Consider the following 72,089-nt stretch of genomic DNA (forward strand, 5'->3'; position numbering starts at 1 on the left):
GGTGATCTAAACCATTGTTCACTTGACAAAACACTTAAAGGGTTTGAACAGTATGTTGACTGTACCACACGATTTGGCAACCCTGGTGAAAAATTAATGTACTAAGTGTACTAAAATTTAGCATACTTTTGTGTACTTCAAGCCGCACTAATCATCATTATATTTCAAGTGTGTTTAAGATTAGTTAACTTGAAGAGTGCTAAATTGGAACAACTAATTTTGTGTTAAGTATATTTAAATTGTAATTAAGTTGTAGAAAAGCTCAACTTAAAGTGTATTTAGTGTACTTTTGTGTACTAAAGTGGAACAACTTAAAGTATATTTAGTGCACTTTAAGTACATGACATTTCATGTACTAATACATGCCTAATTAGTTAAATTAAAGTGTACTTTGTTTGTATTATAAGTACATTAAAAATTAGATGTTAGTGTATTAAAAATATACTTAATTATACTTTTGGTATACTACTTTCTACCTTCATGCAAATGTGTTACAAGTATACTAAAGGCTGAAAGACTTGTGGGACTACTTCCAGGTAAAAAAACATACTTTAATGTATTTAAACCACATCCAAATTATAATAATACATTGCAAATAATACAGAAACTTGTACTATCTCTAAATGTATAAACATTTACATATGGCTTTTAAACATTTTCAAAGGAAAACTTTAATAACACATTTTCAAATATTGCTTCTTTCGTACATAGGAAATAGAAAATAGAAATAGGTTTATTTCAGGCAGCAGACCTAAACATTACAAATAAACCTTTAAGGACAATTCCAGGTGAATTCAACTTGGGGGTGTATGTTCCTATCATTTTGGGTCTAAAAGAAGGAATGTGAAGATTTTCAGTTTAATCGCTCCTGTTTTGCGGTAGCTTGGTCTGTCCCCGCATCGCTACGGCAGCAATGAATGGGAGTGGATGCAAGTTCCGCTGGTTAGCCTGTTTACATCCCTCAAAGCCGCATTTTTTTCAGATTTTTTTCCACAGACAGCGTCAGATGGCGACTCAAACATGTACCGAGAAGTTTATTTACTTCAAGCAAGCCGACATGCTTGTAAAACTAGATCTAATTCAAAGTCTTGTGCGAGACCCTGCTGCCGTGCTCGGTGCATTCAGGTGCAGTAGGAGCTACCTTTTGTGTCATAAACACAGGAATATCAACTCTTTACTTGCTTCAAGTGTACATTTTTTTCAACAGACAGCGTCAGGTGGCGACTCAAACATGCGCCGATACGTTTTTTTTTACTTGAAGCAAGTCAAGAGTCGATATTCCTGTGTTTATGACACAAACGGTAGCTTTCTGACTACCCCTGAATGCACCGAGCACGGCAACAGGGTCTCGCGTGAGACTTTGAATTTAGATCTAGTTTTACAAGCATGTCGGCTTGCTTGAAGTAAAGAAACTTCTCAGTGCATGTTTGAGTAACCATCTGACGCTGTCTGTGGAAAAAAATTGCGGCTTTGAGGGATGTAAACAGCCTAACCAGCGGAACTTGCATCCACTCCCATTCATTGCTGCCGTAGCGATGCGGGGACAGACGCAGCTACCGCAAAACAGGAGACGTTAAACTGAAAATCTTCACATTCCTTCTTTTAGACTTAAAATGATAAGAACATACACCCTCAAGTTGAATTTGCCTGGAATTGTCCTTTAAAGAAGGATAAGCAAAACACATGTACATACACAGTGTAACACAATTCTTACCCAGGTAAGTAGGAACATAAAAAAAAAAAAAAATTGCAGCTATGTTTGAAAGTTCAAGTCACCTCTTTTTTCAGTCACTCCCAGTATGAAATGTTCAGTCCACTGAGGAAGTGAAGAGGATCTATCCTACCGCATGGTTGAATGTGTTGGATATGTGTATGTGTGTGTGTGTGTAATGAAGTGATGAAAGGATCCAGGTTCTTGATTCTTTGCGGGCACCATATCTCTAGTTGTCCTCCAGGCTGTGGTTCGCCATCAAACGTCTCGATCCAGGCTCCAACATCCGGGTAGGTCCAAGGTTCAAAGGATCCAACAGGAAAACCTGACCTATGATGAGTAATGTCAGAACATTCTCTTAATTCTCTCAACTCTCAATCATGAAATACAATATATAAATCATGTTAAATCCACTCAATTCACAGAGAATATTTCTAACTGAATAAACATTGTAATATGACACCACACCCAATAATATCATAGCAACATTCTCAAAATATCAGAGATTAAGTTATTAAAATAACTTCTCCACATCAATAATATAAAAATAACGTCTTCACATAGTAATAAGCATGCAAATATAATATTAATACCAGTAAGAAGACGTACAGTGTGCACCTTCTGCCATGTCTTAGCATAAAATAGTGACTCGGCGTGCTAAAAACGCAGATACTGTGCTAAATCATTAGATTTTACAGTTCAGTGTGCAACAAATTCTCAAAACGTCTCATATTGCACCTTCAAAATGAAGCTAGTGCTAGCTTTAACGCTAGTGATTCACACGAGTGGGTAAGGTCTCTGGTATTAGCACTGATTAGCACTGGCGGTTAGCATTTAGCATGGAAAAAACGATTTCTCACCGATGCGTTTTCTTCTTGTTGGAGATGTCGGGTCCCTCTAGCTTCACTCTCACAGGTCCAGGGCGTCACCGGAGTTATCCCGTAGTTTTTAATCACTTTTATCAACTTTTACTAGTGTCTCCTCTTCACAAGCTAAGTGTCGTGCTCGATGCGGGGCTGCTCGCTCTCCTGACAACGGCTCCGGAGGAAGTGAACCTTGTTCTGAGCAGGTCAAGGGGCGGGAGCTTCTTCCCGATTGGCTGACAGCTCATCTCTTTAATCTCCAGCCAATCTCTTTCAAAATAAACGTATAAAAAAATATTTTATCACTGTTCAATTTCTTTTTATAGGTAAGTATCTGTTTTTAATTATTAACATAACTTAGTATTTATTAATTAACTTTTTAAATATGAATTCAGCTGTTTTAATATGCAATCAACTAATTTTTAATACAGACTTTTAACCTTGGTTACAACAGACATTATAACATTAAAACAATGTGCTTAAAGGGATATTTCAACATTTTGGCAGATTTGCCCGTTAATCCCTAGTCTTAGGGATAGGGTTTGTTACTTTTACTGTAATTGACGGTAACCTAAAGCTGTTTTTAGATCGGCGGGGCAGAGACATGAGCTGCTCAGAGACTATCAAACACACAATCCAACAACTCTACAACGCTCTTGTGGATGATTGTTAAGTGTTAATTAAGTGTATTGTTTCATGTGATTTCATGCGTGTAAGGTTGTAGCCTATCTTTTTTTTTTTTTGCCAAACACACAGCACAAAATTTAATAAACGGGTTTAGGTGCATAGGCTAATACCACTTTCCAAAATGTCCTGAAGTAGGCTACAAGCATAAATAACTTCACTTTATAATTAAACTCAAATGTAACTTAAAATACACTCAAACTTAATATTACAGTGTTGATATTAAAATGTATACTTTCAAAATATGTTATCATTGTATTTTACAATGACAATTTTAGCATACATTTTAAAATATATCAAAAGTATGTGTGAAAACAAATTTCAAATAAGTACACTTTAGAAATTACACATAAATTTCACTTTAAGTATATTTTATTTTAATATATTTCTATAAAGTGTAATATAGTATAATTATTTTCAAGTGTGTTAAAAGTGTTAGCGTGAAAGTGTGATGTTAGTGTAATTTTTATATATTTATATAAAGTACAATTTGTATAATTACATTTTCAATATACTATTCAAAATACAAATATACTTGAAATACAATAAAGTACACTTTTTTTTCACCAGGGAAGACTTTAGACAAATGCTATGGTTCTATTCCAGATGCATACAGAGCTGCCCCCCCCCCCCCCCCCCCCCCAGGCTCTGCCGACCATAACAGCATTTTGCTTGCTCCTGCTTACCTACCTGTAGTGAAGAGGTCAGACAAAATAACTAAGAACAGCAAGCAATGGACCCCAGACAGTATTGACAGACTACAAGGCTGTTTTGAAACAACTGACTGGAATTGTTTACTGTCCTAGTAAACATCGATGAGCAGGTAGACACAGTGACTGCATACATCTCCTTTTGTGCGGACAGTATAATTCCTACCAGAACTGTTACAATATTCCCCAACAATAAACCCTGGGTCACAAAAGAATTAAAACAAGTACTCAACAAGAAAAAGGATTTTCTTCACTGGCTCGGAGGAGGAAAAGAAGGAGGTCAGTCGAGAGGTCAAGCGTGCCATTAAAAAGGCCAAGCTGGATTACAAAAACAAAGTGGAGGTCTCCTTTACCCAGGGTAATCTTCGCTCCGCCTGGCAGGGTCTGAAGAACATGGCAGCGGTGAACTGCATTGCATCCAGTCACAAACCCATCCAGGTTGATGGCTGCAATACAACATCTTTACCCAACGACCTCAACTCATTCTTCTCAAGATTCGAAATGGACAACAGCACAGAGCTTAAGACCATCATCTCCTCACTCCATCCTGGTGACACCACCATCACCTTCAGCAGGGAAGAGGTGGTGAGAGCCCTCAAGGGACAAAACTCAACACTGCCACCGGACCTGACAACATCTGTGGGCGGACCCTGAAGCACTGTGCTGAGCAGCTGGGGGAGGTATTCCAGCAGCTGTTCCAGACCTCCATGAACTGCAGCACAGTGCCCCGGAAGTGGAAACATTCCACAGTTATCCCCATCCCCAAGAAGGGCCCCACTAAGGTATTAAAGCAGATATCAGTGGCACGGCCGTTTCGGCTAATGCTGTGTTCAAGGCAGGCTTTTGAAACCGTAAGTTACAGCTTCAAGTCACAACTACGACTTGGTAGTGTTCCAGGTAACCCGTAGCTCGTGTTTTTACCGTCCTGTTGTCTGTGAAAGTTCCCTATAACGGCCACTCGTAACTTCCGACCCGTGAACTCGTACCAGATCGAACTGGTATGACTTCACAGGAAGGAAAAACACAAAGTACGAGTTTCCTTGAACGCACCATGAGTTAGCAGCCCCCGCCCTTGTCAGGCATCAATTGGTCCTCGTGCTACGTCACCACATTCACGCGCATCCCTTGGCTGCACACACAGCCCTTCATGCTGTTCTCTCCCCTCATTGGATAACACTTGTATCCCACAAGGAAAATTTTCTCCTCGGGTTACAGCAGAGCAGAGTGACGGAGAGACTCGTGTTTAGGCTGAAATACTTCATGTAAGTGATTGCTGACGGAAAATAGGACTATTTAGGACTTATATTAACAAAAACATTCCACTGATATCTGCTTTAAATGACCTGAGGCCGGTGGCCCTTACCTCCCTGGTGATGAAGGCGATGGAGAGGATAATTAAAAACTCTATCACCAAGTCTGTTGAGCCTATGATGGATCCATTGCAGTTCGCGTACAGGGCCGGCAGGGGAGTGGATGATGCCAAGATATTTATCCTGGAGACCACCCAGCTAGAAATTTTTTGTTCTAAAAACATTCTGACAATGTTACCTATAATGTTGTTAGAATGTTTTTAGCGGGAAGTTTTCTTTAAGTTCCCAGAACATTCTGGAGAAACATTCTCTGAAAACATCTTAAAAATGTTTTATGATAACCTTCTTAAAATGTTGAAAGGAAACATTGCTATAACATTATACCCTAATGTTTTAATGATGTTTTTAGCGGGAAGTTTTCTTTAAGTTCCCAGAACATCCTGGAGGAACGTTCTCTAAAAACATCCTAAGAATATTTTGTGATAACCATCTTAAAATATTGAAAGAAAACAATGCTATAACATTATACCCTAATGTTTTAATGATGTTTTTAGCGGGAAGTTTTCTTTAAGTTCCCAGAACATCCTGGAAGAACGTTCTCTAAAAACAACCTAAGAATATTTTGTGATAACCATCTTAAAATGCTGAAAGAAAACAATGCTATAACATTATACCCTAATGTTTTAATTATGTTTTTAGCGGGAGGTTTTCTTTAAGTTCCCAGAATGTTCTGGAGGAACGTTCTCTAAAAACATCCTAAGAATGATTTGTGATAACCTTCTTAAAATGTTGAAAGAAAATATTGCTATAACATTATACCCTAATGTTTAAATGATGTTTTTAGCGGGAAGTTTTCTTTAAATTCTCAGAACGTTCTAGAGGAACGTTCTCTAAAAACATCCTTAAAAATGTTTTGTGATAACCTTCTTAAAATGTTGAATGAAAAATATTGCTATAACATTATACCCTAATGTTTTAATGATGTTCTTAGTGGGAAGTTTTTTCTAAGTTCCCAGAATGTTCTGGAGGAATGTTCTCTAAAAACATCCTAAAAATATTTTGTGATAACCTTCTTAAAATGTTGAATGAAAACATTGCTATAACATTATACGCTACTGTTTTAATGATGTTCTTAGTGGGAAGTTTTCTTTAAGTTCACAGAACGTTCTGGAGGAACATTCTCTAAAAACATCCCAAGAATGATATGTGATAACCTTCTTACAATGTTACAAATGAAAACATTGCTACAACATTATGCCCAAATATTCTTGCAAATGGTTACAGCTGACAGTTTTTAATGTTTCCAGAATGACAATACTTAGGGACTCAATAACATGCTTTGAAAAAAAAAGAAATCCACAAAGGTAATGTTGTAACATTTCATTAAAATATTTAAACATTGAAATATGACATCATCATTCAATTTCAAGATTACACTTTCCTAACAGACCACTAGGATCACTGAGAATTTACCTAATAATGGAACTGGACTACAAGCCCATGTTAATGTTTGACAACATTAATTTATTTAAAACATTTTTTGATCTACTTCAATAAGCAATACCAAAGTACAAGGTCATCTACTGTATGATTTGAACCATTTTAAATATCAATCACAAGCAAAAAAACCCTAACCCAAAAATACAAAGAAAAGGTGTGTGTTCACTGTTCATGTGTCAGAATCCTCTGACAGCAGTGTGGGGCTCACACACTGCAGGACAGGAGTCTTCCTCTGTGACAGATGGTCCAGTTGCCTTAAATCACCACCTGCATTATGACAAAAAAAAATCATAAAATCATGATTGTTTCGGCTTCATTAGATGTCTTTTGGTTATCCTGTAAATTACAGACCATTAATAATGAAGTTAAAGCAGAAGTAAGTGGTCCGGTCGTTTTCGCTAATGCTGCGTTCGAGGCAGGCTTTTGAAATCGTAAATTACAGCTTCAAGTCACAACTTACAACTTTGTAGCGTTTCAGGCAACCCACTCGTGTTTTTCCGACCTGTTTTACCGGTGAAAGTCACTATAACGGCCACTTGTAACTTCTGACCCGTGAACTCGTACCAGATCGAACTGGTACCACTTCACGGTCGGAAAAATACGAGTTTCCTTGAACGCACCATAACAGTCCTCGTCCCTACGTCGCCACATTCACGGCGTTCCTTGGCTGCACACACAGCCCTGCATGCCGTTCTCTCTCCTCATTGGATAAAAACTGTAGGATACGATAAATGTTTTCTCTTCGGCTCAGAGCAGAGCAGAGTGACTGACAGACCCGTGTTTCAGACCAAACACTCTATGTAAGTGATTGCTGTCGGAAGATATAACTATTTAAGACTTATATTAACACAAATATATCACTTACTTCTGCTTTAATACCAGAAATAACCAGTTATATCAGCAATATAAGTAAAGTAGATAAAAAAGTGAGGTATGGTAATAGTGGTAGTGACACAATGTCTAGTAATTACTATACTATTTACTACTATATACAGGATTCCAAAAAACTTGTTAAAGGGATAGTTCGACATTTTGGCAAATTGGCCCATTGCCATAATCCCTATAGTTTTAGCAGTAGGCTTGTTACCTTTAATTGTGGGTGTAAGCTATTTTTAGAACGGCGGAGCAGAGCCGCGAGCTGCTACGGAGAATCATGGGATTTCTTGGTTTCCCTCATCAAATACACAATCCAACAACTCCACAACGCTCTGGTGGACAAGTTGTGACCTGCACATTCACCACGCTATGAGATAATAACAGAACGTTATGAGACAGAGTTGTTTTAGAGGTAAATTCATGCAAAACCGCTGATGCGCATTGGCTTCCGGGACAGTTTTTCATCAAGCAGTCTCTGTATTTCCCTCTAAAACAACTCTGTCTGGTAACGTTGTGTTATTATCTCATAGCGTGGTGAATGTGCACCAGCTTGTCCACCAGAGCGTTTTGGAGTTGTTGGATTGCGTATTTGATGAGTTTGATGAGGGAAACCAAGAAATCCCATGAGCCTCCGTAGCGTAGCTCTGAGCAGCTCACGGCTCTGCTCCGCCGTTCTAAAAATAGCTTGCACCGACAATTAAAGGTAACGAACCTACTGCTATGACTATAGGGATTATGGCAATGGGCCAGTTTGCCAAAATGTTGAACTATCCCTTTAACCCATTTAGACCGGGACAGCATTACCGCATTTCTACCATTAAAACCGGGGGCGCTGTTGCGTCATTCTACCTTTCAAACCGGGAAAGCGGATACGTCATTTTGTAGTCTTTGTAGTTTTTTCCGCCTATTTCCGGTCTCTTGGCCAATGAAATGCATCAGAATACACGTAGGAGCGTCGCAATGCCACATGGGACTTAAAAAAAAACAAAACAACAACTTCGAAATCATGGCGGAAGACGGAGGGAGCTCCGAAGTGAGTGAAAAAAGCGATCTTGATGAAAACTATTCACTCAGTTTTATTGCTGATCCGGACTTTGAACCCTTGGAACCAATTGACCGGTATTTATGGACGAAGAATATGTTTTTAGACGACGAAGATGAGGACGATGATTTTGTAGGTTTTGAAACCGAGTAGGACGAATAATTACCACCCTAACGTAATCCTCGAAGGCGATTCAACCGCACCCCAGGGGCGAAAGTCACCTGCAGATGCAACACCGATCACCGATGGAGGTATTTATTATTGTTTATTATTATTACAGTAGGCTAATGAGAGCTACCGTATGTCTTTCTTCCTATGTTGTATCATGTTTACATCTTGCTAATGGGCATGTATTCGTATTATGCATAGGATTTTTATTCAGTCATCATCACATACAGTACTAGTATAAACAGTAACGTTATCTTACAGTCCAATGTAATTTCAATATAGATGGTAGGCCTATTATGCATAGGATTTTTATTCAACTGTAAACAGTAGCTTACAGTCCAATGTAATTTACAATATAGACAGTAGCCTACATGTCACATAGTCACAACACATGAGAATTATGAATATTATGTTTTATATGAATATATAAATATTATGTTTTATATGAATATTATGTTTTATATTATGCTTTCATCCAAGGTAGCTTACCTGTGTCTATATTTTTTCAGGTATCTACACCTCCAGAACAACCAGGCAGCAGATGTGAACAGAGATGACAAGCTCTGGAAAATGTGCTGGTTCCTGAACTACCTCACTGCCCAATCCCAGGCACTTATTCTTGTACTGACACTTTATTTTTTTACATTTTTGATTGAAAATAGTGCTGCTTGGGTTTAGCCCCATGTGTTGAGGCTATGGTTCTCACTGCCATTTCCTGTCAACTCTCCTGTTCAATAAAGGCGAAAAAGCCTTTTTTTCTCAATTTGCTGAGTTTGTTGATTTTTTAAAAAACTTTATTGAAGGTTTGGACAAATAAACTCAACTTCTCATGAAAGCCACAGGTATAAGCTCTCAAATACTTTTTGAATTTCATTTCTATCTGCTACAGAGCCTGAGAAATCAATTATTTAGTAGGCGTGGACACTTATGTTGAATTTCCAGAAAAACTTCAGGTTTTAGGGGGTTATTTTAAAATCGTCCATAGGTTTTACAGGCATTTTTTCCAGGCGTTTTAGGCCTAAATGGGTTAAGCCCGGTGGTAGGGTGGCACCAGCAGCCCACCGGCGCCCAAGCATGTTTTTTTGTGACAGGGGCCTGACCCTGACCATTGACTGATGGCAGGACCCTATAGGTAACAGATTCATTAATGGAGTAATAGAATTTAGAAGGCCTGATTTCATAAGGGCTTAAGATCAATATTAAAAGTTGAATGGAAATGTGAAAATATTACCATTATCATGTCTTATTATAAGACATTTATGTAACATATTTAAACACCAGCTATAGCAAGTCTCACAGATTGCACTCTTGAAATGCTGTTCAATCAACCACAAAAATAAATAAATAATAAAAATACTATTTAAATAAATCAACTGTCTGCACTAAAAACTAAAGAACAACTGCCTGGTGTCTCTATTGTTAAAGTCTAGTGTTATTTCTCAGAGATTTTTTTTTTTTCCTCAGAGGTTTTTGCAATCTGAAGTCACATACAAGTAACGTAACACACGGCCAGTCCCCATGGAAACGAGACAGTCACAGATCTACTAAAGATACTCTATCTACTGTTTGGACCAGAGTGAAAACAAACATGTGTAAACGCGAACCTTACGAGCTGCAAAATGAAACAATGGAATGGATCATTTTCACATCTGGTGAAAGCGTCTCGGCTCACAGAAGTCCGGAGCTCTGACGTTGTAACTTCACATCACAACTTTGTTGGGCATAACGGGACATGTCACGAAGGAGAGGCCGTTACGTATTAAGTATTGTTTGTTTGTTACCTCAATAAAGTCATTTCTATTTAATTTGTGTATATATCTTAGTCATTAACATTGAAAACACTCTCTTTTTTGTAGTAAAAATAAGATAGTCTAGATGGAAACAGGGGTCTACGAGCACGTCTTGATTTTTTTTCCCCACCTGTTTTTTATTAATCTTTAAAGTGTCTATTTTAAGATTCTGACAGGTACCAGGATGAAAAAATGTCCCATGGTGTTTATTTTTAACCCTTTACTGCCCCTATCCCAAATTCGAGGCTGAAAAAACTGAAAATTAAATTGGCATAGCTCTTTCAGTAAACAACTCACAGGGACAAATTAACACGTTTTTCTACACAATTTGGGGCCAAGGAATTCAATAGAATAGTTATTTTTAAGTTTTGAACACATCCTGACTTGATTTTGGGGCAAAAATATCAAAAATTAGCTGAAAATTTTAAAATCGTATGTATATTTTCCCCTATACCAAAATCCTTTGCACTGAATGAAAACATTTAGAGATTTTTCTTAATCTTTAAAGTGTCTACTTTAAGACTCTGACAGGTACCAGGGTGAAAAAATGCCCCATGGTGTTTATTTTTAACCCTTTACTACACCTATCCCAAATTCGAGGCTGAAAAAACTGAAAATGAAATTGGCATAGCTCTTTCAGTAAACAACTCACAGGGACAAATTAACACGTTTTTCTACACAATTTGGGGCCAAGGAATTCAATAGAATAGTTATTTTTAAGTTTTGAACACATCCTGACTTGATTTTGGGGCAAAAATATCAAAAATTAGCTGAAAATTCTAAAATCGTATGTATATTTTCCCCTATACCAAAATCCTTTGCACTGAATGAAAACATTTAGAGATTTTTCTTAATCTTTAAAGTGTCTACTTTAAGACTCTGACAGGTACCAGGGTGAAAAAATGCCCCATGGTGTTTATTTTTAACCCTTTACTACACCTATCCCAAATTCGAGGCTGAAAAAACTGAAAATGAAATTGGCATAGCTCTTTCAGTAAACAACTCACAGGGACAAATTAACACGTTTTTCTACACAATTTGGGGCCAAGGAATTCAATAGAATAGTTATTTTTAAGTTTTGAACACATCCTGACTTGATTTTGGGGCAAAAATATCAAAAATTAGCTGAAAATTCTAAAATCGTATGTATATTTTCCCCTATACCAAAATCCTTTGCACTGAATGAAAACATTTAGAGATTTTTCTTAATCTTTAAAGTGTCTACTTTAAGACTCTGACAGGTACCAGGGTGAAAAAATGCCCCATGGTGTTTATTTTTAACCCTTTACTACACCTATCCCAAATTCGAGGCTGAAAAAACTGAAAATGAAATTGGCATAGCTCTTTCAGTAAACAACTCACAGGGACAAATTAACAAATTTTCTACACAATTTGGGGGCAGGGAATTCAATAGAATCGTTATTTTTACGTTTTTAACACATCCTGACTTGATTTTGGGACAAAAATATCAAAAATTAGCTGAAAATTCTAAAATCGTATGTATATTTTCCCCTATACCAAAATCCTGTGCACTGAATGAAAACATTTTGAGATCTTTCATAATCTTTAAAGTGTCTACTTTAAGACTCTGACAGGTACCAGGATGAAAATATGTCTCATGGTGTTTATTTTTAACACTTTACTGCACCTATTTCAAATCAAACCTGAAAACACTGAAAAATAAATCAGCATATCTCTTGAAGTAAACAACAGAGAGAGACAAATTAACACATTTTTCTACACAATTTTGAAACAGAGAATTCAACTAAATAGTTATTTTTAAGTTTTTAAACACATCTTGATTTGATTTTGGGACAAAAAAAATGAATAATTAGCTGTAAATTCTAAAATCGCATGTATATTTTCCACAATACCAAAATCCTTTACACTGGATGAAAACATTGAGATTTTTCTCAATCTTTAAAGTGTCTACTTTAAGATTTTGGTACAAGGATGAAAAAACGTCCTTAGGAAACACTTTCCAAAGATGGCGGCAGCGGCAGCGGTAGCGTAAGTCGCGTGTCTCCTTAACCCTCTAAGAATTGAAAATGGTGCTGTGATTTAGCTTCACTTGCGCCCATGTCTGACTCGATAGTGGAAGACGAATCCAAGTTGATTTTACGCTCGGGCGCAGTGGTAAATAAAATCATTGCAACAAAGAAATCTGAAAACAAAAGCTCCACCAAACAATTTGCAGCGGTCACTTCCCACATGGCGGACCAGAAGGACTTAAAAGATCTGCTGCTTGATATGAAACTTTCACTCTCAAAAGAAATTAATGACTTCAGAATGGACTTCAAGGTCTTTCGGGATGAAACGGTGAAAGATATAAAGATAATGATGGCGCAAATGACGGAATTACGTGTCGATCAAGAAAAAACAAGCGGCAGATTGGAGCAGGTGGAGCACCGGGTCGGTGAGCTACATGACACAGAAATATTGCACCATGAATCAATCAAATACTTGGTGGATAAAGTTTCGGCGCTGGAAGAGCGCACAGATTACCTGGAAAATAAATCCAGGCAAAATAGTGTGCGTATCTTCAATATAGAGGAGAAAAGTGAAGGGGATAATATGACTGCCTTTCTCAAAAAACTGTTCAATGAGGTGCTTAATATACCTGGCGATTTTAATATTGTCAGGGCGCATCGTGTGTACAGAGAAGGCAGTGATCATGCCAGACCAATAATTGCCACCTTCTTGGACTTTGAAACAAAAAAAAATATATTACATGTGGCATGGAGGAAGAAGGAATTAATCTATAAAGGGAAGCGCATTTTCATTGATCACGACTTCTCCCCACGGGTGAAACAGCAGAGAGCCCAGTACAGACCTATCAGGGATCAACTTAAAGCCAGGAATATAAAATCGCATATCCTGGCCCCGGCTAAACTGAAGGTGTTTAATGAAGATGGAAGCTCGCAGATCTACGGAAACGCACAGTCGGCAGCTAAGGAACTCTTGGAGCGAGGACTTCTCTCCACGGCCCCAGAACTCCAGGAACCTGCACACCCAGGGGCGCACAGCGGGCGGCAGCAACGGTGGGAGAGGAGCAAAAGACAAGGAGCTAATCGGAGTGTGCATGATCTGGTACAAGAGGCAGAGAAGAACCTTGTGCAACGTGAGTGATGAACAATCTAACAAAGACTTGAGTGACTTGAATTGGATGTGAACTTTCCGACGTGCAGAGTTGAGACTCTCTCTCTCTCTCTCTCTCTCTCTCTCTCTCTCTCTCTCTCTCTCTTCCCCCCCCCCTTTCCTCTGTCCTTATTAGATTTGATTTATTAGGTTATTGTTTGTTCTATTTTTTTCTATTGCTGTTTTTTTTTCTCTCTCTCTCTCCTTTTTTATTTTATTTTATTATTTTTTCATTTTTAAAAATTTTTTTTTCAGTATTTAGTTAATTTTGAAGTGTGTGTGGATGATTTGTGATAGTGTGGGTGAGAGAATGGGGTGCTACAGGTGTGAGTATGTGTGTGTGGAGGTATGATGTGGGTTTTGTTTACATATGCTGGCAGCACAGCACAGCCTTGTCTGTTGGACTGCTGGCTTTGATAGTTGTTGTTTGTTTGTTTTTTTTGTTTTGTTTTGTTTGTTTGTTTTGTTATTAAATCCAGCCCTGCCCCTCTCAGCAGGAATGGTTTTTTGGTCATATTTGGATATATATTTTTTGTATTTTTTTATTTTATTTGAGGATGATGATGATGATTATTATTACTGTTGTTGTTATTATTATTATTATTATTATGTTCGGATGGGTTTAGTTAATGAGGACTGGGGGGTGGGGTGGATCCGGCGGGACATGAGTCAGTGTGTGTGGGATTGGGGGTGGGGGACTGGGAGGGTTGGGGTTGGGAGAGGTGGGGGGGGGGGGGGGCTGCTTATGTAGCTGGGTTTTTGATTGTTTTTTTTGTTTTTGTTTTTCCGGCTGGATTGACATTATTAACCCTTGGGGGGCATTCATTTTTAGCCCCAACTCAGTGCCAATAGTGTACTTGTAATTTTTTTTTTGTTTTTCCACCATTAGACATTGATCTAGTAGGAGGGTTATAGGATGGCGCTTATGCTACCTGTGGAGGAATGATTAGGGAATACAGGCTGGTGTTTTTGTTTTTGTCTATGTATGTTATATGTATGTTAGTTAATGTCTTTTATGTTGGATGTATGAATTCAGGCTCCACTTTGGCTTACAATGGGTCCTTTTTGTTTTTGTTTGTCTCTGTTCTTTTCCCAAATTAAAGTATGACAAGTTGTAGTATCGGAATTGCCACCTACAACTGTAATGGTTTAGCGAATTTCTCCAAAAGAAATGAAATTTTTACTTGGCTGCAAGATAAAGAAAATGTTAAAATTTTCTGTTTGCAAGAGACGCACTCTCAGCCAGAAAATGAATCTCAGTGGAGATCAGAATGGAATGGGCCTATACATTTTTGTCATGGCCTTAGTAATAGAAGAGGTGTTATGATTTTAATTAAAAAGGAAGTACAGCACACAGTTCATTCAGTTTTAACTGATAAAGTGGGAAGATGGATTATGTTAGATTTAACGGTAGACAGTCTACGTATAAACATTATGAATATATATGCTCCTAATGAGGATAATCCATGTTTTTTTGAAGAAATACATAATGTTCTATCCGCTCAAGAAAATAATCAAAATATCATAGTTGGTGACTATAACACAGTGTTAGATGTAAGTAAAGATCGTACAGGTATGCATACATTTAATTACCATCCTCAAGCACTGATAGAAATTAAAGAACTTATAGCATCTTTAGATTTGGTGGATATCTGGAGGTTTCAGAATCCAGATTCTATTAGATATTCTTGGCGGAGAGGACAACAAGCTAGTCGCATTGATTATTTCCTCATCTCCTTTTCCCTACTACCCATGGTCTCTAAATGTAACATTGGTGACCGCTTTAGATCTGATCATGTAATTATCACACTCCAGGTCACCACAGCAAAGTATCCATGCGGGCGTGGCTACTGGAAATTTAACCAGTCTTGTTTAAAGGACCCAATCTTTGTTGAAAAAACTAAAGAATTTATTGAGTATTTTTTTGAAGTTAATGAAAATTCCTCTAATCCGCATAATGTTTGGGAAGCATTTAAGTGTGCTTTTAGAGGTCACGCTATTAAGATAGGTTCTTGGAAACAAAAAATGTACTTGATGAGGGAGAAGACCTTAATTGGTGAAATAAATGAGCTGAATAGTAAATTGGATGAAATACAACAACCTTCATCTGAAATGATTTGTTTAGTTAAGGAAAAACAATTGGAACTGGAAAACCTATATTCTGAGCGTGTCAATGGTATCATTAATAGAGCAAGGGCCAACTGGATGGAAAAAGGTGAGAAATGTACTGCCCATTTTCTGAGGTTAAATCGAAGCAATGCAGTTAAGAAAAATATAATGAAGTTATATACGACGGAAGGGGTTTCACTTATGGCGCCACAGGACATATTGCGTGAAGAGGTAGATTACTTCAGAACAATATTTTCTTTGGAAAAGGAGCCAGAGCCACTCGGTGGCCAGAATGTTAATATATTTTTTCCACATGCTTGTGATTATGCACTTTCGGTACATCAACAACAAAGTTGTGAAGGTGCAATTTCAGAAGAAGAACTGTTAGACGCTATTAATTCCTTTTCCTCTGGTAAATCACCAGGGATTGATGGAATTCCTATTGAGTTTTATAAAGTATTTTTTGAAGAAATTAAAAAACCTCTGTTAGAATCTTTTAATTTTTCCTATAATCTAGGGTTTTTGTCTGAGACACAAAAAGAGGGCATCATTACGTTATTATTAAAGCAGGATTCACAAGGAAATTATAAAGATCCGGGATATTTAAAAAATTGGAGACCTTTGACACTTCTCTGCGTTGATACACGAATATTATCAAAATGTATCGCATTAAGAATAAAAAGAATAATTGATCAAATAATTAAATACGACCAAACAGGTTTTATTAAAGGGCGTTTCATTGGTGATAATATACGGCATCTCCTTGACACTATAGAATGTTATGATCAAGAGAAAAAACCTGGACTTTTATTTATTGCTGATTTTGAAAAAGCCTTCGATAAAGTAAGATGGGACTTTATCCAGAAAACACTTTGCTTTTTCAATTTCGGGGTAAGTCTTGTAAAATGGGTGAAGGTGTTATATAATTCACCAACTAGTCGAATAATTAATAATGGACATCTATCTAATCCCTTTACCCTTGCTAGAGGAGTTCGCCAGGGGTGTCCACTGTCTCCATATTTATTTTTATTTAGTATTGAAATCTTAGCCAATCGAATTCGAAATAATCATTGTATTGTAGGTTTAAAACCATATGATCTCGAAGCAAAAATAACTTTATATGCAGATGATGCCATCTTTTTTCTGCATCCAGAAAAAAGCTCCTTACACGCTTTGATTGAGGATTTAAAACTTTTTGCCAGATTATCCGGATTAGAGCCTAATTTTGAGAAATGTACTATCATGAGGATAGGCACATTAAGAGGAACAGATTTCAGTTTGCAATGCCCTGCTCCAGTTAAATGGAGTAACGGCGCCATTGATGTACTTGGCATTCATATTCCTGAAAATCCGAAAGATCTAGTCAAAATAAATTATGAACGAAAAATAGAGAAAATAGAAAAAGTATTGCAACCGTGGAGAGGAAATATTTTGTCCCTACAAGGAAGAGTAATATTAATTAATACGTTGGTAATTCCCCAGTTTATTTATTTGATCATGACACTTCCCTCTCCGGAAGCATCCTTGTTTAAATTTATTGAACAAAAAATGTTTAAATTCCTTTGGAACAATAAGCCTGACAAGATTAAAAGACAGTATGTATATAATTCCTATGAAAATGGTGGATTAAATTTGAAGAACATTGTAGCCATGGATCTAGCCTTGAAAGCATCTTGGGTTAACAAAATCTACCACAATACTCATTGGAGAACAAGCCAAACGTTAGCTACAGTATACACGTTTTTTGAGTGTAAATTGTTTCCTTTTTTTCAGTTGATGCCGCAACATGTGGACTGGCTACTAAAAGAACCACTGGGTAACCTTTCGCCATTTTTTAAAGATGCAGTCAAAGCTTGGTTAAGTTTCCAGTACTATCCCCCAAATTCATTAAACGAGATCCAGTATCAAATAATATGGATGAATTCTTCACTGTTAATTAATGGAAAACCTTTCTTATGGAAGCATTTCCAGAGTAAAGGAATTATTTTTATAAATGATCTTCTTGATAATGCAGGTAACTTTCTTTCATATGAACAGTTTAATAAAAAATATGGACAATTATGTGACAGTTATAATTTTAATCAACTGCTTTCTACAGTGCCATTAAATTGGAGGAGGAAATTAAAAAATTCTAGTAACAATCAGCAGGTTAGTGCCCCAGTTCAAAAAACTCTTAAATGGTTAACAAAAATTAAGATAAATAAAATGATGTATAATTTTTTCTTATTTAGCAGATGTCTGTCTCTTTTTCCACACGCAGCCTGCTCCTTTTGGGAAGATGAGTTTAACACTTTGATTCCCTGGAAAGATTATTTTAGGTCCATTTATACAAGAACAATTGATTCATATTCTAGAATTTTTCAAATTAAGATTTTCTATAGAATTACCGCCACAAATAAACAATTAAATATTTTTAATATTAACCACTCTCCATTATGTAAATTTTGCAATGAAGAAGTGGAGGATCAGTTACACTTATTTTTTTATTGTACACATGTAGTCAGATTTTGGTTAGACATTCAAAAGTGGCTAAGACCCAAAAATATTCACTTTGAATTTACACCACTAAATATTTTGTTGGGAGTACTGGAGATAAACTGCCCACAGATTGTGAACACCATTATCCTTTTGGGGAAAATATTTATTTTTAAGACCCAAACAAAAACACTTCTGAATTTGGCTTTTTTTAGAAATAAAGTGCGATGCCAATTTCTTTTGGAAAAAATTATCGCATCCAATCAAGACAAGATAGAAATGCATAACAAAAAATGGGAAAAACTTACTTTTGAGTGAAGGTATACTAAGTAGTTACTGTTGATATAAATTTAGTATTTTCACATCCCTTTTTTTTTTTTGTTGTTGTTGTTGTAGTGTTTTGTGTGTTTGTCTTCTGTCTGTTTGTGTATTGGTCAGTGTATTGTCGGTTTATACATTGTATATGCCTGTTCCCATTAATAAAAAAAAAAAAAAAAAAAAAAAAACGTCCTGTGGGGTTTATTTTTAACCCATTACTACACCTATCCCAAATCAAACCTGAAAAAACTGAAAAAGAAATCACGGTAACATCTTGAAGTTAACAACCCACACAGATGAGTTCTGTTTTAGGACTAGATGAAACTATCCCTAGATTAAGCTTGTCATCCTGAGGTTTGAGTGGTGACGATGTCCCAGGTGTGGCCCCCTCTGCTTTCAACGCTTCTAGGCCACTGGTGTTACTTATGGGTCCAGCAGGTGTCATGCCTCTTTGCCCACAGCCATCGGCTTCCATGCTCTGCTGCTCCTGAGAGGGCTTTGATGGTCTGGCATTGGGCTTGGCCTCGAATCCCAAGGTCCTTAAGTAGCCTGATGGTTGACTTGCCCACGAAGCCTCTGCAGCCGACTTCCACAGGGCAGCTGAGCCATTCCACATCGGCTACCAGTTCTGTGTACTTAGGAAGACCAGAGGACGAGATCTAGTCTGTGGTTTGTTGTGACAATCTCAGATGGGAAGCAGAACCTTTGATTTAGATCTGCGACCAACTTCCAGTCTCGTTCACCTTTTTTTGCAGCCAACCAAAATATGCTTAAGGTTTGCAGGGGATGGACAGAGGGGGCAGGTGGGGTCTTCTCTGTACCACAGGTTTAGGTTAGAGGGGGAAGGAAGGACATCATACGGTCCTCGCAAGATGAAACTGGTGTGAAATGCTTCCGTGCCCAGCAGCTCCCTCCAGGAGAATTTCCTCCTCAACTCAATGTAATGTAATCCCTTATTATTATCTTGACGCCTGCTCTTGTCACCACACCTCCTCAACAACCAGAACACCGCATTGAGCTGGAGCTTCCTTGTGCCAGGATGGTCTGCTCTGTCCAAGGTCAAGGCCTCCCCTCCCCTGTTGCACAAGGCCAACGATGTGCACTGAGATCTGACTTCGGGGTCCATTTCCTTCCAGTTGCAAGAGAAGGAGCTGTTTGGGCTACGCAAGGGTCATGGGATTCCCTAAGTGTCATTCCAACCTTACTTTGGAGCACTTGAACTCCTCTGCGAGACTGGACACAGGAAGATTGAGTATGCCTCTTCGATACAGCCCGATGATCTTGGGAGTCCCACCCACTTTTGGAGAATGAGCTAATCAACCTCTCTAGCTTTTCGACCGCTGAGATTGGGACCTCGTAGATGGTCAGAGGCCACATCAGCCTGGGTAGTAGCCCTTCATCCTACCTGGGAGCATGGTCTTGTTGATACGCTCAAGGCCACTTATGGTTTCCTGCCTAAGCTGGTCCACTTGCTCTGTGTCCTTGAGGGTGGCATCATACCAATTACCAACGTCCAAGACTCTTTACTGGCTTCTCTGGCATTGTTGGTTTAGGCTCTTTGTCAACGTAAAACCTGTGTCTGACAGCTTTCCCTTGACAACTGAAATGCTCCTGGATTTGCTCGACTTTATTTCCATCCGGGCCCACTGGATGTTCTCCTGCAGCTTGTTCAGCAACCGTGTGTCTTGGTTGTGGTGAGTATGGTCATATCATCCATATACGCTCTGATCGGAGGGAGACGAAGACCAGTTTTGAGCTTGAGCCCACCTACTACCTACCGGGAGGCTCGAATGATGACCTCCACTGCCATCGTGAAGGCCAGAGGCGAGATGGTGCATTGCCATTAGCCCTCTTTCCAGACGTTGCCATGCTGTAGTGTACTCGTCTGTTGTAAGCCATATAGCTGCACGTGTTGGAAGTAGGATTTGATGAGGCTGGTGATTGCTTCTGAGACGCTGTAAAAGTGAAATTCTGCCCAGAGGAGACTGTGAGGAACAGATTCAAAGGCATTGGCGAGGTCCAAGAACACAACATTAATATCTTTTTCATCCTTTCTGGCGGCTTGGATTTGGTGTCTCATGTTTGTGTGCTCCAAGCAACCTGAGAAGCCTGGGATGCCTGCCTTCTGCACTGAGGTATTGATGTAGTGGTTCCTGTCCAAGTAGACAGTCAGCCTATGAGCCACTATGCTGAAGAAGATTTTGTCGTGGTCATTGAAGAGGCTGATTTGGCGAAACTGGCTGATATCCGCAGAGTCCTTTTCCTTGGGGATTAGGATGCCTCCTGCCCTCCACCACGCAGTTGTGATAGCTTGTTTCTCCCAAACCACCTTCATCAACCTCCAGAGAAAGTGTAGTACCTCTGGTGCGTTCTTATAAAGCCGGTACGGGACTCCATTGGGCCCAGGAGAGGATGCAGCTCTTGCCCAATGTACAATCCTCTCCACTTCCACTTGGGAGGGCTGATGTCCAGCTGATGTTCAGGGGGATGTATTGGTGGCATATCGAGTGGAAGAGTTGTCTTACTAGACCGCTGGCTGTCCGTGTGGTATTTAGGTAAGCTTCGAGATCTTCCATCGCTGTTTTGAGTTTGCCACTTTTGTTCTTTGTGAAAAGACTCTTTACAAACTTGAAGGGGTCCTTGAAGAAGTTTGATCTTCCCTGCTCCTTCGTTTTACACCTCCTTCTCAAGTTCTCAGCTCTCCTCAACGATGACAGTCGGTTATTGATTTCTGCTTGTAGCAGGTTAATTCCCTCCTTCTCCTCCTCTGGACCCTTCATTGTTTTTTCAGCTGCCTCCTCTCCTTGATAAGCCGTTCAATCTCCTCCTGTCTCCTGGACTTCATCAGGGTGGTTGATGTTTTCTTCTTCTTGTCTGTAGTTCCGAAGCGGTCAGCACCATAGTTGTATATCAGGTCTCCCATTCTCTACTCTGGGGGTGTTTTCTTCCTTGAATTCTTCGTAGCCAGGGGTGGGCGGGACCTGTACACGAGCAGTGCCAGGTCCCTCCCACTATTGGGAGCTAACCTATGGCAACCCTGGTTAACCTCAAGAGCTTTGCTACCGTAATTTCTTTTTCAGTGTTTTCAGGTTTGATTTGGGATAGGTGCAGTAAAGTGTTAAAAATAAACCCCATGGGACATTTCTTCATCCTGGTACCTGTCAGAGTCTTAAAGTAGACACTTAACTCATTGAGTGCCAACCACGTAATTTCTCGTTTTTCGTTCCCATGCGTTGAGTGCCAAAAACGAAATTTTTCGTTTTTTGCTTTTTTTTTAAATTATGAAAATAGACACTTTAATACACATTATATGTAAATTTGGGGACTCTACGACGAGGAGAACTGAAATAGATGACGATCAAAGTCACATGACAGCTCATGATCTGGAAGTTTTTATCATAACTCGGCTTCTGCAAACGGAGTTCTGCATGCAGATGCAGCGCAGCTGCTCCGCTGCTGCTCCGCTGCTGCTCCGCTCTCACCCGCGAGGCTGCAGCAGCTGGGAGCTGAACCAGGAAGCTCTCAGCCGACAGTCCCGCCCGGTCTTCATCTGGAGCAACACCGTGTCCTCCCCAAAGTCCTCCCGCGGTAAAATCTGATGGTCTCTGGACCAAAGCAGACCGGCACCACCGACCCGTACCACAGACGGACCGCGACCACCGGCGGGACCGGTGTTCGCGAGCCGCTGTGGCCGACAGAGCCTCACGTTCCGCGGCGAGAGGCTGTGACACGGCACGGTGCGTCTGTGTTATTGCTGTTTAGTGGCGCCCCCCCCGCCCCCGATGGTGGTTTTGTGAATAGAACAACAATTGTTGTGTATATTTATCTTATACGAGCCCTTTGATCCAGAAATGCGAGTGTCAGAAGAGCGACAGACACAAACAGAGCAGCTTTCATAAAAGACGCTCTATCTCCTTTTCTAGAAAAAAAGGAGGGATTTTGGTGAAACCCAGCCATGTTTAGCTTGACTTTTCTCAGGAACGGAGGCACGTAGAAACAAACGGTTTGTGGCCATTTGAAGGATAAAGTTAAACCTTTCAAATGAGCTACAGTATGTGTTGGAGGCAATAATATAGAATACACTATGGCTCTAAAATAAAAAGTCAAATATGGTCTAATTTGCCGGTACACTTGACTAAAACTTTGGAAAGGAGCGCGGCACTCAATGAGTTAAAAGATTAAGAAAAATCTCAAAATGTTTTCATTCAGTGCACAGGATTTTGGTATAGGGGAAAATATACATACGATTTTAGAATTTTCAGCTACTTTTTGTCCCAAAATCAAGTCAAGATGTGTTTAAAAACTTAAAAATAACTAATTTGTTGAATTCCCAGTTTCAAAATTGTGTAGAAAAATTTGTTAATTTGTCTCTCTCTGTTGTTTACTTCAAGAGATATGCTGATTTCTTTTTCAGTGTTTTCAGTTTTGATTTGGGATAGGGGCAGTAAAGTGTTAAAAATAAACACCATGGGACATCTTTTCATCCTGGTACCTGTCAGTCTTAAAGAAGACACTTTAAAGATTAAGAAAGATCTCAAAATGTTTTCATTCAGTGCACAGGATTTTGGTATAGGGGAAAATATACATACGATTTTAGAATTTTCAGCTAATTTTTGATATTTTTGTCCCAAAATCAAGTCAGGATGTGTTAAAAACGTAAAAATAACGATTCTATTGAATTCCCTGCCCCCAAATTGTGTAGAAAATTTGTTTATTTGTCCCTGTGAGTTGTTTACTGAAAGAGCTATGCCAATTTCATTTTCAGTTTTTTCAGCCTCGAATTTGGGATAGGTGTAGTAAAGGGTTAAAATAAACACCATGGGGCATTTTTTCACCCTGGTACCTGTCAGAGTCTTAAAGTAGACACTTTAAAGATTAAGAAAAATCTCTAAATGTTTTCATTCAGTGCAAAGGATTTTGGTATAGGGGAAAATATACATACGATTTTAGAATTTTCAGCTAATTTTTGATATTTTTGCCCCAAAATCAAGTCAGGATGTGTTAAAAACTTAAAAATAACTATTCTATTGAATTCCTTGGCCCCAAATTGTGTAGAAAAACGTGTTAATTTGTCCCTGTGAGTTGTTTACTGAAAGAGCTATGCCAATTTCATTTTCAGTTTTTTCAGCCTCGAATTTGGGATAGGTGTAGTAAAGGGTTAAAAATAAACACCATGGGGCATTTTTTCACCCTGGTACCTGTCAGAGTCTTAAAGTAGACACTTTAAAGATTAAGAAAAATCTCTAAATGTTTTCATTCAGTGCAAAGGATTTTGGTATAGGGGAAAATATACATACGATTTTAGAATTTTCAGCTAATTTTTGATATTTTTGCCCCAAAATCAAGTCAGGATGTGTTCAAAACTTAAAGATAACTATTCTATTGAATTCCTTGGCCCCAAATTGTGTAGAAAAACGTGTTAATTTGTCCCTGTGAGTTGTTTACTTAAAGAGCTATGCCAATTTAATTTTCAGTTTTTTCAGCCTCGAATTTGGGATAGGGGCAGTAAAGGGTTAAAAATAAACACCATGGGACATTTTTTCATCCTGGTACCTGTCAGAATCTTAAAATAGACACTTTAAAGATTAAGAAAAAACAGGTGGGGAGAAAAAATCAAGACGTGCTCGTAGACCCCTGTTTCCATCTAGACTAAGAGTGAAAGGTAAAAAAAAAAAAACTAAATTCCCCAAAATTAAAACGGAAAAAATGATTTTATAGGGCCCCATTTGTATTACAGCTCTGTTTACAAACTTGTCGGCTTTCTTTAAGTAAACAAGCCCCTCGGTGTATGTTTGAATAGCCACCTGACGTTGTCTGTGGGGGGAAAAAAATGTGGTTTTGAGGGAAACAGGTAAACAGCCTAAACAACGTAAGATCCGCCTGCTCCCATTACGGGGGCAGCTCTCCATTCCGACACACCTCCACTTCGAAACACCGATGTTCCGATGGGGACAGGAGGGCTCTGTCTCGCGCGCGATTTTCGTGGCGCGCCGCGTCCGATGTGTCCCCGGCGCTTGGTTCAGTAGACTTTTTTTCTCTGCTACTCTACACAACTATACAATGGGTTGAAACTGCTTCAGCACACTGCTGCACCGCGTTGTCAGACATGAGTGTTGCATGATTCTCTATGTCAGCAGCTTTTTGCGTAGTTTAGAAAGGCAAATCGTACCAGCGTATTTTGATGTCAAATTGCATACCTGCTTCGCAAAATGTGTACACACGAGAAGGTCTCAGACTTGAGACAGCAGAACTTGGTGCGGTGGCCCGGTGTGTGTTGATTCCTCCAGCAGCAACATGCTACCTGGCTCTCAGAGCTGCAGGCTTTCAGCAGCTGCCTCTCGGCACACGGCAGCTCGATCCCCTGGTCCAGCCCCAGCTCTCTTCTCCACAGCTTTCCAGTTTTCAGCAGGACACCGCAGCTGCCGTGACATATTGGCATGTGAAGTGTAACCCACTAAGCGCCACAGGGTAGTATGATATATGGACCAGGGACAGGTTCCTAGCAGGAGGGTTAAAGTGACAGAGAGAGAGAGAAAATGACACATTATCATAAATGGAGCCACAGGATACAGTCAGCTTGGCTGTATTGACCTGTATGGAAAATAAAATAAAAAAATACATGGAAAGTGTCCAGTGTTATGTTCGTTTCAATGTCCCTTTAATGTTGTTGTTGTGGTCAAGTCAGCACGCTCAGTCCAAAGGGAATAAAGTCAAGTCAGATATAGTTTAAAAGTCTTAAAGTCTGTGTTAAGTGTCATCCGAGATTTGATAAATATGTTAGAATATGGTTCTTGAAAACACATGCAAAGACCGATAACTATGGAGCACTGATCTGAGGGTAAAACTATTTTTGAGGACAAGGATTTCTCAGTCCAGGTGAGACGCTGGCCACCACTGGCAATGGGAGCCCTGAGCTATGGGCCAGACGCTCCAGCGCCTCACCTGGACTGTATGTCTTTTCCCTCAGCATGTGTTTATCTGAAGTATTCAGAATTAGAGCTGGACTCAGACTCAGAGGTTCAAACCTGTAGCTGCCCGGGTATGATGTGACAGTTTGCATGAATGTCGTTTGATGGTACTTGATTGAAAGTTCAAATTTGACAAAGCTCAGCAAGTGGGCAGGGCTTCAGTGCCTGCAGCAGACACAACTCCAGCTTCCAGAGCTAGGAGAACTGCTTGATTTTGCCATGATTTTAAAACCTAATTTACTAAACTAATTTTTCTAGCATTAAATCAAATTTGACAGGATGGTTAAGACATCTGTGGTGTGACTAACTTAGAAAACTAGTTTAATTTTATACAGACTTTAAGCTCAGTAGCCGTGAGTCTATGGTGGTCCTACCACAGTGTGGATGAAGGTGTCGAAGACTGTTTGGTGTCCTCCTTGGGCACAGTCGATGTTGACCCACTCCTCGGGAAGGAGAAGCCTTCTCACTGGGGGCTCGCCATCTCCCTTGTTAGGGAGAATCCAGAGTTTCCTGACAGATCTCAAAAACCTAGCCTGTAAAGACAATGCTCTTATGTTATTTTGAAACTCTCTATGGCCATATTCAACACAAAACACTAGTATAACACAACAGTGATTAAATTATCTTTTTCTTCTAATCTCAAATGGAGTATTTTAAATCATGAATTATCATATTATAGCTCTTTTCCTATTAAATATAATTAATTTCCCTTTTTTTGTCTGTTACATACATTGCCATAAAATGATGAACTAAATAACAGCAAAACACACATCCTATGGGCTACACTTCTCAATGTCAAAATAGTCTTTTGATTTTGTGATAAATGAACAATGAATTTGGGCTTGCAGTTTCTTTAAACATACTACACATTATGAACAAAGTAAACACACACACGGTAGCATAACAAAATAGCATATCTCATTTTCTATTAGGTTATCAGTGCAGAAATATGCAGCTCTAAATCTTGCTTTAATACATTTAGCATACAACACTAAACGGTACGTCAGGTTCATGTATCCTCAGTGGTTTTCCACCTCTCCTGCTCCACTCACCACATGGCTAATACAGTTAGCATGCGCTAGCTTAACTCCACCAACTCACCATGACACCGCCAAAAGTAGTGATAGTCCTGGCTCACGGCTCCTAAACCACCGCTCGGACTCAGGTTGCATCCCTTAAATAATTATTCAGTGGTGATAACCGCGTTCACAACCACTGTGTGCTTAATTTCTGCTAGTTTTCTTCCTTGTATCTCACCCCCGCAGCCTCACCGCTCTGACTCGGCACTGACGAATTCAAACTGGAAGGGGCGGGACTTACTCCCCTCTGACCAATCATTGATCTGCGCTGCTTGATCTAGCCAATGAGGATCTAGTGTGTGCAAAATCACTCTGATTGACAGATTAATGAACAAATGGGGAAATAATGTGAATAACTAGTAAACTAACTGGACCCAATTCTCTACTGGGGATCAATAATCAATTCAAAACAGTTATTGTAGTCTTACCATGATCCACGATCACAATCTGGGCCTCCAATGTGGACTTGGGAGCGAAGTAGTCTGAAGTTGCAGCAGGTTACTGGTTCCTGTTGTGTCCCGCCGGCTTGGGGGTCAAACCACCAGTCAATCACTACTGGTCTAAGTCTTGAATTTTAATTTGTCATGAGGCCCACCGGCTGGGCGGTAAATCTACTACATGCCAATGATCTTATCAACTGCCTAGTCTAGAATAGATCACTGACACCTTAATAACTGTTGTTTAAAACGCACACACAACAATGAGCAAGGCAACATATGCCACTAAAACACACATAGCCCCATTTTCTTTTCTTTTTTAAGATCATCCAGTGAAAATACATTAGCATGATGATTTTAAAAAATATATTTTAATTTTATTATCCTATAAATATACCTCAAAACCATTACATCCAAATTGGCAAGCTTTCAGGCCACCATTTAGCTTCCCCCTAATGTACAACCTACAACCAAGTTGCCCACTTATTTCAAACAGCCCACACAAATATAGTGGGCTGCATAGAGCTGCCTGTATTTTATATTGTGGCAAAGGAGTTGTTGTCCTCATTCGGGGAAAGATGGACTGTAGAGTAGACAATGGATAAATAATTGCCTGCCCATCTCTGTCAGGTTTCTCATGTTCCCATGATAATTACTGACCTTTCTCATATCAAACTTCAATATCACAGATATCATAAAATTCAGCTGCTGCTGATTTAAAAATTTTCTAAAGTAGCCTAGGTGAAAAATAACTTTTGCCCCATACTGTAATCAGTGTCATACAAAACGAGCCCATTCATATCGTGAGAGAAGATGAGTCAACCTAGTGCATATTTCCTTATAATTGATGAGTAAAATATTGATAAGTAAAAAATAATTATTAGCTGATGACTGACTGATCAGTCCTCTAGTCATCATCAATCATTGTGATAGAGCAGGATGGTTTATAGCCTATATATTGATAAGTAAAAAATAATTATTAGCTGATGACTGACTGATCAGTCCTCTAGTCATCATCAATCATTGTGATATAGCAGGATGGTTTATATATATATATATATATATATATATATATATATATATATATATATATATATATATATATATATATATATATATATATATAGGCTATAATGTAATCGAGGCCTTGTTAACATACTGAAAACCTGTTCTGAATGTTGCTTTGAGAATGTTCCTCTGTTGTTTTCCTCTAACATCATGGAAATGTTTTATAGAATATCATTCAATAATCAAAAACATCCCCAGGACACCCTAAGCATGTTTTAGACAAATATTCTATGTCTGTTAACATATCACATTACAAAAATGTTTTGGAAAAGAACACTGCATAATCTGAAGTATCAATAACATCATGAAAACATTTTCCAAATATTACTTAGAAAATGTGATATTATTTAACATTGAGGGAACATTGTATTAATAACATGCTGTAATCTGTTACCTAATCATTGTCCCTAAAATATTCTCAAAATGTTACATGCAAAACATTCTTCCTTTGTTTACATAAAACATTAAAGGAACATTTGGTAAAAAAAAAACAAAAAAACATTTTGTGATCTGAGACATCAATAACATCCGGCAAACATTTTCAAAATATTGCTTTGTGCATATTCTTCATTTATCATCATATAACATTGTAAGAATGTTTTATAAATAACATAATATAATCTGAGGCCTTAATAACATAATGAAAACGTTTTCTGGATGTTGCTTTGACAATGTTCCTTTGTGGTTTTCCTGTTACATCAGAGAAATGTTCTCTAGAAGAACATTCAATAATCAATTAACTCAACAACATACCCAGAACATCCTAAGCATGTTTTAGACAAATGTTCTACGTTTGTTAACATATCACATTACAGAAATGTTTGGGAAAAGAACATTGTGTAATCTGAAGTATCAATAATATCCTGAAAACATTTTTGAAATATTACTTTGAAAATGTTCCTCATGTGATATCACTTAACATTGTGGGAACATTTTATTTAAAACATTCTGTTATCTGTTACTTAAACGTTGTCCCCAAAATATCCTCAAAATGCTATGGGTAAAACGTTCTTCCTTTGTTTATAAATTATATTACACAAACATGCTATTTGTGATCTGAGGCATAAATAACATCCTGCAAACATTTTCAAAATATTGCTTTGTGCATAGTCTTCATTTATCATCATATAACAATGTAAGAATGTTTTATAAATAACATAATATAATCTGAGGCCTTAATAACATAATGAAAATATTTTCTGGATGTTGCTTTCACAATGTTCCTTTGTGGTTTTCCTCTAACATCAGGGAAATGTTCTCTAGAAGAACATTCAATAATCCATTAACTCAAAAACATCCTCAGAACTTCCTAAGCATGTTTTAGACAAATATTCTATGTTTGTTAACATATCGCATTACAGAAATGTTTTGGAAAAAAACATAGCAAAATCTGAACTATCAATAATATCCTGAAAATATTTTTGAAATATTGCTTAGAAAATGTTCTTCATGTGATATCACTTAACATTGTGGGAACATTTTATAAATAACATTATGTAATCTGTTACCTAAATGTTGTCCCCTAAAATATTCTCAGAATGCTATGGGTAAAATGTTCTTCCTTTGTTTATAAATGACATTACACAAACATGCTATTTGTGATCTGAGGCATCAATAACATCCTGAAAACATTTTCAAAATATTGCTTTGTGCATATTCTTCATTTATCATCATATAACATTGTAAGAATGTTTTATAAATAACATAATATAATCTGAGGCCTTAATAACATAATGAAAACGTTTTCTGGATGTTGCTTTGAGAATGTTCCTTTGTGGTTTTCCTCTAACATCATGGAAATGTTCTCTAGAAGAACATTCAATAATCAATTAACTCAACAACATCCCCAGAACATCCTAAGCATGTTTCAGACAAATGTTCTACGTTTGTTAACATATCACATTGCAGAAATGTTTGGGAAAAGAACATTGCGTCATCTGAAGTATCAATAACATCCTGAAAACATTTTCCAACATTCCAACATTTCAACATTTCAACATTTCCAACATTCCAACATTTTCCAAATATTACTTTGAAAATGTTCTTAATGTTATGAGAACATTTTATAAATAACATTCTGTAATCTCTATGTTAACGTTGTCCCTAAAATATTCTCAGAATGCTATGGGTAAAATGTTCTTCCTTTGTTCGTAAATGACATTACACAAACATGCTATTTGTGATCTGAGGCATCAATAACATCCTGCAAACATTTTCAAAATATTGCTTTGTGCATATTCTTCGTTTATCATCATATAACATTGTAAGAATGTTTTATAAATAACATAATATAATCTGAGGCCTTAATAACATAATGAAAACGTTTTCTGGATGTTGCTTTGAGAATGTACCTTTGTGGTTTTCCTCTAACATCATGGAAATGTTCTCTAGAAGAACATTCAATAATCCATTAACTCAACAACATCCCCAGAACATCCTAAGCATGTTTTAGACAAATGTTCTATGTTTGTTAACATATCACATTGCAGAAATGTTTTGGAAAAGAACATTGTGTAATCTGAAGTGTCAATAATATCTGAAAACATTTTTGAAATATTGCTTTAAGAATGTTCCTTCTTTGTTATTGTATAACGTTGTAAGAATGTTTTTAAAATGTTTTTCTGATAATGTTTTTCCTTTGTTATTATGGAACATTTAGGTAATGTTTTATAGAGGAGCATTCTATAATTGTTTACCTCACCAACATCCCCAAAACATCCTTAGAATGTTTCATCTAAAACGTTCTATCTTTGTTAACATTTAACAATACAGGAACATTGTTTGAAATAATAAACATCATTATAATGTTCTTTAAACATTAGATTAAAATGTTTTCTTTAAAACACAAACAGAACTTGTAGGGAATGTTAGCCAAAGTTGTGGGAACGTTCCCTGCTAGCTGGGCATCCACAAACACCTGGAGACCCCCAACACCATCGCCAGGCTCCTGTTCGCAGACTTCTCTTCTGCATTTAACACCATGCAGCCACACATCCTTGCTGAGAAGTTAAATACTCGCTTTAACTTGGACCACCAGGTCATTAAGTGGGTTATTGACTTTTTAACCAACCGGTCTCAGAGGGTGTTTGTCAATGGTTCATACTCCAACATCCTCCACACCTCCACCGGCTCCCCGCAGGGCTGTGTCTTATCGCCCCTGCTCTACATCCTCTACACTGATGACTGCAGGTCCACTCAGCCAAACTGCCACCTGGTGAAATTCGCCGACGACACAGTCCTGCTCTCTCTGCTCTCTGTCCCTAACCTGCACCATGGCTCTGTATTTCAGGATTTTATTACCTGGTGTGAGGGCGCCTGTCTCCAGCTGAACTCTACCAAAACCAAAGAGGTCATTGTAACATTCTCCAGCAAGCAGAGACAAATGGCAGAGGCTGTCACTACCACCATCCAGGGGGAGCCTGTGGAGTTGGTGGAGGAATACAGGTACCTGGGCACAATATTCGATGGCCTTCTAAGGTTTTCCTCCAACACTGAGGAGATCCTCAAGAAGTGCCACCAGAGACAATACTTGCTCAGGAAGCTGAGATCGTTCGATGTGAACAAAGATATTCTCCTGACCTTCTACCACTCCTTCATTGAGAGTGTACTTACATTCCCATTCATCTCATGGTTTCACTCCATCAGCCTGCAAGACCGGACACGCTTATTCAGCATCACCAAAGTCTGCTCTAAAATCATTGGACACCCTATTAGAGCTCTGTCTGCCTTTTGTGACCAGCAAACAATCCGCACCGCTCACAGGATCCTACACGATTCCTCACACACATTACATTCCGTATTTGAGTGGCTCCCATCGGGACGCAGACTGCGTTGTCCACGTTGCAGGACACAAAGGAGGAGGGCCACCTTTGTTCCCACAGCAGTCCAACTTATGAACAATTATGACCCCCCCCTGTCTCAACAACTTTGTCCAGCCCCCGTCAGACTGAATGCACATAGCACTTTAACATGATGCACAGAGCACTTTGAAATTGACAGCTGCTAGAATTTTTTTAACTGAAGCACTTTGTGAATGTTTCTATGTTGTCTGATGTCTTGTTTGTCCTAATGCTGCTCTTTATGCCTTTTTAAATTGCCCCTTGGGGACAAATAAAGTGTTTGATTGATTGATTGATTGATTGATTGATTGATTGATTGATTGATATAGTACATTATATTAATGGTCAACTGCATCAATGATCAACTGCTAACTGTTTAAAAACTCTGTGGGTTTGCAAATGGGGTCCCGGGCCAGAAGCTCATGCTATGGGGCCTTGCCACTCCCACTTAAGGATAATGGAAAAGTTTGGGAACCCCTGGGCTATATTACAGCACTGCTCTTCCTGGTCCGTCCAGATCTCGCATGATTTGCATTGACACCCAGTTCACGGCTTCACAAATCGCGCAAGATTCCGGCAGAGCAACACTGGGAGCTTCCGCTACAAACAAGCTTAAAACATAGACTTATTTAATTTTTTTCGGAACAATTTCTCATGTTGGGGCTTCAATATAAGAGGGACATTACAGACGAGCACTATGGAGGTATTTGGATGTTTTTTGGTGTGTCTTTTTGGACAAAGAAAAGTGAGCTCCGTTCGCAACCATCATATGGACATGCAGTGCTGCACGGAGCCCCGCTGTAACTCAGAGAAGGCACGGAGGACTCTGAAACTTCTCCCAGCCCTTAGTCGACATGAGGGTGAGTAGATAATGAGTGCAATTTGAATTTTGGGTGAACTATCTAAGTAGCTGTGTCACTTCAAGCCCTGCGGAGTCAGGAAATGCCAAACTAAGTGTGACATTTAGACATTGCTTCTTATTCTTCTCCAGCTCTGCCTCAACCTGCTCTTTGTAAGCTGTTCAACATTTTCCCACACACTTCTGCTCTTATTTTCTGTGCTTCAGTTTTTTTTTGGATGCTAACGACAGTTGGATACAGGGCAGAGTTGTCCTTATTCTGTGAGGGGTAATAACTGTGGGAGAGGGTCTAAATACACAGCAGGCATTAAAGCCCCAGTATGTAACTTATTTGGCTTTTTATTAGCAAAACTCAAATATTGCTTTCATAAATACGTATTTCACTATAGTTGAATCACACCCGCATAGCCTACAAAATGAAAGCTTTCTCGTACCTTAGAATGAGTTGTTACAAGTCATTACAAATATACAATGGGGGGCGCACCGAAGAGTCCCATTCATAGCATACCTGCACTGACCGTCCATTTGGCGTTGTTTACAGAACACACCTACCAATAATTATGTGTTAAAACGATTCAAACTAGTGACTAACATAAAGACACCCAAGCGGATTTTAGCTCTGTAACATTAAAGAAAAAATCTGTAGTCAAAAACTAATGTGGGAGTGAATTTTTATTACTTTGCGAAAAACCAGCTTCCCCGACGATATCTCACCGCAGCATGGAGGAAAACACTTGCACTTTCCCGGGCATGTGTATTACGGTCCACGTCACATCCTGACGTAATGACATCATGATCGCATCGGCCAATCAAGAGAAAATGTGAACATTACAACCGTGACGCGTTACTATTGAAGCGGCTCTCCCCTACTTACACAGTTGAGTCACCCGGTACTTTTCGACTCACTGCCCCTGCCCCATATGCTGCCTGCCAAGCCACGCCCCCTCATCAAGCCAACACTACTCACCTGAGCACACAGCTGCTCCTCATCACCTGCAATCAGCACAGCATGTATGCACCAGCTCCACACTCACTCCTCGGCCAGATTGTTTCTTCACTTCTATGCAAGACTTTCCAGTACTGATTCCCTGTTGCCAACCCTGCCTGTCTCTGACTTACCTAGTGATGATGGCCAGATGAAGCTCCATGAAGCCTTGAATTTCTGGGGGCTTCATGGGGCCAAGAATAGAAATAAGAACATCTTACTTTGATTTTGTGTGGTTCACTCATTCATTTATCTATCATTTTAATTAATGTGTGGGTAATGGTAGTATAGGTCTATTAATATTTTTAAAAAAAAACAAAAAAAAAACTTGTCAGTGTTATTTCAGTCAATGTTTAAATAAATCCAATGGGAAATGTTTATTTAAAACTGTTGCAGTGTTTTCAAAAGATGGGAGTTGTGCTTATGAATACTGGGATGATGGTGTCTTTATTCATTTTTAAGAAACATTTTTTTTCTACTGTGTTTGGAAATTGGCAAAACACTAATACGAACAGTAACGAAAATTTTGTGAGGATCTATTGCGCTTTATACATGTTCGTAAATCACTCGAACCACTTACTGAACCAGCGAGGCTTTAGACCTTACAAGTGATGTCACTTTCACTAAATGAATAATAATGTGCGCTTCATAAAAGACTTGCTGGATTTCACAACACATGCTCCGAAGCCTCGGCACAGTTCAGGGGTCTCATTTATAAAACTGTGCGTAGGATCGTTACTAAAAGTGTACGTACGCCCAAAAGCCAAGTTTTGCGTGCGCCAAAAAATATTCACTTATAAAACCCTGCGTACGCACACCTGTAAGCAATCTTTGCTTTATAAATCACAGACTGCCTACAAGTGTGCGCAGCTGAATCAGCTTCATGTTCCGCCCTGTACACGCCCCTTTTTAACCATAAATGGTCAATCTGCATATGTGATCTGCATATAAAACAGACTCAGGTGCAAGTATTATGTCTTGTCGGAAACAATGGCAGAAGGACTAAGAAAAGCGAAAAAGCGAAATTTTACGGAGGTCGAAGTGGAGACACTTGTGGGTGAGGTGGAGGCCCAGAAAATAGTTTTGTTCGGCGGTCACGCAACTGGGATCACAAACAAGAAAAAACAGAGTGAGTGGCAACATGTTGCTGCAACAGTCAACTCTGTCAGTGGCACGGAGCGCACAGTCCCAGAATTAAAAAAGAAGTGGTCTGACATAAATCTGACATATATTTTTATTTCCTCACGCACAGCACATGTTTATAATTTATTGCTCAAATGTTACTGATCGTATAATGAAGATCGTTAATTACAGGTGGATGCAAAGCGGAGGCTGTCCTTTTTATAGATTTTTTATTATTATTATTATTATTGATCATGTATGGTGGATGCTATCTTGCTTGTGCGTCATCCAGAGTCAGCGGTCGGTGGGGAGGGGCCCTCGGCCACAGGCCATCCGGCTGCCCCCACCCCCAGCACCACACGTCAGTCCACCGGTCGGGTGCTCACAGACACTGTTCAGCAGCTGCAGAGGGAAACAATAGATGCAGTCAACAACTTGACTGAAGAGATGAGGCAGATTCGAAACGCTATCACCGAAAGAAAACAAAAGATACTGTGAAAAAATTAACCTTGGGTTGTCTTAATTTCATAAACGCCGCATGACATCCGCACGTACACTTGCACCCTGTTGAAATCCCACATGCCTCGGAGGGGGCTCGGCCTCCGGGTCAAGCTCGGGGGGAGGGAGGTCGAGGTTGGGGGGGGAGAGGGATGCCGTTCCTCTGGGCCAAATTGTGCAGCACGCCGCAGGCTCTTATAATGCGGCACACTTTGGCAGGCTGGTATAAAAGCCCCCCCCCCCCGATGCATCCAGAGCGTGCCATTGGCACTTCCGAGCACGGGGCATAGACATCATTATATCTGTGTTCCTCTGCGCTGTGTGCGTTCAAAACTGGGGTGAGGAGCCAGCGTCTCGGGGTATCCACTGTCACCTGCAAGGCAGAAAATCATTAGTTATGTCAAGAACCACAATGTTACATTTTTCCTCTCTTTAAAAGTCACCTAGAAGCCAGCCATCCCACCCCGCGCCTGCCTGTAGTCTGTTCCCTACACTACTGTGTGTCAGAATGAAGGAATCATGTGTTGAACCAGGCCAACGTGCCACTATGTTTGTTAAGATCATATGGGCATCACATATGACTTGAATGTTAATAGTGTGGACGTGCTTTCGGTTCACGTAAACAAACTCATTTTCAGATGGAGCCCGTATAGCAATATGAGTGCAGTCAATTGCGCCGATTACATTTGGGAAACCGGACATTGCTGCAAATTGCCTTTTAATCTCGGCCTGTTTTTCCACTGTGTAGGGAAACCTTATGTATCGACTGCCCATACGTATGATGCCATTTAAAACGCTAGGCATTATGGCACTGAGAGATGGCTGTGATATACCGGATCTACAGGGTGGAAAACAAAAAAACAAAATTGAACCAATTATGCTTAAATGTGAAATCAGGTTCTAAGATGTAGCTATATGAAACACTTACCTGTCTGCCAGTTCCCGTTGGAAACAGCCGGTTGCCAGGAACCCCAAAGTGGTGAGGATCTGCGTCTGCACCGGGATAGCGTGGTTCCTACATGTTGCCCTTTCTAATGCTGGACCCAGTTTAGCACATAGATCCAAGAGCATAGCTCTAGGGAATCTAAAACGTGTCATTAGCCAGTCATCATCATGGGCCAATAAATCGTTATGGTCCCTGAAGACCCTCTCCCTCCGAATCCTGCCATTGGCATGGTCCTCCAGCAGTGCCATGGTGCAGCATTACGCACGGGGCTCACCGCTGTATTTATAGGGTTACGGTAATCAGACTGACCCCTAACCTAACCCTAACCTTTAAAAAGTTAATTAATAAATACTAAGTTATGTTAATAATTAAAAACAGATACTTACCTATAAAAAGAAATTGAACAGTGATAAAATATTTTTTTATACGTTTATTTTGAAAGAGATTGGCTGGAGATGAGCTGTCAGCCAATCGGGAAGAAGCTCCCGCCCCTTGACCTGCTCAGAACAAGGTTCACTTCCTCCGGAGCCGTTGTCAGGAGAGCGAGCAGCCCCGCATCGAGCACGACACTTAGCTTGTGAAGAGGAGACACTAGTAAAAGTTGATAAAAGTGATTAAAAACTACGGGATAACTCCGGTGACGCCCTGGACCTGTGAGAGTGAAGCTAGAGGGACCCGACATCTCCACCAAGAAGAAAACGCATCGGTGAGAAATCGTTTTTTCCATGCTAAATGCTAACCGCCAGTGCTAATCAGTGCTAATACCAGAGACCTTACCCACTCGTGTGAATCACTAGCGTTAAAGCTAGCACTAGCTTCATTTTGATGGTGCAATATGAGACGTTTTGAGAATTGGTTGCACACTGAACTGTAAAATCTGATGATTTAGCACAGTATCTGCGTTTTTAACACGCCGAGTCACTATTTTATGCTAAGACATGGCAGAAGGTGCACACTGTACGTCTTCTTACTGGTATTAATGTTATATTTGCATGCTTATTACTATGTGAAGACGTTATTTTCATATTATTGATGTGGAGAAGTTATTTTAATAACTTAATCTCTGATATTTTGAGAATGTTGCTATGATATTATTGGGTGTGGTGTCATATTACAATGTTTATTCAGTTAGAAATATTCTCTGTGAATTGAGTGGATTTAACATGATTTATATATTGTATTTCATGATTGAGAGTTGAGAGAATTAAGAGAATGTTCTGACATTACTCATCATAGGTCAGGTTTTCCTGTTGGATCCTTTGAACCTTGGACCTACCCGGATGTTGGAGCCTGGATCGAGACGTTTGATGGCGAACCACAGCCTGGAGGACAACTAGAGATATGGTGCCCGCAAAGAATCAAGAACCTGGATCCTTTCATCACTTCATTACACATACACACACACACACACATACACATATCCAACACATTCAACCATGCGGTAGGATAGATCCTCTTCACTTCCTCAGTGGACTGAACATTTCATACTGGGAGTGACTGAAAAAAGAGGTGACTTGAACTTTCAAACATAGCTGCAATTTTTTTTTTTTTTATGTTCCTACTTACCTGGGTAAGAATTGTGTTACACTGTGTATGTACATGTGTTTTGCTTATCCTTCTTTAAAGGACAATTCCAGGCAAATTCAACTTGAGGGTGTATGTTCTTATCATTTTAAGTCTAAAAGAAGGAATGTGAAGATTTTCAGTTTAACGTCTCCTGTTTTGCGGTAGCTGCGTCTGTCCCCGCATCGCTACGGCAGCAATGAATGGGAGTGGATGCAAGTTCCGCTGGTTAGGCTGTTTACACCCCTCAAAGCCGCAATTTTTTTCCACAGACAGCGTCAGATGGTTACTCAAACATGCACTGAGAAGTTTCTTTACTTCAAGCAAGCCGACATGCTTGTAAAACTAGATCTAAATTCAAAGTCTCACGCGAGACCCTGTTGCCGTGCTCGGTGCATTCAGGGGTAGTCAGAAAGCTACCGTTTGTGTCATAAACACAGGAATATCGACTCTTGACTTGCTTCAAGTAAAAAAAACGTATCGGCGCATGTTTGAGTCGCCACCTGACGCTGTCTGTTGAAAAAAATGTACACTTGAAGCAAGTAAAGAGTCGATATTCCTGTGTTTATGACACAAAAGGTAGCTCCTACTGCACCTGAATGCACCGAGCACGGCAGCAGGGTCTTGCACAAGACTTTGAATTAGATCTAGTTTTACAAGCATGTCGGCTTGCTTGAAGTAAATAAACTTCTCGGTACATGTTTGAGTCGCCATCTGACGCTGTCTGTGGAAAAAAATCTGAAAAAAATGCGGCTTTGAGGGATGTAAACAGGCTAACCAGCGGAACTTGCATCCACTCCCATTCATTGCTGCCGTAGCGATGCGGGGACAGACCAAGCTACCGCAAAACAGGAGCGATTAAACTGAAAATCTTCACATTCCTTCTTTTAGACCCAAAAAGATAGGAACATACACCCCCAAGTTGAATTCACCTGGAATTGTCCTTAAAGGTTTATTTGTAATGTTTACGTCTGCTGCCTGAAATAAACCTATTTCTATTTTCTATTTCCTATGTACGAAAGAAGCAATATTTGAAAATGTGTTATTAAAGTTTTCCTTTGAAAATGTTTAAAAGCCATATGTAAATGTTTCTACATTTAGAGATGGTACAAGTTTCTGTATTATTTGCAATGTATTATTATAATTTGGATGTGGTTTAAATACATTAAAGTATGTTTTTTTACCTGGAAGTAGTCCCACAAGTCTTTCAGCCTTTAGTATACTTGTAACACATTTGCATGAAGGTAGAAAGTAGTATACCAAAAGTATAATTAAGTATATTTTTAATACACTAACATCTAATTTTTAATGTACTTATAATACAAACAAAGTACACTTTAATTTAACTAATTAGGCATGTATTAGTACATGAAATGTCATGTACTTAAAGTGCACTAAATATACTTTAAGTTGTTCCACTTTAGTACACAAAAGTACACTAAATACACTTTAAGTTGAGCTTTTCTACAACTTAATTACAATTTAAATATACTTAACACAAAATTAGTTGTTCCAATTTAGCACTCTTCAAGTTAACTAATCTTAAACACACTTGAAATATAATGATAATTAGTGCGGCTTGAAGTACACAAAAGTATGCTAAATTTTAGTACACTTAGTACATTAATTTTTCACCAGGGCAACTTTGGCGTGGAAAGTCACGCCACTTTCAGCCCTGTTTTGTGCGTACGCAATGGTTATAAATGAGACCCCAGTTCCCTCTCCTCGACCACGTGCTCTGCCTCTTACCTGGCTGCTTGGTGAGCTTCTCCTTTGGTTCATCGCCCTGCTCCCACTTACCTGCCTGTCCTCCACCGTTCAAGAAACAATGTTCACCTTTGCCTCCCTGTCATCAAGAGCTCCCTCCTATCGGCTGGATCCTCCTCATCTCACTCCGCTGTTCTCTGCCATTTTGTCTGCTGTGGGTGTCAAAGGTCATTACAAACTGTCCTACACAGCTACGCTGTTTTGTGCTGATGTTGGGTTCCAACTACACCCATTTTAGGTACACAACAGCATGTCGAATGTTTGGGCACATGCAGGTTGAGTGTCACAGTTAAAGGAAAAGTGCACCACCTATTCTTCTTTGTTGTGAATGAGGGACGTGAATCACTTCTTGGTGACAGAGCCTGTGAAGAACTGGGGCTTGTGAAAAGAGTGTATCGCATCATCCCAACCATAAACCCAACAAATGACTCTATGGACACAATTGTTCAGAACTTTTCAGATGTTTTCAAGGGTTTTGGTGTTTTGCCCTTCACATATAAAATACAGTTGAAAGAAGGAGCCCATCCAGTTGTGCATGCAGCACGCAGAGTTCCGGCGCCACTGAAAGACTGCCTAAAGAAAGAACTCGACAGAATGATCATGCTAGGAGTGATCAAAAAGGTTAATGAGCCTACAGACTGGGTCAACTCACTGGTCATCACAAAGAAAAAGAATGGTGAGTTGAGAATATGTATGGACCCTAAAGACCTAAATGAGAGCATAAAGCGTGAACATTATCAAATACCTACACGTGAAGAGATCATCAGTGAAATGTCAGGTGCCAACTACTTCACAAAGCTTGACGCCTCACAAGGCTTCTGGCAGCTGAAACTGGATGAAAGCAGCACCAAGTACTGTACCTTTAATACGCCCTTCGGCAGACACTGCTTTCTCAGACTGCCTTTTGGAATCAAGTCAGCACCTGAAATATTTCACAGAGCGATGGAGCAGATCATCGAGGGCTTGGATGGAGTTCGAGTCTACATTGATGACATCATCATATGGGGTTCCACAGCCCAAGAGCACAACGAGAGGCTGAACAGAGTTATGCAGCGCATACAAAAGTATGGACTGAAACTCAACAAGAGTAAATGTGAGTTTGGCGTTCAAGAGATCCTCTTCCTGGGAGACAAGCTGTCTGCACGTGGTGTCCAACCAGATAAAGACAAAATACATGCAATACAGAACATGCCAAGGCCCACAGACAAGACAGGGGTGCTACGCATCATGGGGATGGTGAATTTCATAGGTAAATTCATTCCCAATCTGACAGCAAAGACATCATGCATACGAGAGCTTCTGCACAGGGACTGTGAGTTTAAATGGACAGTGAAACATGAGCATGAGTGGCAAAAACTCAAGGACACACTGAGCACAGCACCTGTGTTGTCATTTTATGACCACACGAAGAGGATAAAAGTGTCTACAGCTGCTTCCAAAGATGGTATTGGTGCCGTTCTACTCCAGGCTGAGGCTTCCAAAGATGGTATTGGTGCCGTTCTACTCCAGGCTGAGGGTGAGCACTGGAAACCGGTAGCCTATGCATCTCGGGCTATGACAAAAACTGAATGCCGATACGCTCAGATCGAAAAAGAATGTTGGGACTGGCGTATGGTTTGGAGCGGTTTCATAGCTACGTGTACGGCCTGCCGTCTTTCACAGTCGAAACTGATCATCGACCGCTGGTCGCCATCATCAAAAAGAATCTGAATGAAATGTCTCCACGGATTCAGCGGTTAATGATGAAGATGCAAAGGTATGATTTTGAACTGATATATACTCCAGGTAAACACCTAGTCCTTGCTGATGCCCTATCCAGAACAACTACAGGCGACACTAGCTGCGTTTCCATTACAGATTTTCGCAAAATAAAAGCGATATTTCTGAAACTTCGAAAAAGTGCAATTGCTATTTGCGGGTGTTTCCATTGAAAGGTATTTTGCGAATGAGCCGTAATGCGTCTTGCGTTTCTATGGTGACGGCACAGCGATCTCAGCTGCCGACAGCTGTTGCTGTTATTGTTTTTAACAAAGACAAAAACAGCGCTTGATTACTGAAAGGCAAAGCCCGTGTGGCGCTGCAGCGGCCACAAATAAGGACGCACTCACACGGGCCAGTTGTACCGTGCTGAAGCTCTAATGCCCCCTCCCCTGTCCCCCGCTGGCCTGCACTCACACCACCTCCAACCCAAGCTGCTCAAGCACGGTTGCCTCCGTTGATATAGAGGGATTATTTGTTTACCAACACGGCGGATGTGCGCTTTAACCTGACTGCAGAAAGAACGGAGCCTTTTAAACACCAGCGGGGATGAGGCGCTGACAACAATATAGGTGAGGCTACAGCAAAGGATGCTGAGCTACAGCATGTCATGAAGAACATGGATGAGGGATGGCCAGCTGGTTCGTGTCCACAATTTTACCATGTCAGAGGTGAGCTTAGTACTGTGGATGGTCTGCTGTTGAAAAAGGGCAGGATTGTTATTCCACGGGCTTTGAGAATGGACATGTAGCACAGGATACATGAAGGCCATCTCGGCATCGAAAAGTGCAAAAGGAGGGCGAGAGACACGGTTTTCTGGCCCGGACTGAACAAAGACATTGAAACACTTATAAGTAAATGTGAAACATGCCAGAAACACAGGAACAAGCAGAGCAAAGAGCCTATGGTGGTAGCTGAGGTGCCAACAGCACCATGGCACAAAGTAGGAATGGACTTGTTTCATCTCAGAGGTAAAGACTATTTAGTGGTAATGGATTACTACTCAAACTTCCCTGAGATGGCGCTACTAACAAGCTCAACATCAACTTGTGTCATAACACATGCTAAATCTATCTTCGCCAGGCATGGCATCCCACACACCGTGGTGAGCGACAATGGTATGGAGTTATTTTTGTCTCATTAATATCTGTAAACGCACAGAAGGTGATCTACAAATGTTCCTTGGTTTGCACACGTGTTTTGCTATCCACAAAGGGTGATCTACAAATGTTCCTTGGTTTGCACACGTGTTTTGCTATCCACAAATACAAATGTCTAATTTGTAACTTGTATTTTGGTTTTTACAAATAAATGTGTATTTGTAAATATATTGTATATTTGTAAATGTATAATTTTCCATTTGTAAAAACAAAAAAGCCATTTGTAAAACCGAAAATTCTGTCTGTGAAGTGTGACTCTGCATTTGTGGATCACCAATCACACACACGCATCTCTTTCTGCAATGACGTATTTCTGAGACAATCCTGCCGAGATCCACACAGATCCACAAACTCACAGCTGCTGATTCACAAAGGGCCGCTCTCCTCACCAGCAGTGTTGGCGGGTAGCTGAATGAAAACTAACGAAGAAGATTGCTACTGGCTTATCTCGAGAAATTATTTTAATTCCCACGCAAACTTCCAAAGAGGCGTCATTTGGATAAACTAACCGCATATTGGGGGTCTTAACAGTTACTTTATCGCATGAAAAAACATTAAAACTTAATAAAGTGACGCATTAACAGTGGGAATTAAAATAATTTCTCGAGATAAGCCAGTAGCAGTCTTCTTCGTTAGTTTTCATTCAGCTACTCGCCAACACTGCCCCTCCTGGTGAGGAGAGCGGCCCTTTGTGAATCAGCAGCTGTGAGTTTGTGGATTCTGTGTGGATCTCGGCAGGAATGTCTCAGAAATACGTCATTGCAGAAAGAGATGCGTGTGTGTGATTGGTGATCCACAAATGCAGAGTCACACTTCACAGACAGAATTTTCGGTTTTACAAATGGCTTTTTTGTTTTTACAAATGGAAAATTATACATTTACAAATATACAATATATTTACAAATACACATTTATTTGTAAAAACCAAAATACAAGTTACAAATTAGACATTTGTATTTGTGGATAGCAAAACACGTGTGCAAACCAAGGAACATTTGTAGATCACCTTCTGTGCGTTTACAGATATTAATGAGACAAAAATAACTCCATACAATGGCCCCTGCTTCAGCAGCAAAGAATGGCAGAAGTTTGCAGTGCAATATGATTTCAAGCATGTGACGTCAAGCCCACACTATGCACAATCAAACGGGCAAGCTGAAAAAGGAGTTCACATTCTCAAGCAACTCCTAAAGAAAGCAGCTGACAGTGACTCGGATCCGTATCTGGCTTTATTGAGCTACAGAGCATCACCTCTTCAGTGCGGCCTATCACCAGCTGAACTGCTGATGAAGAGGAAGCTACGAACAACATTGCCGAGTCATCAAAACGATAAATTAAAGCAAAAGAATCACTCAAAGATTGAACATAAGCTACGACAACAGAAAATGATGCAAAAGTCATTCTATGACAGAACAACCAAGCATCTCCCTCCACTGACTACCAACAACACAGTCAGGATTGAGGATGCTGATGGATGGAGTACAAAAGCAACTGTCCTGCAAGAAGTTGCTCCACGATCATACACAGTGAAAACTGATGATGGACAAATCCTCAGACGCAATCGTCGCAGTCTATTAAAGACTCCTCAAGGGACTGTTGGTGAGCTCAGTGTAACCTGTGGTGAATCTCAGGTAATTCCCACACCTGCTATGGACTGTAACACTGACACCTACTCCAAGTGAACCTGAGTTAAGAAGGTCCACAAGAGAAATCAGAAAGCCTGATAGACTGAACTTATAAACAAATGTAGCCGGGTGGGAAAATGTAGTGCAACTGCTTACTAACGCCACCAGAGGGCGCTTTCTCGGTTTGGTGAACTGGTTGTAGAGCAGGTAGAAAGATACCGGAGGTCGCCATCTTGCCCGCAGCGGTGCAACCACACCACGGTTTTCGGAGGTTAATGAGGGTAAATATGATATAAATGTGTCTGTTTGCATGAAGTATCTAAGGGATATGTTTAAGAGTAATGCATGTTTACAGGCTTAAATGTTTATTGTTAATGTGGGCGTATGTGTTAGTGGTTGGCAGGTAAACGGACGACGAGAGAAACCCAATGGTTGTCGTGTAGCAGGCCGTCGTCAGTGCTGTTTGTGCTAGGCCTACGGAAAAAATGCACAAGTCAGTAACGTTATGTATTACAATACTGCACATTCGTTGTGATGTTTTGACCTGTGAATGTATGAGTGTTTAATGTGAATTTGTGGGCTCTTTGTGTTATAGGGTCGAGCCACTGTAGTTAATTCTTTGCACTCTATTGTTGCTTATAGGGACATTTTTGTACACTCTGATAGCAGTCTGTAGATTTATTATTTTTATTCTTTTGTACTGAACCTTAAGACATTGTTTACTTTTGTGCTCTTTTGTAATAGGATAATTACTTAAGGTTTACGGACACTGTCCAGTGATTATAGCAGACTAGGCAGAGTTACAGTAAGCGTCCCGTGTGCCAGGCACAGTGTGGTGTCGCTGATTTTTGTTTCTACTAGTACTGTAGATACAGCTGAAGACTATCAGCCAGTTGAGTTTTAAACTTGCATCATTTATTTTATTTGTGCACCATATTCTTCTGTTCAGAATTAAAGACCCCAGAAGATATTTTTGTGTCCTGTGCTGGTTCAGTTTAGCCAGGCTACACAAAGAAAATTCAATATGCATGTTAAAGATGTTGAACAAAATGTATATTGATTGATGTTGTGAATGTGTTCTAAATGGTCTAGTGTTGGCTTAGATATGAGTTATGCAATCTGATATAAACTGTTTATACTGCTTATATGTTGCAGAGTTATGCTGAATGTGAAATGGTTGAAATAACTGACACAGCTAATGTGATAATTCATGTAATGCATTTTACCTTAGAAAAGGGGGGATGTTATGATTGGATGTTATTACATGTTTGACCGCTAGGCGGCAGTACTGGTTTGTAGTCAGCTTACCGTACCATATAACGGAGTAGAGCAAGACTGCATGGAGCCACAGGTATGTTGTTGAGAACATGAGACATTAAACTAAGTTACTTGCTACCCATACGGAAAAGAAATAGAAGAAACTTATAAAAAAATCCATCGGCTTCAGTTTATGTTTCATGTATTGTATGTTTCATGTATAATATATGATTTACTCCTGAAAGTGGCCACTTTTGCATTCTTTTCATACAAGATAATAAAAAGAATTATATAACAATCATATGAAAACTATATATGTTGAAGATAAGGAAAGCACATGTCAACGTATATTTTCCATACACGTTTAATATAATTTTTGCAGTTTTTTTACTATGTCTGTTTAAAGACATATACTTTACATATATGAATAAATACCACTATATGTATGTTCTCTGTATGAAAAGTTTATATTTTTTGCAGGTGAATTATGCTGTCTTTATATGTTTTATATAAGTTTATTAAATGGCATATAATAAAAATCTGTATAAAAACATATAGGAATATATACCATTACATATAGATTTTTTGTATGTTATGGCATTGTAATGCCATAGTAAACTATGTTTTCTTTATGTTTTTTGTATAAGAATTTTTAAATGTCAGTCTATGAAATTTGCAATATGATTATAAAAATTACATACTTTTTTTAATGAATGATTTAATACAACTTCATACACATTTCTATCATAACTCACATATGAAAGTGACAAAACTTATTTTTTCTCTTTACTACTGCAATACTACTTTCTACCATCCCAGCTACATAATAACTGCAGTCTATAAATGCAATATTTCAATATCTGTAATGCTGAAAAAATGGCTGTTAGGCAAACTTTTAATTTGATGGACTTTATTTGCAGTGAACTGATATTACATCAACATGGGCAAAACGAGGGAGGGATAAAAACCTGCCCACTTAAAACAATTTCCCTCTAACAGGTAAAAACCTGGCTACAAATGTGACACTGTAACAGTAACAGTTACTACCAGGTGGATCATGTTTGTGGTGTGGTAGACAGTGTTTTAAGGGGTTGTTGTGACAGAAACAATTTTACTTTTGGCACGGAGCTCTGTGATCTTGGCATTGATTGTGCTGCCAATGCTGGAGGGCTGGGTCCCAGGCCACCTCTCAAGCGTTGCACCTATGAACACAATAGGGGAAAATGGAAAAGAATGACAGTACAATTATTAATCTGAAAGTAATCCCCCCCAAAAAACCACATAATTACATATTATACATAATATAATGTCTAATGATGCTATCTTTATTGCACTGTATTGGAGATGCATAGAGAAGTTAACTTAAAGGAAATGCATCACAATGTACAACCTTTGATGAAGAGATGCCTCTATCAAAGGCAAGATTATACTTCAGACTAAAATATACTTATTTTCCTAAATGTATTCCTTTGTTTATTTGCTGTTGGACAAAAAAGAGGCACTTGAAAGAGGAGAGAACAAGGTAGCCTACAATAGCATGTCATGAGTAGACCAATATTACACCTGTGTATATAATACAGTATATAAGCAAGGGAAGATCAGACAGTATTCTATGAATTAGGTTCTTCCATTTGGCAAAGGCATTGTTTCATTACCACTTATACAATGTAGAAATGTTGGGTATATATTGTATGCTCTCCATGTGTCTCATAGAATTTAACACAACTGACACTAAAGTCTCACACTGTAGAATGCTGGTATGGTGTATGAAATCGGTTAAAAAAAGCAAACCATAAAAGGTTGAAAACTTACTGTAGATGGCATCCAGTTTAGTTTTGTCCAGAGGTAGACGAGCATCTCCTCTGCCTCGTTTCCCCCCTCGAAGATTGCTCACCAGCAGTATCTCCATTGGGAAGACTGCTGTGAGCAGATGCCTCACAAATACTGTAGCCGAATTTGCATTAACTGCATAGGCCCACGCCAGTTTCTCTACCATGACTCCAGTCCCAGGATGGATCTCCACCTGTTTAAACAAGGAGACATTGTGAGTATTTAAGGTTTAAAAATAATGTGCTCACCCCTAGAGACTTAACATATTAAAACAAAAATTAGATCTCCCATACATGTACATCTGAGAGGCAGTAGATTCAATTTATGCACTGGATTTATTTATTCTTTAAAAACCTTGGACGACTGGCAGCCCCTTGTAACAGTCTCTGATGTGGAGCTGGATGCTGAAGATCTGGGGAGGGACAGCAGTGAATCTGCAGATGATGAACCGGGCCTGGACGGTGGAGAATCTTGGGGGGGCAGTGGTGGTGTGGTCAGCTCCAAACTGGATCTCTTAGGAGTTTCAGCCAAACCAATGACATTCTTCATGGTCTTTAGGAGTTCAGGCACATCTATACACAGAAGATGACAAACAAAAACGGTACATCATTCTTTAGTACAATATAAAGTATGGCTAGAGTGTTTTGGTTGTCTAACTGTTAAATAAGTGATAAGAAGTGATACCTTGGACAACCAACTCCCTCAAAGTAGCATTCTCTTCTTTCAGATCTTGGATCTCCCGCTTTAATTCAGCCACTGTCTTTGTCAGATTTTTACCATGATGAATGACTGAAGGTGGTGAATCGCTGTACATTGCAAGGAATTCCTCTGCAGGGTCTTTCCTTGTGAGAGCCTTTGACTTCTGGGTATACAGAGAGAGAAAGAGAGAGAGAGGGAGAGAGAAAACGATCATCATCTATTTACATGATACAACCGAAAAAATATGGTAACCTCAAAATAGTTAAAAGCAAATAGATATCACCTTGACTTGCAATGGCTGAGTGAGAATCTGAGTCTCATCTGGATCCGAGACATCTGAATCATCCTGATATTTTTGAGGGCGGACTGGTATCCTCTTGGTCAGCTCTGCAGGTTCATTTTCCTTCAGTAGTGCATTAAGTTTACGGGTTGCCTCATAACGAGTAGCTAGAGAACAAAAGAAGAAAGAATACAAACAGATTTAATAACAAACTGTTTAATACTCAAGAGCAGTTTTTGTATCACCATGTTATGTTATGACAATGTCAGTATCATAGTATGTGTTGTGTAGAGCTGTGGTTCAGTGGGCTGTACTAAACAGCTATAAAAAAAAAATCTATCAGACAGGGGTTTGTGTTCCAATTTGTGTCAGGTTAGGGGTACTTAAGTAGGAACCACTGCTATAGACATTAACATCATGAGATTGCTGTATTATAGTGATGTTCAGGCATTCACTTAGAGAGGAGGGAAGTTGTGTAGATATTAGCATTTTGTAGAGCAGTAATTTACACATGATAAACTGGTGACAAAACTGTTGTAAATAATATGCGTAACATTTTAAATCAAAAGTTGGCTTATTTAAATAGGGCTCATCATTTCTGATCTCTCATTTGACATGACTTCCCCACCAATAATACTGTAATTAATCATTATGTATCCTGCAAAACATTTGTTGGAAAGCATTTGCCCACCTGGCAAGGAAAGTAAGCACACAAATTCAGACAGATAAAAAATTTAGTCTAACTTTAGTCACCTATTTCAAGTTATGTAGAATCTTCACTTTGAACCATAGCAACTTACCACTGACAAAAATAACAGTGGCCCGGTAGTGGGGCCACCCTCCACGCTGTTTCTTCCCATGGCGCCATTCGATGAAGGCTGAGTAGGTGGAAATGGGATCCCCATGTTGGTCCATCTTGGAATCATCATACCCGCGTATATTGTCAGTCTTTACTTCACTGAGCTTCCCAGAATCTTCCCCTTCACTCCACTGCACCACTGCAAATTTCCTGTCCTTGTGTTCTAAAGTGAAAATTTAAAAAAAAAAAATTAAAATCTATTATTTCTCAGCCAAATAATATTTCTTCTTATTTATTTTATTTTATTTATTTATTTGTATTTTTTTTTTTTACAGGCTAACTGTTATCTGTTAAAAAAAAAGAAGAAGAGAGAGAACAACCACATTTCTCACTTTTTTAAATGTGTGTTACCCTTTAGCATCAAGCTAACTATCAATTTTAGCAATGCTACATAAACCGAAAAACCGATGTACGCGAACTCCTTCAAATACGTTATTTTACTTACCACTAACGGGAGGTTCAGTTGTCTCCATTGCATCCGAATAGGCGACGATATGCAGAGAGCAGCAACCGTTGCAACCGTCAGCCGAACCGAGGCCTGCCGCCACCGCCACCGCCCGTGCATTCAAAAATGAACTACCCTGGCCCCGTGTTGCCAAGGTCTCGCGATCGCTGCCAGGCATGATGGGCATTGGGCATGATGGGCATGATGACCCGCCCTACGCTGCCTTTGATTGGCGTATTCTGATATTTTACCTACTCCTAGCAAATCAACGCTCTCAACACTAAAAACAACCGTTTAACTTCCTGAGTAGCATGGTAAACAGACTGCTCATGCCGAAAAGAAAAGCCGTGACACCTGGCACAACAGAAAAAGACTGGCTGCGGAGAAACGTTCCTACACGGACTTTGTCGAGATGGAAAAAAAGGTATGCGCGCTCCCTGCAGCTCACAAGTGATGTTTACGTTACAATTATACGTTATATTATACGTTACGTTATTATCGTTACTAGTTACTGTCGTTACTGTCCGTTGTTTCACTAGGAAAATCAACAGAGCTTTGAGTGACAGCGGGAAGCACACGACGCAACATGTTAAGTGTAATTTATTTATTGCCCTCTTTGTTTTAACAGCTAATGTAAAGTGAGCTGCCCACAGCACTATAATAATTGAATCCCAAGTCAAGGTTGTGTGTAACGTTACCAAATGTGAGCTTAAGGGCCCTAGTTTCGTAGACCAGGTGAAGCCTAACATCAGCGCAGCTTCGCCACGCCAACGGGGTGTGGCCCAGGTCCATTTCGCAAGATTGGTGGGCCGCGCAGTCAGACTTAGACCAGCGCAATCCCTCCCCTCGTCCCTCCCACCGGCGCAAACGGCAAAGAGGGAGGAGAGAGGGCGGGAGGGAGACAGGAGGAGGAGAGAAAGGCGTGGAGTGGGTTTGACACAGCCAAGTCAGATCTTCACCAATCAAAGGAGCTCCTCTCCTCACCTTTAACTGCGCGGCAGGTGATGCGTGCTGCAAGTTTGTCATTTTATACTTGGACATGGACGGAGGAAACAGCGACGCCAGAGGCCGAACCTCTCCCAGGAGGAAACAGCTGTTTTGGTCCGGAGGTCCGAGCTCAGAGTGACCAATAATGAGTTTACTAATATACTTAACCAGGATTGATCTGATACACTGAGAACCCCTACGCAATCTAAGAAACAACAACTAATAAACTAATAAAGAAACTCACATTTATTCAAACCCTGTGTAACCAAGATGAGAGGTGTAGGCTACACTAATCACAACATAAACAAAGACCATGTGGATGAAATCAGCGTAAAGGACGCGCTCTCTCTCTCTCCCTCCCTCTCTCTCTCTCTCTCTCTCTGTCCTCCTCTCTCTCTCTCTCTGTCCGTCTCTTTTTTTTCTGTGATAGAGATGCTGAGTATACTGTAGTAGGCTATATACTGACTATCTGATACCGAGGCTGTTGTGGTGGACTAAGAGAGATGATGATTTGTGTTTTGTTTTTCAGTACGGCTGCGTGATGCGGTCGCTCGCGCTTATGAATTAATAAGTAAATAAATAAATACAGCGATCATCACAAGGGCAGAGTGGTATCTCAACACGGCAGCGACATGCAGTCATCCACCCTCAGTCCTGCTTGGGACATCCACAGCTGCTTTTCAGTGCCAGTTTGTCCCTGCTGTGTTAATTCAGGTGGAGTTTCCTTTACGCACCGACAGCCTTTGATCTCTGCTTTGATCTGACGTCAGATGTGACGGGACAATCTATATAGATATAAATTCACGTGTTGATTCCGTTAGTTGCATTAGTGGTTATTGTGGATATTTATTGCATTGAAATGTGTCTGGAACTGCCTGTGAGGTCTTGGTGACGTGTGTGCACTGCAGGTCAGTCAGCCAAACTTGCACTGCACCTGCTGCGCTTCGCCTTGCGCTGAGATTAGACCTGGTTGGAGGTGGCGAGCTTTCAGCGCAACCTCGGCGGGACATTTTCGCACAAAACTTCCACTGCACCAAGCAGAATCTGTGACGCCTCCCCCTGCTGCGCGGCCACGCCTATCTCAGCGCAGCGCGATCTGCCAATCTTCCAATCTGACTTTGCGCTAGGCTGCGCTGGTCGAAACTTGCATTAGACCGGCTGCGCTACCTTGCGCCACCTGCGCTGCGCCAGCAAACTAGGGCCCTAAGTGTTAATTTGATTACAAAAGCATAACTTTGTACACTTACAGTAGCTATGGATAATCAATTATGTTTTGATGGGCACAAATTACAGTGGTAGGCTATAGTTTTAGGCCTATATGTAACATAATCCATTATGTTTGCCACATAAATGTTGGAAACTGTGCATTTATTGCTGGAAATCGCTTGATAATATTTCTGCTGTACAAATTATCCAAAGTTTTACTTGAGTAAATGTGAAATGTTTACTAAAAGAAGCAAATGAACTGTTTTTAACTTACAATCAAAACACTATGTTACTGTGAAGTTCAAAAACAATTAGTCAACAATATGAAAAGGGAGAAAAACTGTATTGGGAGCTGTGTGAAAATCTGTCTCAAACAAGTTCTTGATACCATTTTAAGGAAGGTGATGAAGATAATACCCAGAGAGAAGAGCGAGACCAGGACCTCTCACAGTATCACAACAGGTGAGGAAAAAAACACAGAATTATTATACAACCTTCCCTCTCTCACACAGTCAAACTACTGCCATCCTCTATGTCCCTCCATCATTCTTTTAGAGAAGCACCAATCCACATGTTTCGGTTCAGATCTGATTCTGACATTAGCACTCTTTTTTATCTTGAATAATATTGTTATTGACATCAACTTTACTGTTGTTGTTGGTGTTATGTGTATGATTGCATATTAATTTATGTAGCCTAACCTTTTTTCTCCTGGATTTTAAAATCTGCATATAGGCGATCAGACGATAAATTACAGTCGTTCCTTTAATCTTATGTTGTTCTTTGCACATCAAGTCTCCTCTACACTGCTAAATCACAGTGTAGTAGAGAGAGATGTACAGTTCACTGATGTCTTCACATGAGCCTGGCTTCTCTTCAGCCGCCCAGTTGAGACAAAACTACAATATTAGACCATTCTACCTCTGTTGCTTACTCTTACAGTCAAATTACAATTATTATCTCTGTTTTTTCTTTGTGTCATTCTTAGGAAACTGATGAAGATGATGGCCAGAGAGAAGAGGAGAGAGCAGAACCTCTCACTGTGCCACAGGTGACAAAACTACAGTGTCATATAATCTGCTCCACCGCTATCCCTCTCTTTCACTTTAATGAGTTGTTAATTACTGTCTTTCTCAGGAAAACAATGAAGATGGAAGCCAAAGACAAGAACAGAGAGCAGAATCTTTCACACCGGTGCAGGTGAGACAAAACTTAAGCATTCACATGTGAGGTTGATTACATGTTTTTTTTTTTTTTTTACATTAGATTAATTTGCAATTGGACTAATTGTAACATATTCTGCAGTTCATTGACATACACTTTCCATCAATCAGCTTCTTTTTTCTTTCTCATGTGTTGTAGCTTCTGTCTATTTGCTAAGTGCAGTCTGCCAAAACAAGGTTATGATTAAAACAAATGAAACATGATTCGTTTCATTGCAGTGCTTCTTTTTCTATCATTTAGGACAATGTCCCTCAAGAGGTACATGATGACCACTCCTCCCATGGACTAACAGAAGGGCAAAGCATCATCTCGATTCTCTCCTTTGCATTGAGACACAACACAACAGGTGTATTAATGGAAGACCTGCTGAAACTGCTCAAATTGCATTCTGCTCGGACTAGTGCAGTTCCAACAAGCAAGTATTTTCTGGAGAAACCATTAGCTGATATTACACATCAGTTCGAACGACACCATTACTGTGGAGATTGTACTAAGTACATTGGTACTTCACAATCTCTGGAAGAAACACTCAAATGTGTGTCATGTTCCTCATTCACAACAGTGAAAGCCAGTTTACAGGAAGGACATTTCTTTATTAGCATACCATTAAAGGATCAGCTGAAAGATATTCTTGAGCACCAGGATATGCAGGATCTATGTTTTTGTGCTGATGCCCATACAAAGCATGTAATAAAGGACATATGTGATGGCACCTTATATCAGACCTTGAAAAATAACAGTAAAGAGGATTTTCTGTCCCTCACATTCAATTGTGATGGTGTACCAGTTTTTCAGTCCTCCAAATTTAGTATTTGGCCAATATTATGTTGTGTTAATGAGATACCACCTGAGAGTAGAGATATATACGTTTATGTGCTTTGTGGTTTGGAGCTAAGAAGCCAGATATGTCTTGCTTCTTTAAACCATTGTTGAGGAGTGTGCCAGTCTTTCTCAAGCTGGTTTTGAGTGGCAGCATGGTCCGTGTACCTTTTGTCAGTTTGATATTCCGTTTTAATAAAAAAACGGGAAAACGGAAATACCGTGGTTTTTTCCTTTTCAAACAAAAAACAATAAATGAAAAAACAGAGTCGTTTTTCCGTTTTTGGTTTTCTGAATCAAAAACGAAAAACGAGAAAACCACAGTCAAATAACGGCCCGAATTTGGTTTTTGTAAATTCATTTGTTCGTTTTTCGTTTCATGTTTATCAATATAACGGCGGGCAGAACGGAAGCGGAAGTGACACGTAATAACTTCAAAATAAAAGCATGCTTATTTTCATCCAGACTACCGTTCTCTTTATACACTCATTTTTACAGTTTATGCTCGACACATATAGCCTACATGTATTTCAGTGAACTAAAGTATAGTTGTAGATGCCATGTACTAGTGTTTTTTTGTGTGTGTGTGTGTGTGTGTGTGTGTGTGTGTTGGGGGGGGGGGGTCAGGGGTCAGGTGGGATGATACGTCACCAAGCGTAGTAAAATCAGCTGTTCTTCACCAGTGACCTGCTATGTTTTAGCTTATCGACATTCCTCTGGAGCTCAGTTTTTATTGTTGAAGCGCGTCCGGCCCTATTAGCCATTAATTGTTCCATCCATAGTCGCCCTAACAAGTAGGTTATTTTTAGCTTAGTGTGAATGCATATTGTGGGAAAGTTCTACCCTTCACCAGCAGAGGTCCCCATCACACACAAAATAAAAATAGCGTGCTGCTTACTTTCATACAGCCAAACGTTCACTTTATAGCCTAGCTACAGCCCTCTCTTCTTCTTCTTTAATTCTCTTGCGCGTGGCGCGTGGAGCCAACCAGGTTAACCAGCTTTCTCCAGCCTGGTCTGTCCAGAGCAAGGTGTCGGGCCTCATCTAGGGGCACGTTGCATGTCATTAGATCCTGGGCCACGATGTCGATCCATCGGGTGCGGGGTGCGCCTCTAGTGCGTCTCCAGCCAGCCTGGTGGGGGTCAAACTCCAGGATGACACGTGTCGGGTGTTCTGGGGGGAGGCGGGTGACGTGCCCGAACCAGCGGACTCTTCGCATTGCTGCGAGTCGGGATGCGGGGAGTTGTTGGGTGCGCTCCCGTATCTCATTGTTGGTGATGTGGTGGAACCATTTCACCCCCTCAATCCTCCGCAGGGCTCTTGTGTCGAAGCCGTCGAGCCTGGTCGCCAGGGTGTTGTTCAGAGGCCACGTTTCAGCACCATACAGGAGGACGGAGATAACAGACGCATTGTACACCCGGAGCTTGGTCTCTCGGGAGATGGCTCGATGGCGCCATAGGGGTCTCCAGAGTGACTGCAGGATGGAGGCTGCAAGGGCTTTGCGTCTGTCTACCTCTTGTTTCAGATCGCTGTTGTTGGATACTGTGGATCCGAGGTATTTGAAGGTTGGGACAAAATGAACCGGGATGTTGTCGAACAGAGGGGGTGGTGGGTCGGGGCCATCGCCTATGTGCATGAGCTCGGTCTTAACCCAGCTGGTCATAAGGCCGAGTTTTTTGGCCTCCTTGCCGAATATGCTGAGAGCATCCAGGAGAGAATCGAGTGACTCACTGAATAGAGCAGTGTCGTCAGCATATTCAAGGTCGATTAGGGTGTGTGTGCCCAGCGACACGCCTGGGACTAGTTGGCACACCCTTGGCATAAGATGGTCTATGACGCAGTTGAAAAGCTCAGGGGCAGCAACACATCCCTGTCTCACACCACTGTTGATAGGGAACCAGTCGGAGTCGCTTCCGTTTACACGCACACAACTCTCGGCACTGTGGTAGAGTTGCCTGAAGAGGGTGGTGATTTTGGGGGGGACTCCGATTGCTGATAGGATTTTCCAAAGTGATCCATGGTCCACTGTATCAAAGGCAGCTTTGAGGTCGATGAAGGCGATGTATAGGTGGCGGTCCTTCCGAAATTCTCTGGCCTTTTCGATGATCAAGCGAACGGCAGAGATATGATCTATGGTAGATCTGTTGGGCATGAATCCAGCTTGCTCCCGGCGGCGTCTGCTTCTGGTGGCAGGTAGTGCTCGGGAGAGGAGGATGCGGGTGAAGAGTTTGCCGGGGATGGAAAGTAGTGTGATACCCCTATAATTGCTGCACGTCAGTTGGTCTCCCTTCCGTTTCCAGAATGGCAGGATGATGCCCCGTCTCCAGTCTTCGGGAAGAGTCTCATGGACCCATACAGAGTTAATGATCTGTGTGAGCCAGCGGATGATGTTTTCCCCCCCAGCCTTTAGCATCTCGGCAGTGATGCCACAGGGGCCAGGGGCTTTGCCACTCTTAAGTTTTTGTAGCGCGTCTTTCACCTCAGCTAGAGTTACGGGGGAAGTGACGCAGTCTGGGTTAGGGGTGGGGTTGTCCGTATTGAGGTTGGGGTCTTCGGAGATGGGGGGGTGATTGAGGAGTTGGCTGAAGTGCTCCCTCCAGCGATCGTTACATTCCTTTTCGTTGGAGAGGACATTTCCAGTGCGGTCTTTGACGAGGAAGCTGCGTTGCCTGGGGCCGGATTTAACTTGGCTGAGGAGGCTGTAAAGTCGCCGTAGATTGTTGTTCCGGGAGGCTAGCTCCAGGTTTGTTGCCTGGTCATTCCAGAATCTCTCTCTGTCGCGTCGGATAGCCATATTCCGGCGACGGTTGAGGCAGCGATACTGATCTACGTCTCCACGAAGGCGCGCTGCACGTCTCAGATTGATGATATCGAGGGTCCCCTGGGATATCCAGGGCTTCTTGGAGGCAGGTCGTTTTTGCCCAATTGTGAGGTGAGCTGCCTGGAAAACCTCGGTTTTGAAGAGATGCCAGTCGGACTGTGACTCTACAGCAAGTGCGGAGAAGCGGTTTGAGATTGCACAGCCCTACACCAACGTTAATTAAGCATTATACAACAGTTAGTTCCGACCATGAGTGCTGATATACAGTATAACAGCAGTGGGACTTTTTACAGGCGTGTGTGTGTGTGTGTGTGTGTGTGTGTGTGTGTGAGGTTACACCTAACAGGGCCTAATGAATTTTAAACAGGAAAAAGGCCTTATACTCAATTTTTACTGTACTATAACATCACTTTGGTCCATAGGTTCGGTCAATACTTGGTACAGTTGACTTCAGGTCCACCCTGGCTACTGCCTCAGTCATTACCAAACATTTTTACTGTATGATTTTGGAGAAATTAAGCCTCAAAGTTGCATTTTTTGATTTTATTTTTTTTTAACAGGAAAAATTGCCTTATACTCTTTATTTACTGTACTATAACATCACTTTGGTCCATAAGTTTAGGAAATGGTTGGTACAGATGACTTCAGGACCACCCTGGCTACTCCCTCACTCAATATCAAACATTTTTACTGTATAATTTTGGAAAAATTAAGCCTCAAAGTTGCATTTTTTGCTTTTTTTAAACATGACAAAAAGGTCTAATACTCCATATTTACTGTACAATAACAACACTTTGGTCCATAAGTTCTGTCAATACTTGGTAAAGTTGACTTCAGGATCATCCTGGCTACTTTCTCAGTCATTATCAAACATTTTTACTGTATCATTTTGGGGAAATTAAACCTCAAAGTTGCATTCTTAGCTTTTTTTAAACAAGACAAAAAGGTCTAATACTCCATATTGACTGTACAGTAACATCACTTTGGTGCATAAGTTCGGACAATGGTTGGTACAGTTGACTTCAGGACCATCCTGACTACTCCCTCACTCAATATCAAACATTTTACTGTATCATTTTAGAGAAATTAAGCCTCAAATTTGTAAAAAAAAAAAAAAAAAAAAAAAAAGTTTTGCAAAGCCTAATGTTCCATCTTTACTGTACAGTAATATCACTTTGGCCTAAAGTTCTGACAATGGTTAGTGTTGACCTCGGGAATATCCTGACTACTCACCCATGCAGTGTCAAGTATTTGGACTGTATAATTTTTGAGAAATGAATCCATTAATTTTGCTCAATATTCACGCAAATGTAAAATCCCTATGATACATAATTTTTGACAAAAGTTGATAAAGTTGTTTCCAGGACCATCCTTACAACCCACTGATCCACTATTAAGCATTTTTCCTGCATCATTTTAGAGAAATTCAGCTATACAGTTCCATTTTTACATAGAAAGAGGCCTTATGCTCGGTATTTATTCTCATTTAGAGGCTTAATTTCTCTAAAATGACAGAGCTTTTCCAGTGCAAGTCCAAGGAAAGACAACTTCTAGGCTTAATTTCTCCAAAATGATACATTAAAAATGTTTGAAAATGACGGAGGGTGTAGCCAGGATACTCCTGAAGTCAACTGTACCAACCATTGTCAGAACTTATGGGCCATAGTGATGTTACAGTACAGTAAATGTGGAGTATTAGGGGCCATTCACATGGAGCGTCTTTTGCGCGTGCGTTTCCATTGTTTTCAATGTAACCGCGCGCCTTGCGCGCGCCAAATCCGAAGCGACGCCGACGCGCCGCGCACGCGGTGCGACGCGCCTTTTTTTCCGTGCGCGTCCGAGGCGCAATCGAGGCGCGTCCCAGGCGCACGGAGATGAAAAATTCTCAACTTTTTCGAATGCCGCCCGCGCACCGCGTGTCATCTGATCAGAATTGAGCAGATCAACTTCAACAAAAACATCCTGTCACTGCTGGAGGAGACCTTTGGAGGAAAAAGATGGATTTCCAGCACCGCAAACTGCTCTCAGCAGCTTTGCTGCTTGGTGTCTTTGTGAAGAAGAAGAGAAAAACTCGCCGTGTCTGGGTGCATCCCATCCTTCAGCGTCGGAAAACTTTGGGTGAATTTCATCATCTGATCCAGGAGCTTCGTCTGGACGACGGCAGGTTCAAGGAATATTTCAGAGTTGATAAAGATCAGTTTGAGCTGCTCCTCAGAAAAGTTGGCCCCAGTATCACAAGACAGAGCGTCTGCCGTGAAACCATCTCTCCAGCGCAACGGCTGTGCATTTGTCTGAGGTAATTATTTTTTTATTTCAATATGTCGGGGAGACCCGAGACGGTTGTAATACTTTTTTTCTTTTTCTTTTCTTTGTCTCAGCCGCTATAGTGTTTACTGTATGTTAAGGCTCAAAATATGACCCTCATTTGTCCACTACAAATAGCAGTGCCACTGAATTAATTATCAATCATCTATCTATCATCAGTAATCTCATAATTGATGGCTCAACGATGAACAATGTCAGTTGTGTGGATTTGTTGATGTTTATTTTTAATTACGAAAATAAACACAGATATGCTTATTCTTACCCAAACTGATTATTTTTTTAAATGTCACATATATACAAATTATTTTTTAAAATGTCACATCATGTCATATATCTATCATGCCACTGCATTGCAATTATTTGGCCTGTTGGATTTTTATGTGCAACAGAGTCCTAGGTTTACTTAAAAAAAAAATGTTTTAAATTACATTAACATAATCACTGTCACAATAATTCTCAGCCTGTTTCTCACATACAATTAATATATATTCTATTTATTACAGGTATCTTGCAACTGGGGATTCCTTCAGGACCATTGCATTCAGTTACCGTGTGGGACACTCTACAGTTGCTGGCATCGTGAAACACGTTTGTGAAGCCATCTGGGACAACCTGGTAGGAGAGTTCATGCCACCCCCCAACAGAGAAAGCTGGAGAAGAATTGCGGCCGATTTCCATCAGTTGTGGAATTTCGTCAACTGTGTCGGGGCAGTGGATGGAAAGCACGTGGTGATCCAGGCCCCTGCCTCCAGCGGATCCCTGTATTATAATTATAAAGGGTCTTTCTCTATTGTGCTGCTTGCTGTTGTTGATGCCCAGTATCGCTTCAGAGTGGTAGATGTTGGAGCTTATGGTCGAAGCAGTGATGGTGGGACATTAGCTGTCTCAACATTTGGAAGAGCTCTTTGTCAGGGAACTCTTGCTCTTCCGGACGACACAACACTTCCTGGTGCTGAACATCTGGGGCCTATGCCACATGTATTTGTGGCTGATGAAGCATTTCCCCTGAGAAGATACATGATGAGGCCATACCCCGGCCAAAACATGGGAAGAGAAAAGAGAATCTTCAACTACAGACTGTCCCGGGCCAGACGCATGGTGGAGTGTACCTTCGGCATATTGGCATCACAGTGGCGGCTGTACAGAAGGGTGCTAGGAGTGACACCGGAAATGGCAGAGAAAGCCGTCAAAGCCACATGTGTCCTCCACAATCTTCTCAGGGCAGGTCTGTCGAATGATCATCCACAGACCACAACAGGATCTGAAGATAGTCCCAGGGCCATGGGGGGCCTGAGACGTTTGAGCAGCAACAACGCCTCACGGGAGGCTATCGCCATCAGAGAGAGGTTCACAGAATATTTCTCGTCTGCTGAGGGAGCAGTTACATGGCAGGAAGACATTATTTAACATTATATCATAATATCTTATCAATATCTGAATCATACAGAATCTACAAATATAAATTGTGTTCATGATAAAATAAATGGATTATATTTGTTAAAAAAAAACAATGAAACTTCGACTCATTTCTAACAATCTATTTATTGATTCTCATTGAAACTCTGCTTCATATAAAATTTGCTCAATTTTCATTCTAACTTGTGATTTTTTTTGCTGCGATAGCCGTTTAAATGTTCCCACAAGACTCATGAAGTAGAGTTCGTCATGATCTTGAGGTTTGCTCAGGTTGTTCAGAATAACTTTTTGAAAGTCACTCAGATCTTCTTCAGTGTTCTTTCTTTTTTTCGTCACACGTGGTCCAGATGAGACAGGGGTAACAGGGAGGGGGGGCTGGGGTGAGAGGGACTGGCTGCTGCGTGCCTGCTGGCTGCTTCCTGCTGGCTCTGTGTCTTGTTCCACTGGAAACAGGGTCAGGGTGATGAGGTTATCACCCTGACTTTCCTATGGGGATAAGAGAAGGGTTTGTTTTAACAAAATATCTTTAAATGTGACAAATACTTATGAATTTCTCACATATATTTTAAATAGGTATACGTTTGAATAATCCAAACTGTTTTCATCACTGTACAGCTTCTTAAAATAGACTATAGAAGTAGGCTAATATTCTAGTAGTAATGATAACAATATAACAATAACAATAATCATAATCATAATAATAACAAACAAATATACCAGAAATCTAACACTCTTGTTGAAGAGCTTACTTAGGGGTATTATTATTATTATTATTATTAATTTCGTTCTTATAATCTACCTCTGAGTCAGGCTGCTCTGGGGACCCGGGGATGTTTGAGGAAGTCGGCCTCTCCTTCACAAAACGTTCAAGGAAACTGAGGGCTCCCATGTACTTCCACCTCCTTTTGTTTCCTCCCTCTGAGCCACTTTTCTTCTCCTTCTCTGCCTTCCTCTCCTTTATATACTTGTCCCTCAAATATTTCCACTTCTTTCTCGCTTCGTCATCTGTGTAAATACGATGTTGTGACAAGACAACGGCAATTAACGTATAAATATTATAAAACAACAAACAGTAAGCAATTAACGTATAAATATTATAAAACAACAAACAGTAAGCAATTAACGTATAAATATTATAAAACAACAAACCGTAACGGTAATATAGGGCAACGTACATTGCAAACAATATAACTTCTTGACTGACAGGACGTTACTGTTGGATCGCTATAATGTTTGCTGACAGGCTGAACATATTTTTTTTTATACTTGCTACACACTGGAAATGTTTGTCTTTGAGAGAAAAGGAAAGAAAAACATCAGAATGAACTAACGTTAGCGTACTCAGCTCAACCGTTATCCACATAAAATAATATAAATATAAATAAATAACATATATGCTCACCAGTTATCCCAAGCTCCGTGCTTATGATCCTCCAGGTGTTGTTCCTCCTGGCGGTATCAAAATAATTGCAGGAAGACAGATCATATAACTCGGGGTAACCCTGCACAAGAAGTATCAGTCGCTCCTCCATCGCTACTTTTTAATGAACGTCCTTTGAAGTTTTGGGGGAAGAAGAAGCAGGTAGTTTTGGTTGCTTAGAGACGGTAGAAGCGCGACCGCAGCGCGACCAACGGCAGCGCTTTGGAACCGCGACCGAAGCGCTTTGAAAAACGCATGCAAAAAGCTCCAGCTGGCGTTTTCCATGCGTTTTTAGGCGCTCCATGTGAGTGGGCCCTTAGGCCTTTTTCCTGTTTAAAAGAAGCAATGCAAATTTGAGGCTTAATTTCTCCAAAATGATACAGTAAAAATGTTTGATCATGACTGAGGAAGTAGCCAGCGTGGTCCTGAAGTCAACTGTACCAAGTATTGACAGAAGTTATGGACCAAAGTGATGTTACTGTACAGTAAAACTGGAGTATAAGGCCTTTTTCCTGTTTAAAATGCATTAGGCCCTGATAGGTGTAACCACCACTCTATAGAAGTGATTGCTGTCGGAAGATAACTATTTAAGACTTATATTAACACAAACATTCCCCTTACTTCTGCTTTAATGATGTGAAAAAAAGTGTTGAAAACACCTCATTACTGTAGCCTAACAGCCAATAAACAATGGTTATACACACACACACACACACACACACACACACACACACACACACACACACACACACACACACGCCTCGATTGCCTCCGTATTATCCTCGTCTTATTTTGAAAACCGGAAGTCATCTCGCTTGGTTTTGGCGCTTTTGGTTTTGGCCGGTGGACTCGGAGCATTCGCCGTTCTCTGATACGGGCGCAGTTTAAATGTCTGTGCGGCTGGCTTGACTCCGCGAAGACGAACGACGGCTCATTTGACCGCAGTTGTATGGGGAGGGAGCGTGGCTCTGACTTCCTACTGTCCAGCTGAACAGCGGAGTGATAATGCCTGTAAAAAGTCCCACTGCTGTTATACTGTATCAGCACTCATGGTCGGAACTAACTGTTGTATAATGCTTAATTAACGTTGGTGTAGGGCTGTAGCTAGGCTATAAAGTGAACGTTTGGCTGTATGAAAGTAAGCAGCACGCTATTTTTATTTTGTGTGTGATGGGGACCTCTGCTGGTGACGTTCGCAGGGTAAAACTTTCCCACAATATGCATTCACACTCAGCTAAAAATAACCTACTTGTTAGGGCGACTATGGATGGAACAATTAATGGCTAATAGGGCCGGACGCGCTTCAACAATAAAAACTGAGCTCCAGAGGAATGTCGATAAGCTAAAACATAGCAGGTCACAGGTGAAGAACAGCTGATTTTACTACGCTTGGTGACGTATCATCCCACCACACACACACACACACACACACACACACTATTAGCCATTAATTGTTCCATCCATAGTCACCCTAACAAGTAGGTTATTTTTAGCTGAATGCATAATGTGGGAAAGTTTTACCCTGCGAACGTCACCAGCAGAGGTCCCCATCACACACAAAATAAAAGTAGCGTGCTGCTTACTTTCATACAGCCAAACGTTCACTTTATAGCCGAGCTACAGCCCTACACCAACGTTAATTAAGCATTATACAACAGTTAGTTCCGACCATGAGTGCTGATATACAGTATAACAGCAGTGGGACTTTTTACAGGCGTGTGTGTGTGTGTGTGTGTGTGTGTGTGTGTGTGTGTGTGTGTGTGTGTGTGTGTGTGTGTGTTAAGTCTTAAATAGTTCTATCTTCCGACAGCAATCACTTCTATAGAGTGGTTACACCTATCAGGGCCTAATGCATTTTAAACAGGAAAAAAAGGCCTTATACTCCAGTTTTACTGTACATTAACATCACTTTGGTCCATAACTTCTGTCAATACTTGGTACAGTTGACTTCAGGACCACATGGCTACTTCCTCAGTCATGATCAAACATTTTTACTGTATCATTTTGGAGAAATTAAGCCTCAAATTTGCATCTTTAGCTTCTTTTAAACAGGAAAAAGGCCTAATACTCCACATTTACTGTACTGTAACATCACTATGGCTCATAAGTTCTGACAATGGTTGGTAGCTACAGTTGACTTCAGGAGTATCCTGGCTACACCCTCCGTCATTTTCAAACATTTTTAATGTATCATTTTGGAGAAATTAAACCTAGAAGTTGTCTTTCCTTGGACTTGCACTGGAAAAGCTCTGTCATTTTAGAGAAATTAAGCCTCTAAATGAGAATAAATACCGAGCATAACAAGGCCTCTTTCTATGTAAAAATGGAACTGTATAGCTGAATTTCTCTAAAATGATGCAGGAAAAATGCTTAATAGTGGATCAGTGGGTTGTAAGGATGGTCCTGGAAACAACTTTATCAACTTTTGTCAAAAATTATGTATCATAGGGATTTTACATTTGCGTGAATATTGAGCAAAATTAATGGATTCATTTCTCAAAAATTATACAGTCCAAATACTTGACAGTGCATGGGTGAGTAGTCAGGATATTCCCGAGGTCAACACTAACCATTGTCAGAACTTTAGGCCAAAGTGATATTACTGTACAGTAAAGATGGAACATTAGGCTTTGCAAAACTTTTTATTTTTTATTTTTTTACAAATTTGAGGCTTAATTTCTCTAAAATGATACAGTAAAATGTTTGATATTGAGTGAGGGAGTAGTCAGGATGGTCCTAAAGTCAACTGTACCAACCATTGTCCGAACTTATGCACCAAAGTGATGTTACTGTACAGTCAATATGGAGTATTAGACCTTTTTGTCTTGTTTAAAAAAAGCTAAGAATGCAACTTTGAGGTTTAATTTCCCCAAAATGATACAGTAAAAATGTTTGATAATGACTGAGAAAGTAGCCAGGATGATCCTGAAGTCAACTTTACCAAGTATTGACAGAACTTATGGACCAAAGTGATGTTATTGTACAGTAAAATGGAGTATAAAGCCTTTTTTCCTGTTTAAAAAAAATAAAATCAAAAAATGCAACTTTGAGGCTTAATTTCTCCAAAATCATACAGTAAAAATGTTTGGTAATGACTGAGGGAGTAGTCAGGGTGGACCTGAAGTCAACTGTACCAAGTATTGACCGAACCTATGGACCAAAGTGATGTTATTGTACAGTAAATATGGAGTATTAGACCTTTTTGTCATGTTTAAAAAAAGCAAAAAATGCAACTTTGAGGCTTCATTTTTCCAAAATGATACAGTAAAAATGTTTTATATTGAGTGAGGGAGTAGCCAGGGTGGTCCTGAAGTCATCTGTACCAACCATTTCCTAAACTTATGGACCAAAGTAATGTTATAGTACAGTAAATAAAGAGTATAAGGCAATTTTTCCTGTTCAAAAAAAATAAAATCAAAAAATGCAAATTTGAGGCTTAATTTCTCCAAAATCATACAGTAAAAATGTTTGGTAATGACTGAGGGAGTAGTCAGGGTGGTCCTGAAGTCAACTGTACCAAGTATTGACCGAACCTATGGACCAAAGTGATGTTATTGTACAGTAAATATGGAGTATTAGACCTTTTTGTCATGTTTAAAAAAGCTAAGAATGCAACTTTGAGGTTTAATTTCCCCAAAATGATACAGTAAAAATGTTTGATAATGACTGAGAAAGTAGCCAGGATGATCCTGAAGTCAACTTTACCAAGTATTGACAGAACTTATGGACCAAAGTGATGTTATTGTACAGTAAAATGGAGTATAAAGCCTTTTTTCCTGTTTAAAAAAAATAAAATCAAAAAATGCAACTTTGAGGCTTAATTTCTCCAAAATCATACAGTAAAAATGTTTGGTAATGACTGAGGGAGTAGTCAGGGTGGACCTGAAGTCAACTGTACCAAGTATTGACCGAACCTATGGACCAAAGTGATGTTATTGTACAGTAAATATGGAGTATTAGACCTTTTTGTCATGTTTAAAAAAAGCAAAAAATGCAACTTTGAGGCTTCATTTTTCCAAAATCATACAGTAAAAATGTTTGATCATGACTGAGGAAGTAGCCAGGGTGGACCTGAAGTCAACTGTACCAAGTATTGACCGAACCTATGGACCAAAGTGATGTTATAGTACAGTAAAAATGGAGTATAAGGCCTTTTTCCTGTTTAAAATTCATTAGGCCCTGTTAAGTGTAACCTCACACACACACACACACACACACACACACACACACACACACACACACACACACGCCTGTAAAAAGTCCCACTGCTGTTATACTGTATATCAGCACTCATGGTCGGAACTAACTGTTGTATAATGCTTAATTAACGTTGGTGTAGGGCTGTAGCTAGGCTATAACGTGAACGTTTGGCTGTATGAAAGTAAGCAGCACGCTACTTTTATTTTGTGTGTGATGGGGACCTCTGCTGGTGACGTTCGCAGGGTAAAACTTTCCCACAATATGCATTCAGCTAAAAATAACCTACTTGTTAGGGCGACTATGGATGGAACAATTAATGGCTAATAGGGCCGGACGCGCTTCAACAATAAAAACTGAGCTCCAGAGGAATGTCGATAAGCTAAAACATAGCAGGTCACAGGTGAAGAACAGCTGATTTTACTACGCTTGGTGATCCCACCTGACCCCCCCCCCCCACACACACACACAAAACAGTAGTACATGGCATCTACAACTATACTTTAGTTCACTGAAATAAATGTAGGCTATACGTGTCGAGCATAATCTGTAAAAATGAGTGTAAAGAGAACGGTAGTCTGTATGAAAATAAGCACGCTTTTATTTTGAAGTTATTACGTGTCACTTCCGCTTCCGTTCTGCCCGCCGTTATATTGATAAACATGAAACGAAAAACGAACAAATGAATTTACAAAAACCAAATTCGGGCCGTTATTTGACTGTGGTTTTCTCGTTTTTCGTTTTTGATTCTGAAAACCAAAAACGGAAAAACGACTCTGTTTTTTCATTTATTGGTTTTTGTTTGAAAAGTAAAAAAGGAAAAAAACACGGTATTTCCGTTTTCCCGTTTTTTTATTAAAACGGAATATCAAACTGACAAAAGGTACACGGACCCACCTCGGACCGTGTACCTTTTGTCAGTTTGATATTCCGTTTTAATAAAAAAACGGGAAAACGGAAATACCGTGGTTTTTTCCTTTTTTACTTTTCAAACAAAAACCAATAAATGAAAAAACAGAGTCGTTTTTCCGTTTTTGGTTTTCTGAATCAAAAACGAAAAACGAGAAAACCACAGTCAAATAACGGCCCGAATTTGGTTTTTGTAAATTCATTTGTTCGTTTTTCGTTTCATGTTTATCAATATAACGGCGGGCAGAACGGAAGCGGAAGTGAAACGTAATGACTTCAAAATAAAAGCATGCTTATTTTCATCCAGACTAATACACTCATTTTTACAGTTTATGCTCGACACATATAGCCTACATTTATTTATAGTTGTAGATGCCATGTACTAGTGTTTTGTGTGTGTGTGTGTGGGGGGGGGGGAGTCAGGTGGGATGATACGTCATCAAGCGTAGTAAAATCAGCTGTTCTTCACCTGTGACCTGCTATGTTTTAGCTTATCGACATTCCTCTGGAGCTCAGTTTTTATTGTTGAAGCGCGTCCGGCCCTATTAGCCATTAATTGTTCCATATAGTCGCCCTAACAAGTAGGTTATTTTTAGCTGAGTGTGAATGCATATTGTGGGAAAGTTTTACCCTGCGAACGTCACCAGCAGAGGTCCCCATCACACACAAAATAAAAGTAGCGTGCTGCTTACTTTCATACAGCCAAACGTTCACTTTATAGCCAAGCTACAGTCCTACACCAACGTTAATTAAGCATTATACAACAGTTAGTTCCGACCATGAGTGCTGATATACAGTATAACAGCAGTGGGACTTTTTACAGGCATTATCACTCCGCTGTTCAGCTGGACAGTAGGAAGTCAGAGCCACGCTCCCTCCCCATACAACTGCGGTCAAATGAGCCGTCGTTCGTCTTCGCGGAGTCAAGCCAGCCGCACAGACATTTTAACTGCGCCCGTATCAGAGAACTTACGGCGAATGCTCCGAGTCCACCGGCAAAGCTAGCGCTAGTTTAGAATCAAGCGAGATGACTTCCGGTTTTCAAAATAAGACGAGGATAATACGGAGGCAATCGAGGCGTGTGTGTGTGTGTGTGTGTGTGTGTGTGTGTGTGTATAACCATTGTTTATTGGCTGTTAGGCTACAGTGTAATGAGGTGTTTTCAACATTTTTTTTCACATCATTAAAGCAGAAGTAAGGGGAATGTTTGTGTTAATATAAGTCTTAAATAGTTCTATCTTCCGACAGCAATCACTTCTATAGAGTGGTGGTTACACCTATCAGGGCCTAATGCATTTTAAACAGGAAAAAGGCCTTATACTCCAGTTTTACTGTACAGTAACATCACTTTGGTCCATAACTTCTGTCAATACTTGGTACAGTTGACTTCAGGACCACGCTGGCTACTTCCTCAGTCGTGATCAAACATTTTTACTGTCATTTTGGAGAAATTAAGCCTCAAATTTGCAGCTTCTTTTAAACAGGAAAAAGGCCTAATACTCCACATTTACTGTACTGTAACATCACTATGGCCCATAAGTTCTGACAATGGTTGGTACAGTTGACTTCAGGAGTATCCTGGCTACACCCTCCGTCATTTTCAAACATTTTTAATGTATCATTTTGGAGAAATTAAGCCTAGAAGTTGTCTTTCCTTGGACTTGCACTGGAAAAGCTCTGTCATTTTAGAGAAATTAAGCCTCTAAATGAGAATAAATACCGAGCATAAGGCCTCTTTCTATGTAAAAATGGAACTGTATAGCTGAATTTCTCTAAAATGATGCAGGAAAAATGCTTAATAGTGGATCAGTGGGTTGTAAGGATGGTCCTGGAAACAACTTTATCAACTTTTGTCAAAAATTATGTATCATAGGGATTTTACATTTGCGTGAATATTGAGCAAAATTAATGGATTCATTTCTCAAAAATTATACAGTCCAAATACTTGACACTGCATGGGTGAGTAGTCAGGATATTCCCGAGGTCAACACTAACCATTGTCAGAACTTTAGGCCAAAGTGATATTACTGTACAGTAAAGATGGAACATTAGGCTTTGCAAAACTTTTTTTATTTATTTTTATTATTTTTTTATTTTTTTTTACAAATTTGAGGCTTAATTTCTCTAAAACGATACAGTAAAATGTTTGATATTGAGTGAGGGAGTAGTCAGGATGGTCCTGAAGTCAACTGTACCAACCATTGTCCGAACTTATGCACCAAAGTGATGTTACTGTACAGTCAATATGGAGTATTAGACCTTTTCTCCTGTTTAAAAGAAGCTAAAGATGCAACTTTGAGGCTTAATTTCTCCAAAATGATACAGTAAAAATGTTTGATATTGAGTGAGGGAGTAGCCAGGGTGGTCCTGAAGTCATCTGTACCAACCATTTCCTAAACTTATGGACCAAAGAGATGTTATAGTACAGTAAATAAAGAGTATAAGGCAATTTTTCCTGTTCAAAAATAAAATAAAATCAAAAAATGCAACTTTGAGGCTTAATTTCTCCAAAATCATACAGTAAAAATGTTTGGTAATGACTGAGGGAGTAGTCAGGGTGGACCTGAAGTCAACTGTACCAAGTATTGACCGAACCTATGGACCAAAGTGATGTTATTGTACAGTAAATATGGAGTATTAGACCTTTTTGTCATGTTTAAAAAAGCAAAAAAATGCAACTTTGAGACTTAATTTCTCCAAAATAATGCAGTAAAAATGTTTGATCATGACTGAGGAAGTAGCCAGGGTGGACCTGAAGTCAACTGTACCAAGTATTGACCGAACCTATGGACCAAAGTGATGTTATAGTACAGTAAAAATGGAGTATAAGGCCTTTTTCCTGTTTAAAATTCATTAGGCCCTGTTAGGTGTAACCTCACACACACACACACACACACACACACACACACACACACACACACACACACACGCCTGTAAAAAGTCCCACTGCTGTTATACTGTATATCAGCACTCATGGTCGGAACTAACTGTTGTATAATGCTTAATTAACGTTGGTGTAGGACTGTAGCTTGGCTATAAAGTGAACGTTTGGCTGTATGAAAGTAAGCAGCACGCTACTTTTATTTTGTGTGTGATGGGGACCTCTGCTGGTGACGTTCGCAGGGTAAAACTTTCCCACAATATGCATTCACACTCAGCTAAAAATAACCTACTTGTTAGGGCGACTATATGGAACAATTAATGGCTAATAGGGCCGGACGCGCTTCAACAATAAAAACTGAGCTCCAGAGGAATGTCGATAAGCTAAAACATAGCAGGTCACAGGTGAAGAACAGCTGATTTTACTACGCTTGATGACGTATCATCCCACCTGACCCCCCCCCCCCACACACACACACACACACACACACAAAATACTAGTACATGGCATCTACAACTATAAATAAATGTAGGCTATATGTGTCGAGCATAAACTGTAAAAATGAGTGTATTAGTCTGGATGAAAATAAGCATGCTTTTATTTTGAAGTTATTACGTTTCACTTCCGCTTCCATTCTGCCCGCCGTTATATTGATAAACATGAAACGAAAAACGAACAAATGAATTTACAAAAACCAAATTCGGGCCGTTATTTGACTGTGGTTTTCTCGTTTTTCGTTTTTGATTCAGAAAACCAAAAACGGAAAAACGACTCTGTTTTTTCATTTATTGGTTTTTGTTTGAAAAGTAAAAAAGGAAAAAACCACGGTATTTCCGTTTTCCCGTTTTTTTATTAAAACGGAATATCAAAAACTGACAAAAGGTACACGGACCGTACCTTGGTCGTACACGGACCCACCTCAATTGTTTGTCGGTTACTGAATACGTATTACTGTAAATGAAAATGAAATGAACTAAATGTGAAGATGGAGTTAATGATTTTGGGTTTCTTAGCAGAAAATGAAATATTTGACCCAGCCCAACCCAGCTTTCAATCCAAACACACACCATGACTGCTCCACCAAACCTGTGCTCCACCTCTCATTCAACTACTTAATATGGCTCTTACTGTATCTATTATGAGACAAAAAAACTATGTTTAAACTAATATCTTTTTTTTGGTACTATGATAACTTATTCTCTTGGTTTCTACTGAGGTCTGTAGTTGTTTAGATGTCATAAACTGGAAAATATAGTGTTGTTTTTGTACAGTGAAAAATGCAATGTGGTCATGGCTGGAGTGTGTATGTGGTTACAGCCACTATGCATACAGTAAGATGTTGCAATGCCACTATTATAGATATCTGAGGCATGTTTTAATTATAATTATGCCTTCAATGAAAAATAATTACTATTTAAGCACTTATAAAACTTGTTACAGTATGAAAGTGGCCCTATCAGTGGTTGTTATTGTTATTGTAAGTGTCTACATCACAAAATTGTGATCAAATGTACGAGCAGTACGTGTGTATTGTGTATTGTATCTATATCTGTATATTTATATCTATAATTCATGGTGGTCTTTGCGTGCACCTCTTTTGACTATGTATTTAGGAAGTCAAAAAAATTTGAAAAAAAATGAAATATTTGTCCAAACAAGTACTCCTGTACTGTACTGTACTGTACTAATCTAATGTAATCTGCTGATCTTGTGCAAAATTTAAAAAAAAAAAAAAAAATCTTCAAAAAGAATGGAATGAATATTATTGGATATAATTGCTTGTAAAATGTTACACAATATTAGCAACAAAAAAAGTCCATTGTCATTATCAGTTGACTAAAAGCAGCTGCTTTTAGTCAATCATGCATTCACCTGTAATCACATTGTCAAATCATGTTGTTTATGTAAATGTCTCACATTTGTGGCAACACAAGTAAAATTTGTAAGTATTTTATATAACATTTGCAACAGTTGATGATTGCCCAACTTATATAGGTTTGATATTACATTTTCCTACTAAGGATATTGTATGCAACATCACTGTCATATATTGTTCTGATAAATACCCAAATCATACAAGTTTCATTTTGTTCAAATTTACTAAGGATCTTATATCTGATTTCACTGTTGTATGCTTTACTTACAA

At 39.8% G+C, this 72,089-nt stretch overlaps 1 protein-coding gene and 1 long non-coding RNA gene across 2 annotated transcripts; one reads left to right on the top strand and one right to left on the bottom strand.

Moving 5' to 3' along the window:
- Window positions 1–46,518: 46,518 nt before the first annotated feature.
- On the bottom strand, window positions 46,519–49,496 carry LOC146985398 (uncharacterized). The gene is made up of 6 exons (XM_085780549.1): window positions 49,235–49,496; window positions 48,438–48,601; window positions 48,140–48,317; window positions 47,810–48,027; window positions 47,438–47,648; window positions 46,519–46,827 (listed from the first exon to the last, which is right to left on the bottom strand). Exons 1-6 carry the CDS (start codon window positions 49,347–49,349, stop codon window positions 46,709–46,711), a joined length of 1,005 nt encoding a protein of 334 aa, XP_085636675.1. The 5' UTR covers window positions 49,350–49,496; the 3' UTR covers window positions 46,519–46,708.
- A 3,343-nt stretch (window positions 49,497–52,839) lies between these two features.
- LOC146985399 (uncharacterized) lies at window positions 52,840–53,597 on the top strand. Its single transcript, XR_015036060.1, has 3 exons — window positions 52,840–52,982; window positions 53,069–53,131; window positions 53,396–53,597. It is a non-coding gene; the product is annotated as an uncharacterized LOC146985399 (long non-coding RNA).
- The last annotated feature ends 18,492 nt before the right edge of the window (window positions 53,598–72,089 follow it).

Source organism: Trachurus japonicus, chromosome 6, assembly GCF_045865225.1.
Source record: "Trachurus japonicus isolate A0001 chromosome 6, Traja_1.0".
Classification (NCBI taxonomy): Eukaryota; Metazoa; Chordata; class Actinopteri; order Carangiformes; family Carangidae; genus Trachurus; species Trachurus japonicus.

Bases quoted from the DNA above. Each gene is read 5' to 3' on its own strand.
- LOC146985398 (XM_085780549.1), bottom strand. From the start codon at position 49,349: ATGGACCAACATGGGGATCCCATTTCCACCTACTCAGCCTTCATCGAA. The intron at 48,602-49,234 runs GTAAGTTGCTAT...TTTGTTCTCTAG, and splicing joins CACTGTTATTTTTGTCAGTG to CTACTCGTTATGAGGCAACC. The intron at 48,028-48,139 runs GTATCACTTCTT...TTCTGTGTATAG, and splicing joins GAGGGAGTTGGTTGTCCAAG to ATGTGCCTGAACTCCTAAAG.